General features: G+C 39.9%; 1 protein-coding gene across 1 annotated transcript; it reads left to right on the top strand.

Moving 5' to 3' along the window:
- Positions 1-29,468: 29,468 nt before the first annotated feature.
- On the top strand, positions 29,469-60,938 carry LOC127573671 (actin-related protein 2/3 complex subunit 1A-B). The gene is made up of 10 exons (XM_052022082.1): positions 29,469-29,599; positions 37,149-37,248; positions 41,431-41,535; positions 48,002-48,224; positions 51,053-51,160; positions 53,524-53,736; positions 56,445-56,520; positions 57,177-57,370; positions 57,929-58,019; positions 60,529-60,938. The coding sequence occupies exons 2-10, from the start codon at positions 37,185-37,187 to the stop codon at positions 60,565-60,567; spliced, it is 1,113 nt and encodes a 370-aa protein (XP_051878042.1). The 5' UTR covers positions 29,469-29,599; positions 37,149-37,184; the 3' UTR covers positions 60,568-60,938.
- Positions 60,939-64,638: the final 3,700 nt, after the last annotated feature.

The raw sequence follows: 64,638 nt of genomic DNA, 5'->3' as shown, positions 1-64,638 counted from the left end.
CACTCGCCTTCCTGAAGTCAATGACTATCTCTTTTGTTTTGCTGACATTAAGGGAAAGGTTGTTGTCATGACACCATGTCACTAAGCTCTCTATCTCCTTCCTGTACGCCGACTCATTGTTATTTGAAACACGGCCCACTATGGTGGTATCATCTGCAAACTTGTAGATAATGTTAGAGCAGAATCTGACCATGCAGTCATGAGTGTATAAGGAGTAGAGTAGGGGGCTGAGGACACAGCCTTGAGGGGCACCAGTGTTGAGAATAATCATGCTGTGGTGTCGCTGCCTATCCTTACTGATTGCGGTCTGTTGGTCAGGAAGTCAATGATCCAGTTGCAGAGGGAGGTGTTGAGTCCCAGGTCTCGGAGTTTGGTGATGAGTTTGATTGGAATTACAGTATTAAAGATGGAGCTGTAGTCAATAAACAATAGTCTAACATAGGTGTCTTTACTGTCCAGATGCTCCAGAGATGAGCGTAGAGCCAGGGAGATGGCGTCCGCCATAGACCTGTTTCGGCGGTAGGTGAATTGCAGTGGACCGAGGTTTTCTGGGAGGCTGGAGTTAATGCATGCCATGACCAGCCTCTCAAAGCACTTCATGATGGTGGATGTCAGAGCCACCGGGCAGTAGTCATTAAGGCAAGTTACCTTGTTTTTCCTAGGTACTGAGATGATAGTGGTCTTCTTAAAGCAGGTGGGAACCTCAGATTGAAGCAAGGAGAGGTTAAAAATGTCTGCAAATACCCCATCCAGCTGATCTGCACAGGATCTGAGAACACAGCCAGGGACACCATCTGGGCCAAATGCTTGCCGTGGGTTCACTCTCTGGAAGACTGATCTTATGTCGTCAATGGTGACCATGGGTTTGTTCATTGGAGGATGTTGGGGTGGGTGGTGACATACCAATCCCCTTCTGTTCAAAATGTGCTTAGAATTCATTAAACTCATTGGGAAGGGATGTGCTGTTGTCGATGATGCTGCCCGACTTAGTTTTGTAGCCCGTTATAGCATGTAAACCCTGCAACAACTGACAGCTAGCCTGGGACTAGATTTTGGACTGATATTGTCTCTTGGCATCTCTGATAGCTTTATGGAGGTCGTATCTTGATTTCTTGTAAAGGTCAGGGTCACCTGATTTGAATGCTGCAGTTCTGGGCTTCAGTAGGGAGGGGATCTCCTGGTTCAACCATGGTTTCTGGTTTGAGAACGCCCTGATTGTCCTCTTTGGTACACAGTCCTCAACACCCTTGCTGATAAAGTGTGTGATGGTGGTGACATACTCATCTAGGCTGGCAGCAGAGTCTTTGAACATGGACCAGTCCACTGACTCAAAGCAGTCATGTAGAAGCTCATCTATTTCCTCAGACCAGCACTATACGACTTTCTGTACTGGATCAAGGTATAAGCCACATTTTGGTGAAATATAGCACACAGCAGTCCCTCTTTGGTAGGTCAGCCTTGCCTTTAGTTCATCAACTTTGTTCTCAATGGCCTGGACGTTAGGTAATTTTATGTTGGGGAGGGGCGTCTTGAACCCATGTTGTTTCAGCCTCACCTGCAGCTCAGCCCTCTTACCACATTTCCAAGGTAAGTAGCTGCATCGGATCGGTCCTGGAAGTCCTGGAGTGGAGCCACCTGGACCTGGAAGGTAAGTGATTGCTTAAGGACAGACCTGGTCGGGCCTTGCATTGGGTTGGGCCTCGGCCTCCAATGGTCTCTATCATATTTTCCTCCACCACCATCCCTGGCAGTGCATTCCAAGCATCCACCACTCTCTATGTAAAGGAAAATCTCAAGGCATTTTATCCATACATTAAAAACAAGAGGGTAGCTAGGGAGAAGCTAGGACCACTCATGGACAAAGAAGGGAATTTATGACTGGAGCCAGGTACTCAATGAGTACTTCACATTGGTATTCACCAAGGAGAAGGACATAGAGGACAGTGAGATCAAAAAAGGTGTTGGGTCTCTTGAAGAACATTAAGACCCCAGGGCCTGATGGGAGCTATCCCAAGTTATTGAGAGAGGCAAGAGAGGAGATTACTGGGGCCTTGACAGAGATCTTTGTATCCTCTTAAGCCACAGGCAAGGTCCCTGATGACTAGAGAACTGACAATGTCGTTCCTCTGTTTAAGAAGGGCAATAGGGATAATCCAGCAAATTATAGGCCAGTGAGCCTTACACCAGCGGTAGGGATGTTATTGGAGAGGATTCTTAGGGATAGAATTTACTCACGTTTGGAAAAGTATGGGCTTATTAGTGATAGCCAACATGGCTTTGTGCTGGAGAGGTCATGTTACAAATGATTGAATTTTGAGGAGGTGATGAAGATGATTGATGAGGGTAGGTTAGTGGATGTTGGCTACATGGACTTCAGTAAAGCATTTTACAAGATTCCTCATGATAGGCTAATCCAGAAAAATAAGACTCATGGGATCCATGGTGACTTGATAGATTGGACACAAAACTATCTTGGCTATAGAAGACAGAGGGTAATGGTGGAGGGCTGTTTCTCTGACTAGAGGTCTGTGACCGTGAAAATCCACAGGGATCAGTGCAGGGACCTCTTTTGTTTGTGATATATATAATAAGTGATTTGGACAAAAATGTTGATGGGCTGATTAGTAAGTTTACAAATGACACAAAAATTGGTGGCGTTATAGATAGTGAAGAAGATTGTCAAAAGATCCAGCAGGATATAGATCAGTTGGAAATATGGGTGGAGAAATGGCAGATGGAGTTTAATCCAGACAAGTGTGAGGTGCTGTACTTTGGGAGATCAAGTATAATTATGCAGTAAATGGCAGGACCCTTAGGAGAACTGATGTTCAGAGGGATTTGGAGTGCAAGTCCATAGCTCCCTGAAAGTGGCAACACAAGTAGACAGAGCGGTAAAGAAGGTGTACATCCTGCTTGCCTTCATTGCTTGGGTCATTGAGTATAACAGTGGGGAAGTTATATTGCAGCCGTATAAAACTTTGGTTAGGTCACATTTGGAGTACTGTGTGCAGTTCTGGTCGCCACATTACAGGAAGGATGTGGAGGCTTTGGAGAGGGTGCAGAAGAGGTTCACCAAGATGTTGCTTGGATTAGAGAGTACTAGCTACAGAGGGAAGTTGGACAAACTTGGATGTTTTCTCTGGAGCATCAAAGGCTGAGGGAAGACCTGATAAAAGTATATAAAATTATGAGAGACGTGGATAGGGTAGATAGTCAGTCTCTTTCCCAGTGTGGAAATGTAAAATACTCAAGGGCACAGCTTTATGGTGAAAGTTTAAAGGACATGTGCAATGCAAGTTTTTTTTTACACACAGAGAGTGGTAGGTGCCTAGAACGTGCTGCCAGGTTGCGGGTGGGAGGGGGTGGTGGAAGCAGACACAATAGTGGTGCTTAATAGGAATTTATACATGCAGATGAATATGCAGCAAATGGATGGATATGATCATGTGCAGGCAGATGGGATTAATTTAATTTGGCATCATGGTCAGCACAGACATTGTGGGCCAAAGGTCCTGTTCCTGTGCTCAACTGTTCTGTGTTGATCTGTTATTGTATGATCCTAATTGCAATTCAATGATAAGTAAAATAACCTATTGTATTGTTAATCTGCTTTGATAAATCTTAAATTAATTTGCTACCTTGAAATACAAAGGACTAGAAAGCTGATTTAACCTTTGGTATCAGACCTTCTATCTAAAGTCTGAACAAAAGGTGTTTTGTAAACATCCAATCAGCATGTTATAAATAATAAAAACCCAAAGCGATGCTGGCTGTCACAGTTGAATTCTTCATCCAACTATTATGTTAGTAGCAGAGACAAAACTGTGTCAACCATTGATTTACTCTACCTGTAATTTACTCAAATTCGAAAGATGATGCTAATTATCCATGTATATAATGGTAACAAGAAAATCATTGATCATAGTTTCTAATCTCATGGAGCAGCTCACTCTTCTGTTATTGTTCCTATTTCATTCAATCCGTTTAAATAAAAGTGAAGTGTCCCCTTGATCTGCTGTAGTGTTGTAAACAACACAGTGAAACACATTTTCTGATGGAGCTGATCAAAGGGACCCATGGCTTTTCTTTAGATGGAGTAAGTAAAATAGCTGAAGACAGGAAAGGGTCCCAGGTATTCTGCTTTATCTGCATTGATGTTCCTTTGGCAGATGTTAAAGCTGGTAAGAACTATCAAAGTGCATTACTGAAGCTAATGACACATTTTGAATAATTCAGCATTCCCTTTGGCCAATTCATGACATACATAAAAAATGAAGATCGAACAGGTGATCTGCAACTCAGTAAGAAACTAGCACTCAACAATGTTATGGCTTGATGATCAAAATCAATTGCACCTCCTACTGGCATCAGCAGGTGTTGACAACTGGCCTGGCCATTATCCTTTAGGTCACAAAATGTCCCTGCAATCTCAGTTCTAGTTAGCTCACAATGTTACCATACCCAGCAACTAAATCATCTTCCACCAACCCCACCCTACATTTTCCTGTTTTGTTACCAGCCACCACTTAGGATTTACAACATTTAAGTTAGAACGTGTAAATAAGGCCATCACTTCTTCAATTTATTTTGTTTGCAACTAGATTTCTGACAATGACTACAGAGGAGTTACACATTGATTCCATTGAAACTGCTGAAGGGCACCCAGAACAAAAGCATATATTGCAATTGTCTTTTTTTGTTTTTGTGCCTCCTGGTGGTGAACCTGCTTCACAGTATTAATAGACTAACTTTAACAACAAGAAACTCCAAATACCACTGTGAGCATAAATATGACAAACAGTAAAACTTTGATACCATCTTCTTAGTGTCAGAGTGTGCATACAGGTACTGCTTTTATATTCTTATTATAGGCATCCTGAAACCATTTCTCAAACATAACTTTTGTGCATTGATTTCCCTTGCTGATTTTAGCTGATATAACCACTTTTTGATGGAAGTCCAATTGAGATCAAAAATTCCCAGAGCTAACAGTAAGCAATCTGACTCCAAAGGTTCCACATTAGATGGCGTGTCGACAGTAGCTTGCAAGGCACAAAAAAGAATTTGATTCTTCATTAGTGACACAAGAAATTATGCAGATGCTGGAATCTGGACTGGTGATAGAACCATAGAACCATAGAACCATACAGCACAAAACAGGCCCTTCGGCCCACCATGTTGTGCCGTCCATCAAACCACCCTCACACTATCTAACCCTTTCCTCCCGCATATCCCTCTATCTCACATTCCTCCATGTGCCTATCCAACAAACTCTTGAACCTGTCCAATGTATCTGCCTCCAACACCACCCCAGGCAGTGTATTCCATGCACCAACCACTCTCTGGGTGAAAAACGTCCCCCTGACATCTCCCCTGAACCTCCCACCCATAACCTTAAAGCCATACCCTCTCGTCTTGAGCACTGGTGCCCTGGGAAGGAGGCACTGGCTGTCTACTCTATCTATTCCTCTCAATATTTTATATACCTCTATCATGTCTCCTCTCATCCTCCTCCTTTCCAGTGAATAAAGCCCTAGCACCTTAAGCCTCTCCTCATATTCCATACATTCTAATCCAGGCAGCATCCTGGTAAATCTCCTCTGCACCCTCTCCAACGCCTCCACATCCTTCCTATAATGCGGCAACCAAAACTGAACACAGTACTCTAAGTGTGGTCTAACTAGAGTTTTGTAAAGCTACATCATCACTTCGTGGCTCTTAAACCCAATCCCATGACTTATGAAAGCTAACATCCCATAGGCCTTCTTAACTGCTCTATCCACCTGTGAGGCAACTTTCAGTGAATTGTGAATACGAACCCCCAGATCCCTCTGCTCCTCTACACTGCCAAGTACCTTGCCATTTACCTTGTACTCTGCCCTGGAGTTTGTCCTTCCAAGGTGTACCACCTCACACTTCTCCGGATTGAACTCCATCTGCCACTTGTCAGCCCAGCTCTGCATCCTATCAATTTCCCTCTGTAAGTTCCGACAGCCCTCCACACTATCCACAACACCGCCGATCTTAGTGTCGTCTGCAAACTTACTAACCCAGCCTTCCACCCCCCTCATCTAAGTCATCTATAAATATCACAAAAAGTAGAGGTCCCAGAACCGATCCCTGCAGGACACCACTAGTCACAGCCCTCCAATCTGAATGCACTCCTTCCACCACAACCCTCTGCTTTCTACAGGCAAGCCAATTCCTAATCCACACAGCCAAGCTTCCCTGGATCCCTTGGCCTCTGACCTTCTTAAGAAGCCTACCATGAGGAACCTTATCAAACGCTTTACTAAAATCCATATAGACCACATCCACCAAACTACCCTCATCAATCTTCCTTGTCACCTCCTCAAAGAACTCTATCAGGCTTGTGAGGCAAGATCTTCCCTTCACAAAGCCATGCTGGCTGTCCCTAATCAGTCCATGATTCTCCAGGTGTTCATAGATCCTATCCCTTAGAATCCTTTCTAACAGCTTACCCACCACAGACGTAAGGCTCACCAGTCAGTAATTCCCTGGACTATCCCTACTACCTTTTTTGAACAAGGGGACAACATTCACCACCCTCCAATCCTCCGGCACCATCCCCGTGGACAACGAGGACTCAAAGATCCCTACCAGCGGTTCAACAATCTCCTCCCTTGCCTCTTGAAGCAGCCTGGGGAAAATCCCGTCAGGCCCCGGAGATTTATCTGTCTTGATATTATTTAACAACTTCAACACATCCTCTCTCTTGATATCTACAACCTCGAGAACATTACCCTTACCAGCACTCCCTTCCGCGTCATCAAGATCCCTCTCCTCGGTGAATACCGAAGAGAAGTATTCATTGAGAACTTCTCCCACTTCCTCCGCCTCCAGGCACATTCTCCCACCTTTGTCTTTAATCGGACCTACCTTTACCCTAGCCATCCTCCTACCCTTCACGTACGTGAAAAAGGCCTTGGGATTTTCCTTAACCCTACTAGCCAACGCCTTTTCATGTCCCCTTCTACCTCTCCTCAGCCCTTTCTTAAGTTCCTTCCTTGCTACTCTATATTCCTCACGGGCCCTGTCTGAACCTTGCTGCTTATACCTTATGTATGCTACCTTCTTCTCCCTAACTAGTCGTTCCACCTCTCTCGTCACCCACGGTTCCTTCACCCTGCCATTCCTTCTCTGCCTCACCGGGACATATTTGTCCTTAACATCCTGCGTAAGATCCCTGAACATTGACCACATCTCCATGGTACATTTCCCTTCAAAAAGGACATCCCACTTTACACTCCCAAGTTCTCTCCTTCTAGCCTCATAGTTCACCCTTCCCCAATTAAATATCTTCTTGTCCTCTCTGCACCTGTCCCTATCCATGACAATTTTAAAGGTTATGGAGCAATGGTCACTGTCCCCCAAATGCTCACCCCCTCATCAGTTTAGCTTCTCAAATCACACAGTGGTCAATGACAATCCTTTAATGATCGTATATTGCAAAGCCAAAATGTTGATTCTTTCCACAGTTGCTGCCTAACCTGCTGAGTTTTTTTCCAACATTCTGTTTTTTTCAGATTTCCAGCATCTATAATTTTTAAAAAAATTTTCATTCCTTCAATGAAGACAGAATGAAGGACAATAATAACTAGAATACTGGGAGCCTGAATGGTATGGGGCATTCAGAACTCCTAAATTGCAAACAAGACAACCTTTTTACTCTGCAGGTAGCAAATCCCACAAGAGGCAGGAGAGCAATTTTGCATTTGGTATTAAGGAATGAAGCTATGAAGGTAAGAGAGCATTTCTGTGGTAGTGATCATTCAGTTAGATTTAGAGTAGTTATAGAAAAAGATGAAGATAAAATTGGAGTAAAGATTGGGATCAAAGCAATTTTACTGGACTGAGAAGCGATTTAGCAAAAGTGGACTGAAAACATTATCTAAAAGTAAATCATTCTCAGAACAATGGGAATTACTGAGAATCAAGAGGTTCAAGGTTAACATGTTTGCACAAAGACAAAGGATGATACTGCCAAAGCTACAGCCTCTGGAGAACTAAGTGCGTAGATGGTTAAAAAAAGGAAAAAAGTGAAACTCATGTGAGACACCAAGAACCTAACACAGCAGAAGGCTTACAGGGATATAGAAAATATTAAAGTGAAATTGAAAGAGAAAATTGAAAAATAAGAGAACGTGGAAAAATACTGGCACCTAAAACCAAAAGATTTCTGAGATAATTTAATAAAGATAACAAACAATATCTGAGATTATTTAATGAACAACCCAAAATGTCGACAATTCCTTTCCCCCTACAGATGCTGCTCAACCTGCTGAGTTACTCCAGCAGATAGTTTGTTGCTGTATTATTTTCCAGATGTAGTCTCATAAGGGTGATATATAATTGCAGCAAAACATCTCTACTCTTGTCCTCAAACCTCTTGCCATGAAGAACAACATACCATTTGTTGATTGTTTGGTGAACCCCCATGCTAACTTCCAATGATTCTTGTTCAAGGATACCAATGTCACTTTGAACATCTACATCTTTAAATAATCCACCATTCTATTTTTTCTACCAAAGTAGATGACCTCACATTTTTCCATATTATGTTCCATCTGCAACTTCCTTGCACAGTCAATTAGTCCATCTATATCCCTATGAGGAGGATATAGATGCACATTATCGTCCTCATAGTGCACAATGCCAGCTTTGCATCATCAACAACTTTTCAGCTGTTTGAAAATCCTGTTAGTTTGACATCTGGCTCATCAGGTAATGTTTGCTATGCTGCCTTTCCACTCACCTGGGCCCCAATTCCCATGTTCCCTCAATGACACCAGGACTCTGGTTGCTATGCTCCCTTTTCACTCACCCAGGCGCTGGTTCTCGTACTTCCACCCCCCCCCCCCCCCACCACACACCTTTAGTACTGAAGAATTTTAGTTATGAGGAAAGGTGGGATAGACTGGGGTATTATCTTAGAACAGATGAGGCTGAGGAGAGATGTGGTTAAGATGCATCAAATTACAGGGGGTCTTGATGGAGTAAATAGGAAGGACCCATTTCCCTTAACAGAAAGGTCAAAAACCAGGACCATTGGTTTTAAGTAATTGGTTGAAGGATCAGAGAGGAGATGAGGTGCAAAGAGTGGTGAGGATTTGGAATTTCTTAACACACTTAAAACGTATTTGGACGTACTTGGAAACAGGACCTGCAGGACAATGAATCTGGTGTTGGAAGATGGGGTTAGTCTGAGTCATACCTTTCCAATTGGCAGGGTCACGATGGGCTAAATGGTTTCCTCTTGTGTCATAAATATTCTATGATTCTTAGTTAAACTGAAACACCCCTAACCCATATTGATTAGAAATTTGGTTCAGAACAAAAGCTTTGAAGGGAGCACTTCCCTTTGGAATAGTTTTCTGTCAAGTTGAACATTTTAAAATCATGGCCAACAATATTAGTGGATTTCCACATTTAAAAACTGGTAACTCGAATTCTTTCACATCAATTATAGACTGCCTCATACCCTACAATCCCATACCACCAATGAGGCCAACAAAACAGTTTTATAAAATAGTTTTTGGGTTTCTGTCAAGAGAAATGAGAAACTAAAATAACTTACAAATCAGGACCAATTCATCTACATAGATGGATACTTGAAGTATGATTGCTCCAACACCTATGGTGTAATGGTTAAAAAGTTATGCATTGAGTTTATTTGTAAAGTAATAAGGGAATCAGTACTGAAGCAAAATGCCATTTTAATGTAACTGTAAAGACTGTAAACTATAAATGCTATTGACACTGCAAAATATTTAAATAACAATTCTTCCCTCTGAGTACTGACTTCAGGCTCTTTCCACTGCTAACTCCAGACTGTTTGTGTGAGCTGTGTGGACACAGAACTGGGGGAACCTGATAATGAATTCATTAAACATTGCTAAACCATTGGAAAGGAATTTGATGAGAGCAGGAATTTGCTGGTATACATGAAAAGGACAGCTGCTAAATGCGTAGAGCTGGGAGAACCTGATAATGAATCTGATAAAGGGAGAAGCCAGAAGAATTTTGAGAGAATGCGAATCTGGTGCAGGGAGAAGGTGGTGAGAAGCAATTTAAACTAAGGGCAACAGTAAATAAGTAAATAATCACTCAAGAGAAAATAGAATTGATCAACATACAAAGAAGTGACAGAAACTGAGGAAATTATAGAAATATTTAGGTACATACCAAAGGTATCTGGTTAGATATCTAGTTATCAGTACAAGAAAAAATTCTAATCATGCTAATTACTGATAAATAACTTGGTTAGCAATCACAGCAAAAATTCACTCATTTAGTTAGGCATGCTAAATCTACCTAATTTAAAAGTTTCTACAAGTATGCCAAAATGAAGACAGATGCTTAAAAAAAAATAAGATTCCTCAGAAGTTGAGGTGGAAATTAATGATGGGGAATGAAGAAATTGCAGAAATGTGATGTAATTTTTTACAATCTCTTTGTGTGGGAGACACTGAATCCACACTTGAAGGAAGAACATGGCTAAGCTGGAGAAGATGCAGAAAAGAGTCACAAGGATGTCATGTGGATTGGAGGCCTTGAGTTATCAGGAGATTGGATTAGTTAGGTCAGTATTCCCTGGAGTGAAGGAGGCTAAGAGATGACTTAATAGGGTACAAGCAACCCCTCCCCCCCCCAAATATTATTGCAGGGGGGTGGTGGTGGTGGTTTAAATGTGGTTAAACGATGGCACAAAGGGTATAACACAGGAAATTGTGAGGTTATCCATTTGGTAGGAATAGTACAAAAGAGAAATGCTACTTAAATAGTGTTCAGAGGGTTTTGAATGTCTTTGTTCAAGAAACACAGAAAGCTAGTATGTGGAGCCAGCAAATAATTAGGTAGGTAAATTATATGTTGGCATCTATTAAAAACAGATCAAGTATGGAAGTAGGGAAGTCTACTAAAGCTGCAGTGAGACCACACCTTGAGGACTACATGCAGTTTTCGTGTCCTTATTTAAGGAAGAATGTATTTGGTACTTAGAGGAATATGGGCCCAATGCATGCAAATGGGATTAGTGTAGATGGGCACCAAGGTCAGCATGGCAAAGGTGGGCTGAAAGAGCCTACTTCTGTGCTGTACGATTCTGTGAGTCAATTAATATTGTTTCTATTAGGTAAATTGGTTTGTTATTGTCACAAGTACAGTGAAAATCTTTGTTTTGCATGCCATCCATACAGATCATTTCATTACAACAGTACATTGAGGTAGTACAAGGGAAAACAATAACAGAATACAGAATAAAGTTTTATATTTAGAGATAGTGCAGTGCAGGTAGACAATAAGGTGCAAGGCCATGACAAGGTAGATTGTGAGGTCATGAGTCCATCTTATTGTACCAGGGGACTGTTCAATAGTCTTATAACAGCGGGATAGAAGCTATCCTTCAGCCCAGTGGTACATGCTTTCAGGCTTTTGTATCTTATGCCCAATGGGAGGGAGGAGAAGAGAGAACATCTGGGGTGGGTGGGATCTTTGATTATGTTGGCTGCTTTACCAAGGCAGCGAGAAGTGTAGACTTCCATGGAGTCCATGGAGGGGAGGCTGGTTTCCACGATGTACTGAGCTGTGTCCACAACTCTCTGTAGTTTCTTGCGGTCTCAGGCATAGCAGTTACCATAGCAAGCTGTGATGTATCCAGATCGGATGCTTTCTATGGTGCATCAATAAAAATTGGAGAATGTCAAAAGGGACATGCCAAATCTTTTCAGCCCCCTGAGGAAGTAGAGGCACTGGTGTGCTTTCTTGGCATCTATGTGGTTGGACCAGGACAGACTATTGGTGATGTTCACTCCTAGGAACTTGAAGCTTTCAACCCTCTTGACCTCAGCACCATTGATGTAAAGAGGAGCATTGATGTAAAGAGGGAGATAGAAAAATATCTGGGAAGCTGTTTGTCTTAATGCCACATTTTGGAATCATATTGGTATTCATACAAAACAGAGTGAAAGAAGTCTTATCTGAGATCTTTAAAGTTATGAAAGGGTTGAATAGGTAGAACACGAAGAAACTTCCAAAATTAGAGAGTCATAAATATAAAATAGGTACCAATAAATCAATAGGGAATTTTTCTTTATTTGGAGAGTAGGTAGAATGTACATTGATAGTAAAGAAAGTAGTTGAGAAAAATTGTTTAGGAACTTTGAAAAGAAAAATTACATGAGTTCATAAGAGAAAAGTAAATAAATGTATATGCTGAAAGGCTGAGATGAAACAGATAAAATGGGAGGAAATACATGTTCAGTGACATTATCAGAACAAACTACATCGACTAAGTGACTTGTATCTGTGCCGAATGTTCCGTTTCATTTGACTAATAATTCTTTCTCCCTATTTAAAACTTAAAACTTGCTCACACTACAGTCCACTGTAAGGCTATTAATATTTGGTGAATTACACACTGAGTGATAAGTCACTAGTCCAGACAACCTGTGAGTCTGATTTAATTCATCCCAACAGGTTTAAAATTGTGTAGAGCCCAGACATAGAAAGATAGAAAAGTACAGCACAGGAACAGGCCCTTTGGCCTCCATGTCTGCACTGACCATGATGACAAATTATTTCCTTCTTTTCCCTGCATGATTATCTGTGTGTCTAAATGTCTCTTAAACATTGCTATCATATTAGCTTCTACCACTTCCTCTGGCAACAGGTTCCAGGCACCTACCACTTGCTGTGTAAAAAAAAGTTACCTTGCAAATCTCTGAACCTTCCTCCTCTTGCCTTAAACCTATGGCCTCCAGTATTTGACATTTCCACCCTAGGAAAAAGACTCTGACTATCTACCCTATCTGTGCTCCTCATAATTTAATATACTTCTATCAGGTTGACCCTCAGCCTCCGACATTCTAGAAAAAATGATCCAAATGTGTCCAACCTCTCCTTATAGCTAATACGCACCAATCCAGGCAACATCCTGGTGAAGCTCTTCTGCACCCTCTCCAAATCTCCACATCCTTCCTATCATAGACATTTTAAATAGAAATCGAAATTGAATTAAGCCAAGGGAATGTGCATGTCGAAAAGCACTGCCTGGTTACTGCAATTAAGCAGTTTCCATCCTTACTTTATTTTGTGAAAAATATTATTTGTCAGCCCCAAGTGAACATAAAAAGAAACAAGTTGTACCAGTGACACTAATGAGGAGTAGCAGCATGTGGAATTTAATGATTGTGTAAATTAAAATCTTTTAATTCTAATAAGTTGTTCTGGAACTGATCCTGTAATTATGTGGTATAATTGTGACCATCAAGACAGCTGGGTGCATTAAGTAGCTGTGGATAATGGTAGCATTTCATATGTTACCAAATATATGCTCTGAATGCAAGCAGAGTACTATGCAGACAAAGGATAAGTTTGGAGGTATGATTCGAGAAACATTGATAAGCTTAATAACATTTCAATGTAAGAATACTGAAATGATTTCAAGGATATAGTGCTGACTCAATACATATTGAAAAGCAATATATCAGTAAGTTAACATGAGCTAAGAATCTATAAACAGACTAATGAAAAATAATATAAATATTACCTCTTACATGCCCTACAGACAGGAAGGATATAGAAGGTCATGAAGGCCCTTGAGAAGGTCCATTAAATTTTACTTGAAGTGACATACCCAGTATGTTACAATTGGGGAATTTCAGTAATGGTAATGCTGTTGAATCTCAAGGACTGGTGGTTAGACTCTCTCCTGCTGGATGACTTATTGCCTGGTACCTGATTATTGTGAATAATACTTGCTTGTGGCCTTAATTAACTTAGAATGTCTCAACAAGACAAAGAAAGCAGACAGACTGATGAAACTGACCTCCTCAATGTCAACTCTTCACAACAATAGAGCCAGCAAATATTCCCATAAATCTATTTTCTCAACATGTTGCTTACAGGCTCAGAACTGATGGTCTAGGAATGTACAAATCCTGGAGAGAGATAAACATGGGAAAGGCAAGGGGCCTCAACTTTTTACTATTTATATAAATTACTCAGCTGAAGGCACTGAAGATATGGTTACTAAATGTGCTGATGACATAAAGGTGGGTAGGAAAGCAAGTTGTGAAGAGGATATGAGGAACCAATAAAGTTATCTGGATTGGTTTAGGATGTGGACAAAAATCTGGCACATGAAGTATAGTAAATTTTTACAGCAGAGTTAGATAGCAGTGGCATGCAGGAATGTGGAGTTGAGTTAGAATCAGAGCAGCCATGATTGTACTAAAAGCTGGAGCAGGCTTGAGGTGCTGACTGACCTACTCCCACCCCTGATTGTAGGTTGAATGAGCAAATATTTGATTTTTTAAAAAATGTCAATGAAAAGCAGCTGATAAGTGTTTGATTCAATGTACCAGAAGAGTCAAATAGTTTGGATGTAAGTCTACAGTCAGCAGATACTTGAGCCAAAATATGCCACTGTATAAACAGAAAGAAAGGCTAACTGATTGATCCCATAAAATATTTAAAATGTAATATGGACAAGAAAAAGACAACATTAAAAGACATTAACTATTACAAGCACAAGCTGTATTCATGTCTTTTTAACAAGGCAAAATGCCCCAAGGTATTTTGCAAGAGCTTTATTAACCAAATTGACTTGGCTAAAACACCAATAAGCTATTTGGACGGGTGACCAAAATCTTGGTCAATGAGGCAGATTTTCTGGAGTGCCTTAAAGAAGAAGCAGTAGAGAGATGGAGTGGCTTATGGAAAGAACTCCAAAATCTAGGGCTCAGTACTTGAATGCACGGCCAAAAGCAATGCATTGGAAGAGTCAAGTCCAGAGGTAACAAAATAAGAAAATTTTCAGTAATGGGTGAGCTGAGAAATACTTGCAGTCAGTCAGTGAAATGGAGATGGAAAAGAGTAATATTGACAGTATTGTAGCTGAATGGAATTTAAACTCATGTTGGATCCAATTTCAGACAGATTCCAAAGCAATGGATAGAATTCGTGACAGTAACTTAGGTAGTGGCTTCTGTCTTTCTGGTTGGAGGAAATTTCAATTCATCCAGAACTGAATGTTGGACAAACAATTTGATGGCAGTGGACTGGTCAAGAGGGGAGGTGGTCAGGTAAACCTGAAGGTCAGCAATGTACACAACATCTTTGTCTGACATTGCCAAGGACAGTGTGCAGATCTGGTCAGTGACTTCAGGAAAGGGGGCGGTGTACATGCACCTGTCTACATGCACCTGTCTACATCAATGGTGCTGAAGTCGAGAGGGTTGACAGCTTAAAGTTCCTGGGAGTGAACATCACCAACAGCCTGTCCTGGTCAAATCACGTAGATGCCACGGCCAAGAAAGCTCACCAGTGCCTCTACTTCCTCGGGAGGCTAAAGAAATTTGGTTTGTCCCCTTTGACTCTCACCAACTTTTACTGATGGACCATAGAAAGCATCCTATCTGGATGTATCACGGCTTGGTACGGCAACTGCTCTGCCCAAGACCGTAAGAAGCTGCAGAGAGTTGTGGACACAGCCCAGAGCATCACGGACACCAGCCTCCCCTCCTTGGACTCTGTCTTTACCTCTCATTGTCTTGGTGTAACAGCCAGCATAATCAAAGACCCCACCCATCCAGGACATTCTCTCTTCTCTCCTCTTCCATCGGGTAGAAGATACAGGAGCCTAAGGGCATGTACTACCAGACTTCAGGACAGCTTCTACCCCACTGTGATAAGACTATTGAATGGTTCCCTTATACAATGAGATGGACTATGAGCTCATAATCTACCTTGTTGTGACCTTGCACCTTATTGCACTGCACTTTCTCTGTAGCTGTGACACTTTACTCTGTACTGTTACTGATTTTACCTGTACTACATCAATGCACTCTGTACTAACTCAATGTAACTGCACTGTGTAATGAATTGACCTGTACGAACGGTTTGTAAGACAAGCTTTTCACTGTACCTCGGTACAAGTGACAATAATAAACCAATACCAATACCAAGATGAGAAATGAGTTATGGCCAAAATTGGATGCTTGGGTGACAGAGGTATTGAAGCAAAGTTGTTACATGCCCTAAAATACCAATAATATATGAAATATATGTCAAGGTTGGTTAACAAAATGTATTTAGACAAAGCTTGGCAAAAGTCATTGAATTTTCTGCCAGAATAGTTGAAGTAATGTTTTTGTTTTAAAGAAATTGGATAGATGCAGTTAAATGTGAATTCCAAAAGTTGCTGCTTGAGTTGCATCGTTTCACCTGACATAAAGGGTACACTGTTGCTTTTCTCACCATTGACATGAATATAGTGAGGTTGCTGTATTTGTACAGTATATACAGTATAATCTAACCTAACTGCAAATATGGAAGGTTTGTAATTACAAAACTTAAATGCCATTTTGGTACGCAGGATGGGTGTGGCTAAATATAAGAAGGTCTGAAAATTTTGTAAGTAACAAGTAGGAGAATGGCTGCCCAGCCCAGACAGGAGACTTGACTTTGGTATAATACAGGGAGGACCAAATGTACAATCCAAACCAAGAAATAATCGAAGAAGAAATACATTTCTTCTACTAACTAGTAGCTAACTAACTAGCTACTAACAAGAAATACATTTTAATTTGTTTGAGCCATTCAGAAAAATACATGAAAGCTAAATGTTTTTTATATTAAAACTAGCTGTTCAAACCTTCCTCTCAGAGGGAAAACATTCCTCATGCCTCCAAGTCAGGAAGCTGGACACATTTCCTCCCTGTCCACCTTCAATCACCACTGAACTTCAAGTTCATATCCGTGAAGAATGAAAACCAGGAGGGAGGCTGGTGGGGGGGATGATAATTCAAAGGATCTTACAGCCCATTATGCCACAGTGCCAGCAAAAAATCCGTGCCCACTGGTACTGAACCTATAAGCAGACCTATACCCACCAGCATTGTACACTTTTATTAGATCTGAAGAAGGATCTGGACTTGAGCCCAGAGAATCAGACTGTGCAAATAGTGTCTCTAGTATCTCATTCCTGGGACCCAGGGCCAAGGTACCCGAGTCTGGCATCTGCTGAGGCCTGGGAACCTGAGTGCACACCTGGGAGGGGGGGGTGGTGGGAGTGGCAGTGGTTCAAGTCCTCCAGTCCATTCTCCAAGGATAGCCTCCACAGTATTCCTATAAGCCTGAATGGCACTATGGACTGGTTATACTAAGGAGGTGAGGCTTTTCTGCCAATTCTCAGGAATTGTCCATGGTTGAGACATCCAGTGTGATGAGTGGTCAAATGGAGCAGGAAATGGTCTCACAAGGTTGCAGGGAAGGCACGTGCCCACGAGTATGTTATGTATCACAACTATAGTGGCAGAATGGGAAGTTAGAAAACTATTTGCATGATCTGAATTTAATAACTGGAAGTTTTGCATTCCATTAAATGTTGGAAACTTCTCATTCCTGGTGAGGAATTATGATGTGCAAATTAGCTGTTTTGTTTCCTATATTACTATAGACTTTCCAGAATACACTACTCGCTACAAACAAAGCATTATCCTCATCAGGCATCCCAGAATGGAGCTTTTCAGTTGTGAAGAAAGACTGGAAGATAGGTCTGATTTCCCTGGAAAAGAGAAGGTTAAGAGAGGATGTGATTGAGGTATATAAAATTATGTGGGGTATAGATAGGGTAGACTGCAAGAAATTTTTTCCCCTATCAGAGGTGAATAAAACTAGAGGACATAGATTTAGAGCAAGAAGTTTAAAGGGCATGTGAGAGGGATCTTTTTCACCCAGAGGATGGTATCTGGAATACACTGCCGGAGAGAGTGATGGAAGCATTTAAACAGTGTCTAGATGAGCACTCAAATCGACTAGATGGCATAGTAGGCTGCGGGCCAACTGCTGGGAGATGGGATTAATAAGGATGGGTGCCCTCTGGTTGGCAAGGATATGGTGGCCAAATGGCCTGTTTCCATGCTGTTTGACTCTATAACTCCATGGCCATCCAACAACTGAAAAGTAACCTTTAACACCAGAGGACTAAACACACTTGATCACTGATATACCACCATCACGAACACCTACCACTCCATTCCTCACCCACATTTTGGTAAATCCAACCACCAATCTGCACTTTTTCTTCCTGAATACAGGCAGAGACTGAAGGGCAATGCACCAAAGGAGAGGACTATGAAGAGCTGGCCAAGAGAGGCAGAGGAGCGAATACAGGACTGTTTCAAATCGGTGGAGTGAGCCATGTTCAAGGATTCTTCAGTGGACCTGACCTTCAGTGGCCACAGTCGTCACCAACTTCATAAAGTATTGCATGGACAAGTGTGTACCCACAAAAACATTCTGAGTCTTCCCCAATCAGAAGCCCTGGATGAACCAGGAGATTTGTAATCTGCTGAAGGCTAGCTGTGTGGCATTTAGAACAGGTGATCCAGAGTCATACAAGAAGTCTAGTTACGACCTCCAAAAAGCCATCGTGAGCATGAAGAGACACTTCTGGATTAAATGGAGTCAGAGATGGATGCTTGTCAACTGTATCAGGACTTGCATGCTATCATCCACTGTAATGAAGTGGTTTAAAAGGTTGGTTATAGCGCTAATCAAGTCCTGCCTCAGAAATGACCTGGATCCCCTTCAATTGGCCTATCGCCACAACAGATGCTATTTCCACTCTGTTCTGGACCATCCGGACAATAGTAACTCATACATCCGTGTGTCATACCAACTACAGCTCAGCATTAAACACAATCATCTCCTCCAAACTTATCACTAAGCTCCAAGACCTAGGCCTCTGTACCACCCTTTGCAACTGGATCCTTGACTTCCTCATTGGCAGACTGAATCAGTAACAATATCTCCTCCTCACTGACCATTAACACAGGTACATCTCAAGGCTGTGTGCTTAGCACCCTGCTCTACTCTCTTTACACTCACAACTTTGTGGCTAAGCACAGCTCCAATACCACCTACAAATTCACTGATGACTGTTGTTGGATGAGTGGTGATGAGTCCGTGTACAGGAGTGAAGTAGAACACCTGGTTGAGTGGTGCTGCAAATAACAACCTCACGCTCAATATCAACAAAACCAAGGAGCTAATCGTTGACTTCAGAAAGGGGAAGTCAGGAGACCACGTGGCAGTTCTCACTGGTGGGTCAGAGGTGAGGAGAGATAACAGCTTCAAATTCCTGGGCGTTAACATCTTGGATGACCTGTCATAGGCCCTGCACATAGATGCAATCACAAAGAAGACATTCCAGCACCTCTGCTTTCTTAGAAGCTCAAGGAGATTTGGCATATCACCAAATAGTCAAACAAACTTCTACGGATGCACTGTTGAAAGTATCCTGACTGGTTGCATCATAGCCTGGTACGGCAATTCCAATGCACAGGAACACAAGAGGCTGCAGAGAGTAGTGGTCACAACCTGTCCATCATGGGCACAGCCCTCCCCATCACTGAAAGCATCTACAGGAGGTGCTGCCTTAAGAAGGCAGCATCTATCATCAAGGATCCTTACCATCCAGATCATGCCCTCTTCTCGCTGCTACCATCAGGCAGGAGGTACAGAAGCCTGAAGTCCCACACCATTGGGTTCAGGAACAGCTACTTTCCTACTACCATCAGGTTCCTGAACCGATCTGTACAACCCTAAACCTACCTCAGCAATGGAATATTATGGACCACCTCTGGCACTACCATGGACTTGTCCTTGATTGTTTTTGTTTTGCACCCATATCTTGTTTTGGGAAGTTTTTTTTCTTCTTCACTGTCTGGTATAATTTATGTATAATTTATGTTCTGTGTGGTGTCTAAACCTATTTGCCTGTGATGCTGCTCGAAGGTCTAAATCGGTGGCACTCAGTTTTGTGACTCTGGAGCCATATTCACAATCACCAGTAACCAAAAGAATCATATGATGACTCCATGCCATCTGCACCACCTCACCGAATACAGACATACGATCATACTAAATATTTTGCCTTAAATAGAACATTGAACAGTACAGCACAGCAAGAGGCCAACTATGCCAATCTAACTAATCCCACCTGCCTGCACAAGGTCTGTATCCCTCTATTCCCTGCCTTTTCACGTCCCTGTCCAAATGCTTCTTAATCATTACTACTGTATCTGCCTCCATCACCTCCCCTGGCGGTGCATTCTGGACACCTATCACTCTGTGTAAAAAAAATTACTTCCTAAATCTCCTTTAAATTTTCCCCCTCTCACCTTAAACCTATACCTCCTAGTATTTGAGATTTATAACCTGGGAAAAAGACAATGACTATCTATCCTATCTAGTCCTCATAATTTAATATACAGTACATCTATCAGGATACCGCTCAGCCTCGGATGCTCCAGAGAAAACAACCTAAATTTGTCAAATCTCTCTTTATAGCAAATACTTTCTAATCCAGGCAACATCCTGGTGAACCTCTTCTGCACCCTCTCTAAAACCTCCACATCCTTCCTGCAAAGTGGTGAGCAGAACTGCACACAATACTTCAAATGTGGCCCAACCAAAGTTTTATATAGCTGCAACATGACTTCCCTACTTTTATACTCAACACCCTGACCAATGATGGCAAGTATGCCATATGCCTCATTTACCATCCTATCTACTTGTGTTGCCACTTTTAGGGAACTATGGACTTGTACCCCAAGATCCCTCTGTACATCAATGCTTGTAAGGGTCCTACCATCTACTGTATACTTTCCTCTTACATTTGACCTCCCAAAATGCAACACCTCACACCTGTCCGGATTAAACTCCATTTGCCATTTCTCTGCCCACATTTCCAACTGGGCTATACCCTGCTGAATCCTTTGAAAATCTTCCTCACTCTCTACAACCCCTCCAGTTTTTGTATTGTCTGCAAACTTAATAATCTACATTTTCATTCAAATCATGTATATAAATCACAGACAAAAGAGGTCCCAGCACTGATCCTTGTGGAATACCACTGGTTACAGATGTCCAGTCAGAATAACACCCCTCCACCATCCTCCCTCTGTCTTCTATGACCAAGACAATTTAAAATCCAACCTACCATGTCCCCATGGATCCCATGATCCTTCTGGATCAGCCTACCATGTAGGACCTTGTTGAAAGCTCTACTAAAGTCCATGTATACAACATCCACAGTCCTCATCAACCATCTTTGTCACATCCTCAAAAAACTCAATCAAGTTTGTAAGACATGACCTCCCCCCACTCAAAGCCATGCTGACTATCCACAATAATTCTATCCTTTTCCAGATGCAAGTAGATCCTATCCCTAAGAATCTTCAATAAGTTCCCTACCACTGATGTAAGGCTCATTGGCCTATAGTTTCCAGGTTTGTCTCTATTGCCCTTCTTAAATAGAGGAACAACATTGGCTGTTCTCCAATCCTTTGGGACCTTGGCTGTGGCTAGAGGATACAAAGATCTTTGTCAAGACCTCAGTAATCTCCTCTCTTGCCTCTATCAATTACCTGGGATAAATCCCATCAGGCCCTGGGGACTTATCCACCTAAATGTTCTTCAAGAGCCCCAACATCTCCTCCTTCTTAATATCCACATGCCCTGGAATATTAGAAACCCCTCCCTGATCTTGCTATCCTCCATGTCCTACTCCTTGGTGAATACTGATGCAAAGTACTCATTCAGTATCTTGCCCACTTCTTCTGATTCCAGGCATAAATTCCCTCCCTTATCCTTGAGTGGTCCTATCCTCTCCCAAGCTACTCTCCTATGTCCAATGTATGTATAAAATGCCTTGGTATTCCCTTTAATCCTATTTGCCAAGAACATCTCATGGCCCTTTTTAGCCCTTCCAATTCCCTGTTTAAGTTCTCTCCTACTTCCTTTATATTCCTCAAAGGCTCTGTCCGATCTCAACTTCCTATAACTTACATATGCATCCTTTTTCTTTTTGAATAAATTTGCAACATCTCATTATCCAAGGTTCCCAAACCTTGCATCCTTGTCTTTCTTCCTTACAGGAGCATGTTGGTCCTGAATTCTGACTAGCTGGCCTTTAAACAATTTCTACATGTTGGATGTGGACCTATCCAATTACAGCTGCTCTCAATCTATATTCCCCAGCTCCTGCCTAACACTGTTGTAATTAGCCTTTCCCCAATTTACCACTTTCCCCCAAGGTCCAATCTTATCCATATCCATAACTATCTGAATTTAGGAATTGTGATCACTGTTCCCAAAATGTTCTCCCACTGAAACTCTGAATACCTGGCTAGGCTCATTTCCCATTACAAGGTCTAGTATGGCCCATTCCCTTCTTGGACTATCTACATACGGTGTCAAGAAACCTTCTTAGATGCACCTAACAAATTCTGCCCCATCTAAGTGTCTGGCACTAAGGGAGTCCCAGTCGATATTGGAGAAATTAAAGTTACCTACTACAACCACCCTATTGCTTTTACATCTTTCCATCATCCGCTAACCTGTCTGTTTCTCTATCTCCTGCTGGCTATTGGTAGGTCTATAGTATAACACCATCATAGTGACTGCACCTTTCTTATTTTTGAGCTCTACCCATATTGCCTCACTGGTTGAGACTTCTAGGATGCCCTCTCTAAATACCACTGCGACATTCTCCCTAATCAGTAATACAGCTCCTCCATCTCTTTTACATCCCTCTCTATCATGTCTGAAACATCTGAATTCTAAAACATTGAGCCGCCAGTCCTGCTCTTCTCTTAACCAAGAGACTAGGAATATTAGCATACCCCTCCCTGATCTTGCTATCATCTGTGTCCTACTCCTTGGTGAATACTGATGCAAAGTACTCATTCAGTATTTCACCCACTTCCTCTGGCTCCAGGCATAAATTCTCTCCCTTATCCTTGAGTGGTCCTATCCTCTCCCAAGCTACTCTCCTATTTTTAATGTATGTATGTAATGGCGACAATATACTAATGTACTAATTAGTTCCATGTACTAATCCAGGCTCTAGGTTCATCTGCCTTAGCTGTAATACTCCATGCAATGAAATAAATACACTTCAGTCCATCATCTCCACCGTGTTCATTAATATAGCCCTGCCTGACCTTCCTTTCAGCCTTACTTGACCTTGCTTCTACATTCCCCTCAATTCCTCCACTTGCTGACCTGCTGCTCTGGTTCCCATTCCCCTACCATGCTTGTTCAAACCCTCCCACATAGCATTGGCAAACCTTGCTGCAAAGATATTGGTGACCCTCCAGTTTAGGTTCAACCCATTCTTCTTGTCAGGTCCCACTTGCACTGGAAGAATGCCTGAATCCCTCCCTCCTGCACCAGCTCCTTAGCCATGGATTTAACTGTACTATCTTCCTATTTCTTGCCTTGTTAGCAAGTGGCACTGGGAAATATCCCGAGATTAAGCCCTAGAGGACCTGCTTTTATAAATTTCTATCTAACTCCCCAAATATTCTTTGCAGAACCTTATCTGTCTTCCTGCCTATGTTGTTAGTACCAATATGGTCCATGTCCTCTGGCAGCCCAAGCTCCCCTTTCAGAATGTCTAGTACCTGCTCCGAGACATCCTTGATCGTGGACCCAAGAAGGCAACACACCATCCTGGAGTCTCACTTGCAGCCACAGAAATGCCCGTCTGTGCCCCTGACTAAAGAGTCCCCTATCACTATTGCTCACCTAGATTTTGTCTTACCCTGCTGTACCTCAGAGCCAGTTGTGGTGCCACTGAGCTGGCTGCTGCTGTCATCTTCCCCTGAAAGGCTATCACACCAACCCCCACCCCCCCCCCCCCCGCCACCTTTCCCCATATTTAGTTGAAAGGGGGACTGCCACATGAGAATCCTGCACTACTTGCCTGCTCCTCTTGGCAGTCACCCATCTATCTAGCTGAACCACAGCTGTGATCACCTCCCGGAATCTCCTACCTATCACACTCCCTGCCTCCTGTATGCACCATGCGGTCTGAGAACTGCAGCCGGTCACACTTCCTGCAGACATAGTCGCCAGGGACACTTGACCATTCCCTGATCTCCCACATTTCACAGGAGGAGCACAACACTCCACTGACTGCCATTACTGCCCCTTTAGTAAAACCAGAGGACTTAAGAAAAAGAAAAAAAACAACCTTATCTTGCAGCTGCCCACCCTCCTCACAGAAGCCTGGTGTTTACCAAAGCCAGCACTTTAACCTACCAGCAGCACTCAACCTCAAAGCAGCCCCTCTCAAAATGTCTGCTTCTCTAGAGATCACCTCCCTATTTTTGCTGCTGAACCTGCTGTAAGCAAAACTACCAGCTGGTCTCCTGCAATGGACTTTTAAAACTCCCAATGCCAAATATAACCAGATCCTCCAAAAATTTCACTGAATAAATTTTCAGTGAAATAAAAACCAAATTTTACCAACTTTTATAGGTATTTAATTACCTGACTGTCAGTTTAATGTATGACTATCACTCTGAGACATAAGCTCCATGAAGTTTGGTTCTATGCTTGAGGCAGCAATTCGAAGGGACTCTTTTATGTGTGGAGAGTACATCAATTTCACCTGTTCCTTGAACCTTTGATTTTTTTTAACTGACCAATCAAGTTGTTGTAATTTAACAGAAGCATTTACCTCCACTACTGAGCATAAAGGAAAAATTGTGTTTCTATTCCTCTCTAAAAGATCTGTATTTATCTTCATAATGTTGTTTCTTTGTTGCTTTTGCCATGTTTTGTTTTGTACCTACAACATGTTATTAATGTCCTCAAGAGAAATACAGATTTTAATTGTTTTTAGCTGACATCTTCGTTAGCAGTGTATAATAGGAAATGTAGGATAATTACTATACTCAAGTATAATGACATTTCATAATCTAATATAGAAATTAGAGGTCTTCAAGAGCCATAGCTGCACATCGAAGAGCTGTAAGCAGCACATCAAAGGTTTTATCATATATAATTATTAATAATTCTGGGAAGATAGCATTGTTGCTAAAGTTTCAGAAAGTAAATTTTATCCATTTTTCTTGCCATTTAATTTTATCAGGTATATACATTTATCAGGTAAATTTTATCAGGTACATACTGTACATTTTACTTTTATAGGTAGGGTAACTGTGAAAACCATGATGGCAGTTTGACCTTTACTAAAATAAACAGTCTAATTTGAACTAAAGCCCACATCTTTATCTCCTACCATTAATAGGGCTGTTGTAACCAAAGATGTTATATGTAATCTCGTAACTTTGATTGTAGCAAATCATTTTGCAGTTATAGAGTATGATCATTTAAGTCCATGGGCTAGAATTTCCAAAAATAACTATAGAACTGTACTTGTCATATTCTGAGACCATGGGGGTTTTCATTAATGTACTTCAGGGGAGTTTGGACCAATGATGTTCAATTGGTTTTATCCAAGGTAAGGCAGAGGCCTATCCGATCACTTTGACACTGTAGACAGAGTTGGCCCTTCTTGACTGGTAGCTCAATGAGCCAATTCTTGATAAAAAAAAGAGCTCAGGCAGAGCTTTTGGCTTTTATCTTATTTACCTCTCTGTGAAAAATTGTGGGGTTTTCCATCTGGAACAGTGAATCAACTTTTTGTTCCAGTCACTTCCCCAAATCTAACAGAGAAAGTGAAGAAGAACCAGATCTAGTTTGGATACTTTATTACTTATGATGTTACATGGAGCAAGGAAAATAGATAAATCTCTGTGTGCAAATCTTTTTCTATTCAGTCATGTATTTGATGTTTACCATTAAACCTATCTTTACTAAATTTTTATCAGTTTAATTTCTCAAAAACAGGAAAACAAAGCATATGGCAAAATATGCTTGATAACTAGGTTCTTGGCAGCAAAGGAAAACATCAAGTCATAAGGATTCAGGGCCATCACTCCAACATGCCTTCTGTTTCTTAGACCCTAAGCTCTGGAACTTCCTTTCTAAATCTTTCCACTTTTCACCTCTGTCCTAAAATGTTCCTTAAACCAAAATAGTTGACTAAATTTCTGACAGCTGGAGACCTGCAGTGGGAAGCTGAAAGAGAATTGTTACTTTTCTATTCAAGTAACCTGCAAGCAATTGTTTTTCTCATAAGCCATATATGAGAACATATTTTAATTTTAAGCACCACAACGAATTAGCACAATTTACAGAATAATGAGCCTGCGATTCAGGACTAAAGTGAAGAGAATTTTCTTTACATATTCTTTGTATTTCTTTGAAATTTTCCACTGCAGAGGGCTGTCTTAAGTATATTAAAAACTGAAATTGCAACACCCACTCCCATTTCTATTTATCTTCTCACATTTTTTTTTAGCTGTTTCTTGTCCCTAAAAGGGGTTCTTAGATTTTTTTTGTTGATTTGATGATGAGGCCAATCCAGTCTCTTAATTCAATTGAACTGGTTGCTTAGAAGTTGGAGCTGCTGCTGCACAGCTCCAGTGACCCACATTCAATCCTGACCTGGGTGCTGTCTGTAGGGAGTTTACATGTTCTGCCTGTGACTGTGTGGATTTCTCCTGGATGCTCTGGTTTCCCACATGGCAAAGATATGCTGATAGGTTAATTGATTATGGAGTCACACGGCATAGAAAAATGCCCGCCACATCCACGCCGACAAGTGCGCACCCATCTGCATTCCAGCCTTGGCCTAAGAGCAATTCAAATGCTTGCCTAGGCAACTTTTAAACACTGTTAGCTACTCTACTTCCACCACTCTCTCCAGCAGTGCATTCCAGATATTTACCACCCTCTGGGTCAAAAAGGTCCCCCTCAGATCCCCTTTAAATCTCTTATCCCTTACCCTAAATAAATGTCTTCTAATTTTATTCACCTTTGATAAGGGGAAAAGATTCCTACAGTTTACACCATCTATACCCCTCATAATTTTATATACCTAATCATGTTCCCTCTTAGTATCCCCCACTCCAGAGAAAGCAGACCTAGCCTCTCCAATATCTCCTCCTGGACATACCTCAAGCATTCCACCTCCTCTGAGTCTTTCACACTAAGGCAATCCCAGTTAATATTTGGGAAATTGAAATCTCCTAGTACAATAATCCTATTTTTTACTGCATTCTCTCTGCTATTTGCTCCATGTCTGATCCTCTATATCCTGTTGACTGTTAGGTGGTCTGCAATACATGCCCAGCAAAGTGACAATACCCTTTTTGTTCTTAGTCTCTACCTAAATGCCTCATTTCAGGAGCCTTCTCAGATATTCTCCATCAATACTGAAGTAATGCATTCATTGACGAACAGTGCAATTCTGCCTCCTCTTTACATTCTCCTCTGTCTCATGTGAAAATTCTGTACCACAGGATACTCAGTTGTCAGTCCTGCCATCTTTCAACCATATTTCAGTGATGGCAACAGTATCGGTATTGGTATTGGTTTTGGTATTGTCAAATGTACTGACATACACTGAAAAGCTTTTATTTGTCTGCCATCCAGTCAGATCATGCCTCACATGAGGACATCGTATTTCCATGTGTTAATTGAAGCTCTGAGTTCATCTACCTTACATGTTAGACTCCTTGCATTAAAGTAGATGCAATTTAGCTTTGTATTCCTCTCATGTGCATTTACCCTCCTGATCTACCTACTGGACGTACCAACTTCTCCTCCAGGTGAAAGAGGTACAGTTTTACAGTGGACACAATCTCGTTGGCTCTCTACTCTGCTTTGGAGCACCTAGGCAACAGCAAAACATACGTCAGGCTGCTGTTTATCGATTACAGCTCGGCGTTCAGTACCATCATCTCTCAGTATTAATCACCAAGCTTCTAAACCTGGGCATCTGTACCTCCCTCTGCAAATGGATCCTCGACTTTCTCATTGGGAGATTGCAGTCAGTATGGATCAGTGATAACATCTCCTCCTTGCTGACAATCAATACAGGCGCATTTCAAGAATGTGTGCTTAGCCCACTGCTCTACTCTCTCTACACTCTTGACTATGTGGCTAAGCACAGCTCAAATGCCATTTACAAATTTGCTGATGACACCATTGTTGTTGCTAAAATCTCAGATGGCAATGAGGAGGTGGACAGGAGTGAGATAGATCAGCTGGTTTAGTGGTGACGCAACAACAACCTCACACTCAATGTCAGCAAGACCAAGGAATTGATTGTGGACTTCAGGAAGGGGAAGTCGGGAGAACACGCACCAGTCCTCATTGAGGGATCAGCGGTGGAAAGGGTGAGCAGCTTTAAGTTCCTGGGTGTCAGCATCTCCGAGGATCTGTCCTGGGCCCAACACATTGATGCAATCATGAAGAAGGCGCGCCAGCAGCTCTACTTCTTTAGGAATTTGAGGAGTTTGGTATGTCACCAAAGACTCTTGCAAATTTCTATAGATATACAGCGGAGAGCATTCCGACTGGTTGCATACAGCCTGTTATGGAGGCTCCAATGTACAGGATTGCAAGAGGCTGCAGAGGGTTGTAGACTCAACCAGCTCCATCACGAGCACAACCCTCTCCACCAGCGAGGATATTTTCATGAGGTAGTGCTTCAAGAAGGCGGCATCCATCATTAAGGACCCTCACCATCTGGGAGATGCTCTCTTCTTGTTACTACCATCAGGGAGGAGGTACAGGAGCCTGAAGACCCACACTCAATGATTCAGCAGCAGCTTCTTCCCCTCCATCATCAGATTTCTGAATGGTTCATGAACCCATGAACACTACTTGTTTGTTCCTTTTATTGCACTATTTATTTATTTTGTAATTTATAGTAATTTTATGTCTTTGCACTGTACTGCTGCCACAAAACAACAAATTTCAAGTCATATAAGATGCTGATAATAAACCTGATTCTGTTGTACAAGTCTCACCCTTGTCAGGAATGGTCCCAATGATCTAGGAACCTAAAGCCCACCCCCCTGCACCATCCCTTCAGCCACACATGCATCTGATCTATCCCATTCCTTTAGTGACTAGCTTGTGACACCAGAAGCAATCCAGAGATTACCATCTTTGAGGTTCTGCTCTTTAAACGGTTCTTATTCTTGCTTCCTAAACTCACCCCTTCTCCTACCAATGTGTTGGTACCAATATGTAAATGGTCAGTTAATGTCGGTGAGTGGCAGCAGAATCGGGGCAGTTGATGGGCATGTGTGAGGGAGTAGGCTGTAGGGAAATACATGGAGGAATGGAACAGATGAGAATGCTCTGACAGCCGGCATAGACTTAATAGGCTACAATCTTTGCATGAGTCTGATATTTTGCGCTTGTCTTTGTATTTATTGTTGTATTTATTATTACCATGTATACTGTTTACTCTGTGAGCTTCATGTGAGCAGGGAATTTCATTGCACCCTGGTGTATAAACTAATCCGAATATGATAGAACATCGATTACATATCTCCCTCCACAGATGCTGTCTCACCTGTTGAGAAATTCCATTATTTTCTGCTGAATTTCTGATTTCCACCAGTTTGTATTAGTCGTGGCCCACTGAACAAACCAGCCACACTTGAGGCAGGCGCACCATAGCAACCGTTTGCGGGCGCGGCGCCGGACTCTGCGTCCGACGTGTGCGTCCACGTCCCTGGAAGCCGCGCACGGGCGTGTTCGCGGTGCCGCTCCCGGATCCCGACAGCCCGTCTGCGCCTGGTGACCGAATTCGTGTCGACTGACCAGAGTCCGCGAATTCCACCCCCGACGGGTAAGAGCTGGGCGGGTGGACGCGGGCGAGGGCAGGAAGGCGGAGGGGGAGGACGGTGAGGCAAGGATGCCGGGCCCCCAAATGGGAAAAGAAACTGTTGAGGCCTAGGCTGGAAACAAGCCGGCAACCGGCGGAAGGGAAAAGAGGGGAGAAGGGGAAGAAGAAGGGGGGGAGGAAGAAGAGGAGAAGGAGGGTGATAATGCGCCGAGCCGAGTGTGCGGCAGGGCCCGGTCCACCAGTCACACATCGTGGGAACTGGCGAGGAAATGACCGCGGAGACCCAGGAAGGAGAAAGACTGGGCTCTAATGACCTGCCCCCGCCCTGCTCCCGGGGTGCGGGGGTGGCCCCAGGCTGTAGCAGTGCCTTGGGCGACTGAGGCTAGTAGCAGTGCCGTGCAGAGGGAACAAGTGTATAAAACACAGTAAGCAGGACGGTTCAGGTCATGTAGTTGCTGCTTCGCCGGGGTAACGAGGCTGTCCGAAACACTCACATATTCCACTGGAGTTTTTCTGAATTCTAGCCCAAACTGTAGTTTCGCAATGGTTATTTAGTATATGGTATAATCATTCGAACAAATTGAAAGTAAGGTAATGCTATATTCCTTGTGGCTTTTGATTATTTTGTCCCTTTAACACAATTATGGGGGAAAGCTGTTTTTTCTTACTTTAGGAGGGAAAGGAAGCTCTAGATATAGATTTTTCAGGCATTGAAAATCAAAATAACTAATAGATGCTCAATCTGAAATAATGAAAAAATACTGGAAACTTTCTGCAGGTCAGGCAATATCTGTGGAAGGAGGAATAATTTAGTGTTTCTGGTTGCAGACCCTTTCAGGCCTGTTATCTAGGAAAGGGTATGATCAAATTTGTGACATTCCACAGAAGGCCATCCTTTGTCTTTTATTTATTTATTCATAGGATGTTGGCATTGTTGATAAGACTAGCATTTATTGTCTATCCCCAATTCATGCCTTGGCCCTGAGTGTCCTGCTAAGAAATTCTGGTTAAGAATTAACCACATTGGTGTGTCTAGCATTAGTCCTGACAGGTAAGGGGACAGATATCCATGAACCAGATTCTATGATTATATTTTCAGATTTATTTAGTGAATTTTAATGTATTGGTGAGGATTTGAACTGATCTTGCAACAGTGGTTCATCCCTCTGGGAACTAGTCAAGGAAATAATTCAGTAATTTTGTTTTGTTAAGTAAATAGTATATAAAGTTATGGAAATTATTTGAATATTTTTGATCTTGGATACATGTTCTTTTTTTAATTTGTTCACATTTGATGTGAGGCTTTGCCACAGGGGATTCAATGTAGAACAATAGGCACGTGAAATGTTCTCATGTGTATGTTTTTCCAGATTTGGGTCAGGTCTTGATAGAGAATAATGAGCTTTATAGCAGGAGACTGAATCAATTAGTCATTGGGATAACTGATAATTTTTGTCTCAGTAGCACTGGTGTTAATATTGGTAAAACTTCTATTTTGATCAATATGCAATAAACATAAGGCAGTAAGTGACAATTTAAAATGGGTGATTTGCAGAAAAATAACTGCTTAAAAAGAAATGACTAGCATTTATATAATACATACCCTAGAATGCTCCGAAGTGCTTTGCAACCAATTAAGTTCTGAAGTACAATTACTGTTCTTTAGGTAAGTCAAACAGCTAATTTAACAATGAGAAATGCACGTTGGCTGGGAACAGGATTTTCTGGTCCTCCCCTAAACAGTCCATCACATTCAGCTGAAGAAATACAGGGTCTCAGTTTTACTGAAACTGAAAGGTGGCCATGCAAAGAATGTAGCATATCTACAATAAGGTGTGTTCAGATCCCTGGGGTGGCACTTGAACATATGGCCTCTGGGTCAGAGGACTGTCAATGAGCAAAGCTCGAAAGGTAATTTTTTTAGGTCGTTGTTGCATTTTTTTTGTGGCATTGGAAACTATGAAATTATATATAAAGGTGAACATTGCTGATTTTAAGGAGTGCCTGATTTATTTCCACATGCGTTTGGGGTTAGATACCATATTGCTTCAGAAGGTTGTATGGTTGTTTGTTCTGTGTTTAAAGTTAGATTGTTACAATCTCTCATCTTCAGTGTGCTGAGACATGACTCATTAGGTTGAAGTACAAATAGGGTGGGGGAACAATGAGATATGAGAGAAGGAATGTAAAGCGTTCTTGTCAAAAAATCATCATAGAAATATACCGATAGTTGCTGCAGACCAAAAGTTTATTAGAAAGTTATTGAAAATCACATGATGTACTGTTAGTGTACGTAGCTTTTATGAATTCTACTTGTGGTATTCACCTGGAGCATTACAAGGGCAATATAGTTAAACCAATTGTTCAATACAGTACTGAGTGAGTGTCCTTTTAACAGAGGTTGCCATCTTTCATGTGTGGTTAAACCAAGGCCAAACCTCTTGTTTTTATTGGAGGGGGAGCATAAAAATCCCTGTGGAAAAGTGGAAACTTCATCAATATCCCTCAAATAATGCCACAAATGATTAACAACTCAACTCTTTTTGTGTTTATATGACCTTGGGGCTTGCAAACAGGTTTCTGTATTTGCCAATTAAACCAAAAAGGTTGTCCTTTTTCAAATTCACGAGGTATTTAAAGAGCAGAAAATGATGTGATTGATTCCAATTATCACATCATATCCCACTAACTTTTCTCTACATTCTTTCACAATTATGGAACAACCGTATTGTGAAATGGAAACTCAAAAACTGTAGAACGTAGAAATCTGGAATTAAAACAGAAAATGCTGAAAATAATCAACATTTCAGGCAGCATCTGTGGGGAGGAAAGCATGTATGTTTCATGTCAATGACCTTTCATCAGAGCTAGGAAAACTTAGAGATAAAATGTTTTGAGAGCTGGAGAGAAAGAAGGGAAGAAATGCAATAGAGTGGAGACCAAGAGAGGCTGAATCTCTGAGAAAGGATAATGAAATAGGAGATGAGTGAGGACATGACTATGTTGCATTGGAGCATTTTATTTTCTCTCTCTCCTGCCTTTATTCATCTCCTTTGATTTGCACCTCCTCCATGCAGATCAGCTGCAATCAACAAACCTTTACCATGCCCTCTCAGCCAGCACTAGCATCTTGTGTGTTATACAGTCTGTCATGGTCTTCAACTTCGCCTTTACAGCTGTGAACATTTTTGATTTCTGACTTTTCCTAGTTATGATAAGGTCATTGACCTGTAATGTTCTGTTACTCCCTTAATAGATGAGCAATAAAAGAATGGAATCTAATATTTAATGAAGATTATTTCAATACAGTCTGCACCTTGGGTGAAAGAGGAGCATTGCAGATTGATTCTATCACTTTTCTAGGAATGTCGTCCTATATCAAGATACTGGTTTGTCCTTTTCGGACTCTTTCATCAAGATGTAATTGGTGTGGGAAATTTTACTACTTTCTCTCCTTAGACTTTGAATGAAAGGAACTGAGGAGTGCAATTACAGATTTTCCCCTATCGTACATATAGAGCTTGTTGAGAGCGCTTTGAGCTATGGAATACCTAGTTAATAGTACCGGAGTGAAATTAAGTGCATAGTATTATTGCTTGAAATTAAAACATCCAAGTTATTTTTCTCCCTGCCTATTTATATTACTGTACTAAACGTGTTAATGATATTGTAGACTTAATAAAAGCTAATAACATCAGAAGTGTATTTGACCCATGAAAGTTACAAACATTGAGTACCAGGAAACATTAGTGGACTTAATTTTGCAGTTTCTTGAAACTTTCCACTGACAACTATCACTGATTAAAAGGAGTAGAATGCACACAAAGTAACTTGTATTACAGCAATATTTAAATCCTGCCAACTGCCCATTCTAGACAGCATCAGCTTTATAATAATTGCTGACTATAATTCAACCACAGATGGTACCATAGTGCCGTTCTCTAAGTGGCAAAACTAACTTCCATTGATGCTGTTTAGCCTTTTACTGCAATTCCTTTTACCTGTGTCTACTGTAGCCAAAGTCTCCTTGAAAGTGAGATATTGATTCAAAGAATGCATTAGACAGTTAAAATCAGAGGATCAAAAAAAATTACAAGGTACATTAGTATTTCTCATTCAATGTTTTTTTAATGTACTGTTTAGCAATGCCCCTTATAAAATGCCACACAGAAAATTTTAGAGTTATTATTAGAACTAAGCTTTCCTGTCGGAGAACAGAGAAAATGTATATTTTTTTAAAGATTTTATTTACAGCGTGGTAACAGGCCCTTCCGGCCCAACGAGTCCGCGCCGCCCATTTTAAACCCAAATTAACCTACCCGTACGTCTTTGCAATGTGGGAGGAAACCAGAGCACCCGGAGGAAACCCACGCAGACACAGGAGAACGTACAAACTCCTTACAGACAGTGACGGGAATCGAACCCCGATCGCTGGCGCTGTAATAGCGTCGCGCTAACCGCTACGCTACCGTGCAAGTAAGCAATGTATTCTTAGTTCAAGATTATTTGGCACACTGGATTTTTAGGATGGAAGTCTGCAATGTCTTGTAACAAATTAAAAATTATTGAATTATTCAATGTAGTTCAAGTAATACAAATCATAACTTTGATCTGAGCACGTTCAATCGTTTCATGTGAATCTTAGCAATCTCACAGGTTCTTTTTCAGGAATAAAGCAAATTGGTTAAGTTTTATTCATGTTGGTGATAGCTTATTTACTGGAGAAGGAAGAAGAAATTGGGTTTTATTTGTATGGCAGTATTGTTAGGTCTGCAGAGTCAACATCTGGAAATAAATTTTAAAGTTGTTTCTCCATGAATATATTATGAATCCTTCAATTATCCTTTTCACTATCACTAAAATCAGCAGATTATCCCTTAGCAAAGAGTAAATTCTTAAGGGTAAGTGTTAATTTTACTAGTTGGCAAAATTAAGATTTTTTTGCTTGTTTTAGTAATTTGCATTTTGGTCACTTTTCCAGATGTGAGCTGCAAATTTCTCTATGTACTAGTGCTGAGATTCCATTTTTCATAACCAATCAGGGATATTTACAAGTTTACTCTAACTTGCCACATCAAAGCAACTGCATGAACCTAGCCTTTTCATTACTACATTTTCATAAATCTTATGAATTTTGTCTTTATTTCCATATTATTAACATTCTGTTCCTGATTTGAGCTTTTTTCCTATCAACTTGGTGTCTTGATTGAATTTCATAAATGTGTTTAATGACATCTCAAATTTATTTCACTTTGAAACTTTTGAAAAATATGCTTATGAGCAACAGTAAGCTGCTGTGCATTCTACTGTACTTAACACTTGGACATTGTTTTACAAATATCTGGCTGAATCATGCCTTTAACCATTATTCTCTGAATATGTTTTTAACCTTGCTGCCACAGTGCAAACGTGGCAAGACATGTAGTTCATATCAGTAACTTCAGTTACACTGTAGCTGTAATTGGTGTTCTCCAAAATATAGACTTGCTCCCTGTCATGGGAGCTGGTGATGAGCTTTACATACGATGCCTGCCTTTGCTGGAAGGTCACTCCTGAGATATGGACAGTGGTTCTTTGTTTTTTTTAGGGTCTCCTCATTGATCTTTGTTGGGAGTAGTGTTGCACAGTGGAGGCAGGTTAGCAGAGGACCTTTAGTGGATGTTTAGTTAAGGCCCATTCTCACTTGCACTTCAGTGAATGAATTAACAATGACATGGAGCTTAGCCTCCATAAGTATACGTACTGCAGCTCAGTGACTGAAGTTGGAATGACCTTGGTGCTGGAGTGGAAGTGGTGGAGGTTGAATAATTCATCTTGTTGATGGAGCCTACCCAGTGGGAATATTGTTGGAGGTGATGCACAATATTGCAACAAGAAAGTTTGCGAATGATAACACAGCTGGAGCCTAGTCTGCACTGAGATTGGGTCTTTGCTTAATCCTGGTTTGCATGCCTTTGTGTAACAGGTGTAGAATGAACATGAATGTCTGAGGCAGCCTCAAACCTGGCACAAAGTTTGTGGTGTACTGGACAATGGTGACCACTGCTCTCCTGTATATTTCAGTAGGTAACAAAAAGCACCAGAGAAGTCCAACCAACAATCTCCCTGCAAAATCCTCTTAAATCCACTGACAGGCTCAGTGAACCAATGTTAGCTTCCTCTCCCAGGCCAATGTCCCCAGCACTGAGGCTATAATACACATAGCCAGCTCCAATGGGTGGTCAATTTGTTTGCATGCAGAATATAGGACTTGCAAAGAAAATACACTGCTCCAAATTATCATGCCAAGAGATTACCAGAAGGATAGGAGAAAATGCTTCAAGTACTTTCTCAAAGCCACTTTGCTGACTTTTGGGAGTTCTTGATCTGGGATTGATCAAAATGGGGAAGGGAAATACATGACCCAAATTCTTGAGTCTCTTATGAAGTGAATGGAAGCCCCTCATAAATAAAGGAAGGAGTGCACCATCTTCCATATCACCAACTCCATCAAGCATCTCCTAACCATCTATGGCACTATACAGATCTCAGAATGGGCTATCAGACACCATGAAATGAAAGCAAAACATCCTCAAGTCTGTAGAGCAGCCTACTCTTTTCTGACAGGAAATATCAGTTCCAGTAGTTGGTTGGTACACTGTTTACTGCGGAGTTGGTGGAGACAGAGTGGATCAGTTTAAGAGAGAACAGGGACATGTTTTGATGAAGAAATTAGATGAGAAATGCAGTTAAAGTTTTTTAATCTTGGGCCAATCCCAATGGATGACAGTGGTCTTTTCCAACTTGTTAGTAAATTGTTGGGACTGATTGATTAAGGACATGTGAGTGTTCCAAAAAATGTAATTCAGTTATTTAATTCTTTTAGATCTTTAAACTGTGAAGATGTTTGTGGATGGTTGCTCTGGAATAATTAGATCACTGATTTTTGAACACTTGAACAAAGCAATGATCAAAACTCAAATTGTGTCTGCCTTTTCTCCAGTGATGTGATCCTAAACTTGCACCATGTATCTAAGCTAGCATTTCTAAACCATACCTCTTGCTTACTTCTGTTTATTGAAAAACACAATCAGAGGGAACAGAGTAGATCAGCTGCATGATATTTCAGGCTGGGAATAGAAAGACTTAATATATATTGTCTCTGACAATACTGGAGTGTCACATCATACCTTGATACCAATGAGGAACTTTTGAAGTGTGACCACATTATCTGTCAGTATTCCTGGAGTATTTCAAGAAAAAAAATCTCTAGGTCAATGATTGCCTCTACCAAATAAAAAATCATGACATTGCTTATCTGTAGAAAAGGATAACATTGAAGTAATCATTTAGAATGGAATGTTTAATAACATTTATTCACTTACTTTGTTTTTTTAAAGTCCTTGTTTAGTCAACGTGGCTTAGCTGCTGTTGCTGTGAAGAACCTGGGTGGTTCCTTTCTATCAGTAATTTGGAATGGGGTGCTGAAAATAATTGTGTTTAAGTTTTTTAATTTTAGAATAAATGTGTTCAAAATACTGAAATGTTATTTCACTCTTTATAATGCCTTAAGGTTCAGTGAAGGTCATAAAGAAGTTTTGAAAGTAGAATGTCTCGCCATCAATTCTTGTTTGAACCAATCACATGTCATGCCTGGAATCAAGATCGGACACGTAAGTCATACTTTAAGATGCCCATGTAATTGGGCAAGAATGTTCGTTACTTTGAAAAAATGAAGACCTATTTGTTTTTGCAAATAGTTTATTTTTACAGGGTATGGTGTCTGTGCTGATTCCTAGTTTTCATTGCTAAATCTCAGATTCTGTGATAGAACAGTAAATTCAAAAATGTTGCCATTGTGATAGAATATAATGTAGCTATGTAGAGATCCACAACTAGCACATCTGTAAAAGTATCAACTCGCATCCTGAATTGTGAACCAAATTTCATCAAAATTACTGTATTCAAAATAATCCGCACAGTTGACAAATTATTTGAGATTATTCAAAAGGCCCATTGGTACTCTCTTTAAATCTCAATTTAATATGAGTTCTTCACTCGCCTTTATTTGCTTTGGGAGTGGCTAGTGACTGATGACTGGTTAATCACATGTTAAGTATATTGCTATTGCTCAGGAATGTGATTAGTTGCCCCTGAGAGAACTTTGTGGTTGCATTTGTATGAGATGGTACATTTCAAAGTATATCCTTGTAATGAAGGTTGTTTACAGGAGAGATCATTTAATTTACAAGGTTAAAAAAATGCTGCAACACTCCTGAAGAATATAACAGTACAGCGCTCTTGTGCCTTTTGGCCCACAATGTCTGTGCCAACCACGATCCCTATCCAAACTAAACCCACCTGCCTGCACGTGGTCTATATCCCTTCAACTCCTGTTACAGCTTTTTTTCCAAAGGTATCTTAGATACTTTTTGTCAAAAGGGATGACTACAAGTGTGTCAGTTAACTTGAACTGTTAAAGGCAAGGTGGTACATCTGAGACGACAGAATTATCAATTCAAAGACCAAAATCAAAAAAAAATAATCATGTGGTGTCAAAACAGAGGTGAATCATGTGTGGCTGAGGCCAAAATGAGTGACATTATTATGAATAAGTTCTTTATTTTATGAAGGATCATTTGTGAGACTGAAGGAAGACGAGGCTAGGCCCTGACAGGATCCATCTTTGTATTTCAGGAGTAATATCGTTAGTCTTAAATCATATTTCCTGGTTTCACTGTGCATGTTGCCAGAGTATAGAAAGTAACTGATGAAGATGTCTATTTTAATGGGCTAGTTAGCATTATATCTGTAATATAGATAATTAGGCAATAGATTTTCTGGAACTAACATATTTAGGCAAAGGGAAAATAAGGTGAATTAGCCAGCAGGGCTTTCAGAAGAGACAATTATGGATACATAGAATGAGACCATTTACAATACTTTAATGAATTTAGAACAAAGTGTGTGTGAGATGTAGTATTAAATGCAGGAGACTTAAAGGATGTTTTTATGCAGATTTAAGAGACTCTCTAATCTATGTTCCTGTGTTAGTATTTTAAGTTGAATAATTAATTCAACATAAGTTAAATAATTTAATAAAGGATAAGAGGATTAATGGGATAAAGGGTAATTAAGACTTTTTTTTCTTCTGTGGGGATGGGTAATAAAGATTGAGTCAAATGAGCCATTTTTTCCTGTACCTTCTGTAGATTCAAGACTGAAACAGTTCTTTGGTAATGAGTAGCTTCTGAAACGTTTGAGAGCTTATGATGTGCAGCATCATAACAACAGGTGAAGGTGTTGAGTTGCTCAGCCCTTGGTATCTGGAGTCACTCGGACATGGATGACTTTTGTCTTTCCTGTTTTCTCATTGGTTCTTGCTTAGCTCTGTTTTTTTAGTCCTCAAAGGTCACTCAATAAGTATCTTTAACAGAGTCATCTTGATTTAATTGGCTCTTGTGATCAATAATGGGATTGCCATTTAAGACCCTGCGTGACCTTTCAGCCTTGTAACTTGTGATAAAAGTAGTGGCCATTTTCCACCCTGATCCGTCATCCCTCTCCTTGGCAACTGTGATGCTGAACCACACCCCATATGCAACATTGTTCTCATATTGGACCACGAGATTAGTTTCTGACCATGTACTCGTGACATTTTTGAAATGCCCAAATGCATTTCTACCAGCTTTTTTGTTTTACAAAATTGCACTTTAAAGTACTTTTCAGGAAAATGTTTCTGTTGTAAGTCAAGGAATTATATCAGAAGTTCAGTTGCATCACAGCATATGAAGGAGGGATAGAGAAGCAGAAATGTTTAGATCATCCTTTGTCAGTATGTTCAGGATTGCATGGTTGAATAGAATTTGCAGCAGAATAACAGATCATGTGGCACAAGAGACCCTTGCATGTATTTTCTTTTATTTTGTTTTTCTTATTAAGCTTCTCTTTAAATGCATATATCCTGTTTACCTAAGTAATTAATATTAATGCTTGGAGAAACAAATTAGAGGCTGCAAAAGCAAGCTTAGGGTAACTACAGAAATAACTTCAGAAAATTCCTCCCAACTTGTAACTGTATCCCATCTTCAAGTCCATACAACATTCTGTATTTGTATATCACATTTTAAAGTAGTGAAATGTCACATGAAAAAATTAACAGCCAGTCACTTCATGAGATGCTGGGACAGAAAGTCAAAGGATGGGTTTTAAGTAGGAAACAAAAACAGAGGCTTGTAGAGAAGGAGTTACATATTTTGGAACTTTCATAGTGGAGACCAGATGCCAATGACGGACCAATTAAAGTTGAGCAAGAGATCAGATTTGCAATACAGTGAATTATAGGCCTGGGAGAGATTAGAGGTAAAGAGGGTTGAAAACAAAGTTGAGAATTTTTTTTATATCAATATTCAGAGGCTCCCCAGGTTACAATGACTTTACTAGGAAATCTGACTTTACATAAATTCTCCCATTTATTTTTAAAGCATTTTTCAAGACAGTAATAATAAAAAGTTCCATGGTATTCATAAATGACTGGATACATTATATATTCCATTAGTTTAATTATGGGTAGTGTTAGGGTTAGTATTGAATGAAATGGAAGAATTATAGTAAGTGTATGTAGGGAAATACAATACGGGTAGCTATAGAAAATGGGTGATTCTGATTTACAGAGAAATCTGGTTATGGACAGTTCTCAGGAACAAAACCTTGCATAACCTGAGAATTGCCTGTATTGTTTAACCAAAGGTCAGTGTGCAACAGCAATAGTGGAATTGAACTTGGTATGATAGGTGGGGGGGGTTGCAGAAGGAGAATGAGAAACATAACCATGTAACCTCATTGGATAAACTTCAGATGTGTTTCATTTTGAAGATATCTTTTAATTAATGTATCCTCTTCAGTGGAGAGCGCAGAGAATTTTCCTTATATCATAGTAGCAAAAACACATTTACCTGGCCATTTACTTCATTTCTATTTCAACCCAATTCATTAGTTAAGGAGGACTTTTGAAATCCTTGAAACTCTTTACATAAATTTATTGTTCCATCATTATTTCTATTTTGCCGCTAAATCTTGTACAAAAAGTATGTCTAAGGTCTTGTCTGTTCATATGAAACTTCAGATCAATTAAGGTTGCAATCCTCAGTGCTCTAAATGTTATGGCTGTACCACTTTCCCAATTCTGCCACCAACCATTCTGTATTTTGAGCATCGCTGTTTCCCATTTACACATTTTCAGTGTGAGATAATCCAGTGAACCATATTGCACAAAATTGAAAGAGTAGAATTATGTTTGTTATTTGTGTATGTTGCACATTTAAGGTTTATAAGTATCAGAAATGTTGCAGAATTAGTTTTTAGATCATGGATTTTACTTTAGTTTAAGGATTTTATTTTAGTCAAAAATTCTGAATCAAATTAGAGCAGGAAGTTAAAGGCCATGGAATCAATTTGTAAATAATATAATCTACACTTATGTTTGTTCCAAATCCATTTTTCACACTTGAAAATGTAAGTAAAAGCAGGGGTGGTGATCTTGCATCTTCCTACTATGTAGCAGAGGATTTCAGACATTGATATAGACAGGTGCATTCACAATTCTGGTAAGTCACCAGGTGTCTATAAACTGTGCTTTCAACTCTTCTGATAAATCAGCTGCTGATGATTATCATGGTGTAGTGTGAATCAACAGTCAGGTTCAGTACAAGAACCTGTTTGGCCTGAACTTTGCTAGACTGGTGTATTTATCTTTTTAGAATACGAGTTTTAGACCTCGCCCTTTTTATATCAGACGCAAATGTCACTGATTTGAATATTGTGAATTTTCACAATTTTTTTTCTGGCTTCTACAGAGATAGCACTTAGTCCCAATAACCACGAGGTTCATATTTATAAGAAAAGTGGAAATCAGTGGATCAAGAATCATGAACTGAAAGAGCATAATGGTCGAATAACAGGTACAAAAACAACTTTAGTACTATTAGATCTAGATATTTATACTTGAAATTCATTTGGAATTGGTATTGCCATTCATTGTTGTAAAAATGTTGATAATATTTGTTAATTTTGTGTTAGCCAAATGTTTTAATTCAAAGGGCCAGTAAATCTCAGGGAGATATTGGAGTAAAACCCAACTTTTCATTGTTAGCTAAAGGAGTTGAAGTTGATCTTCAGCTGCATTTCAAAACAGATTATGATGAATTGCCACATCATTTTGCTTTCTTTCTCTTTTTCTGTTTCTACCAACTTCAAAAGAATTAGAAATGGTGGAATATAATTTGAAGATGTATTTTGTTAAAATAAAGTATGATCAGAGGTTGAGAAGTGCAGCATATTTTTATGCAGAGATAAGTTGTGCTGATTGGTCAAAACCTTTTTGTATATTCACTTGCAATGAAATAATTTTGTGGGTCATACCATGCCTAATCATTTGTTAATAAGATTTACCTTCATGCAGATAAACAAGGAGCACCTGCAAAGGGCATATTTGTTCTAGATTGCAGAATCAGAGTCAGGTTCATTATCACTGACATATGTCGTGAAATCTGTTGTTTTGTGGCAGCAGTACAGTGTAAGATATAAAAATTACCATGTTACAAAAATAGTGCAAAAGAGGAATAACAAGGTGGTGTCAGAATTATACTGCATGGAAACAGTATAATTCTATGACACCACCTTGTTATTCCTCTTTTGCACTGTTCATGGACCATTCAGAAATCTGATGCCGGTGGGGAAGAAGCTGTTCCTGAAACATTGAGTGTGGATCTTCAGGCTCCTGTACTTCCTCCCCAATGGTAGTAACGTGAAAAGGGCATGTCCCAGGTGGTGAGGGTCCTTAATGATGGATGCCGCCGCCATGAGGCATTGAATCTCAAAGATGTCCTCTGGCAGGGAGGGTTGTTGCTGTGATGGAGCTGGCTGAGTCTACAACCCTCTGCAGTCTCTTTTGATACTGTGCATTGGAGCCTCCATTTCAGGCAGTGATGCAACCAGTCAGAATGTTCTCTATTGTACATCTGCAGAAATTTGCAAGAGTCTTTGGTGACATACCAAATCTGCTCAAACTCCTAATGAAGTAGAGCCGCTGGCATGCCTTCTTTGTGATTGTGTCAATGTGTTGGGCCCAAGATAGATCTTCTGAGATGTTGACCCCCAGGAATTTGAAGTTGCTTCACCCTTTCCACTTTCCTCAATGAAGACTGGTGTGTGTTCTCCTGTTTTCCCCTGCCTGAAGTCCACAATCAATTTCTTGGTCTTGCTGACATTGAGTGTGAGGTTGTTTTTGCGACACCACTCAACTAGCTGATCTATCTCATTCCAATACGCCTCTTCATCGCCATCTGAGATTCTGCCAACAACAGTGGTGTCATTGGCAAATTTACAGATGGCGTTTGAGCTGTGGCTAGCCACACAGTCATGAGTGTAGAGAGAGTAGAGCAGTGGGCTAAGTACGCATCTTTGAGGTGCACCTGTGTTGATTGTCAGCGAGGAGGAGATGTTACTACTGGTCCGCACTGACTGCGGTGTCCCAATAAGGAAGTCGAGGATCCAGTTACAGAGGGAGGTACAGATGCCCAGGTTTTGAAGCTTGTTGACTAGTACTGAGGGGGTGATGGTGTTGAACGCCAAGCTGTAATCGATAAACAGCAGCCTGACGCATGTTTTGCTGTTGTCTAGGTGCTCCAAAGCAGAGTGGAGAGTCAGTGAGGTTGTGTCCTCTGTAGAGCTGTGTGGCAGTGGGCAAATTGCAGCGGGTCCAGGTCCTTGCTCAGGCAGGAGTTAATTCTAGCCATGACCAACCTCTTAAAGCACTTCATCACAAAGGATGCTGTTGCCCATATTCTAGACTAAAGCCACTGTACAATGTTTTCCTTTTGAGGTGTGATTTCAGGATTGAAGGTGGCTTGCTTCCATTCCATTTCTGAGGAGTAGAAGATGCTTATGTGAATGCTTTTAATGAGGAGTAGCTATTGAACACTAACTATCATGTTGTCTGGACAGATCAAGGCCTTGGTCTAAAGGCATGGAGGTTCAAGATGATTGGGTATTATTGGTTCTGCATAGTCATAAAATACACATTAAACAGACACAGACATATATGTCTTTGTTTCCCTTCCCTAACTATTTCCCAAATATGTCTCTGATCAACTTCCACCCTTCCCATTTAGCTCTTTCCTCTTAGTTTCACTCTTGATTTACCATACAGCCCTCATCTTCAGATACCAGTTGTTAACCTCTCCTAGAGTGAGGTCACTCACCGGCTGCAGGGCCTCTCCCGACTACTGATTGCTCTCCTTACTCCTGGGAAGCTGAGAAGATGCAGAATGCCCCGATTTCTCCCAAAGAGGCAGGAGAATCTCTTGCAATCCCCAGTGATGCATAATGGTGGCATTCCGTGGTTTCATAGTGCCCTCGGAGTAGGTTGGAGAGTTCCAGTGCATGGTTTCCCATAGGTGAATGCAGATTAATTTTGAGGGGGTGGTATTAATGCATTTAGCCACCACCTGATTTAGCCCTCTGATAAAGGTTGACACCAGGTAATCACTTAATACCTTCACCCATGTTCTTTGCTCAGACACCTATCCACGGAGAACATACAGGATCTTGTCTGCACCAACCTACCCCTACATGCACTTTAATGCTGGTGCTTGTGCCAGTGTCTTGCCCTGCTGAAGTCACTTCCACACCCTCCCATGCTCGTGTCTCTTTCAAACATAAGCAAAATTCTAGAAACACTCATAAAAATAAAACAGTTTACATTTCAGGTCAAAGACCTTTTATCAGAATTTGGAAAGTGGGATGGGGAAAGAGTCAGTTTTAACTTGCAGAGAAGTTGGAAAAAGAGAATATCTTTGATAGATTTAGATCAGTGTTGCCATGGAAATGAGCAGTTTAGGTGATTGAGGATGACAGAAGTGTGATGCGTTGCAAATGACAGATCAGGGTGAGCTCACAGACAGAGGGAAAGAAAAACTGTGCCAATTTCACAGACTCGTAGCAAAAAGGCCCAATTTTGATATAGACAAAGCAAGTTGTCAGAGAATTTGATATAGCGCCCGAAAGGAAGATGAGGTGCTTTTCTTTAACCTTGCATTGGACCTCATTATAACAGGGCAGGAGGCCACAAACTGGTAACAGTGGAATGGACAACTAAAGTGGTAGGCATTTGGGTGGCCAGGAGTGCCCCTACAGACTGAGTGCAGGTGCTCTGCAAAAGTAGTCACCCAGTTTGTTTGGTTTCTCTAATGTGGATGAAATCACAATGTGAACGCTGAATGCAGAACAAGAGATGGGCAGAAATGCAAGTGAATCGCTTATTCACCTAGAAAGACTGTTTGGTTCTCTGAATGGTGAGCAGAGGTGTTTCGTTTGCCTCAGTTAAGACGGGGAGTGGTTGACGAGGATGGAAGAAGTCACAAAGAGAATGGTCCTTTTGAAGTGCTGGAAAGGAAGGGGTAGATGTATCTGGTGGTGGAATGTTGTTGGCACTGCCAGAAATTTTAAACGATGATCCATTGAATGTGGAGTCTGTTGAGGTGGAAGGTGAGGTGCAGAAGAACTGTTCTTGCTCTGTCCAGGAGGGAAAGGAGTGAGAGCGGAGATGTAGGAAATAGATGAAATGCTCTCAGCTGCTGTGTCCACTATTGCATTACTTAATTATACGATATTTATGTTCCCCACTTTGGCATTAGGCGAAGCCATGAACTAGGAAGGCATTTTGGACTCTCTTGGTTTCCCCCTCCTCCCCTCCCCATCGTGTGTGTGCATTTGTGTTGACAATGCCCTCTGGCTGCCTTGATCTCAAAAGTTCCCTTAGTTTGGGCCAATTAAATTGCAGATTACACAGTGTAGTCAAAAAGCCGTGTGTCGACTCTCATATTCCTACTGTTCATGGAAGCAATCACTGCTTCTAGACCAGAGAAGATGTGTGTAAATAAATCATGTAGTCATTGTAATAAATTGACTGCAAGGGTAAAGCATATCATATTTGTGCCGTTCAAGGGTCCTATAAGCAGCTTGCCAAATAAAAGGCTGCTTCCTATTCACTTAAAAATTGAGTTGAAGTATCAAAGTTAAGGATACCAGGTGTATGAATTTTTCAATGTTCCAGATTCTTTTAAATAAAGTCATCAAATTCAGTTTGTTTAATAATTTACACATGCAAGATTTGCTGTGTCCTCTATATATTTTTAAAAGTAAATTTGCAAAACATTGCAGGTTGGATCGAGTGTAAATGTTTTGGGCTGTCTTGCTTTTTCTATTAATAATATACTTGTGAAGTTTAGCTGTTTAATAGCTTGTGTATCTGATTTAATGGTATATTTTTAAATTACTAGTTTGGGGCAGTCTAATGTTTGGGAATTGACAGTACAATTTTTCACCATATATCTCCACAGGCTATCTTAAACTCAATGTGTAACATTGACCATAAGGTATAGGAGCAGGATTAGGACATTCAGCCCATCAAGTCTGCTCTGCCATTCAATCATGGCTGATTTTTTTTCAACACCATTCTCCCACCTTCTCCCTGTAACCCTTAACCCCCTTACCAATCAAGAACCTTATTAATCTCTGCTTTAAGTTACCTAATGACTTGCCCTCTGCAGCTCTCTGTGCAACAAATTCCACAGATTCACAACCTCGGGCTGAAGAAATTCCTCCTCCCATCTCAGTTTTAAAGGGACATCCCTTTATTCTGAGGCCGTGCCCTTGGATTGGGGACTCTCCTAATGGAAATGTCCTCTCTACATCCACTCTGTCCATGCCTTTTCAGTACTTGGTAGGTTTCAATGAGATTCCACCCTGATCCTCTGTACTACATCGAGTACAGGCCCAGAGGCATCAAACACTCCTCATAAAGGTTTTCATTCCTGAGATAATTCTTGTGAACCTCCTCTGGACTGTCTCCACAGCCAGCACATCTTTCCGAGATATGGAGCCCAATGTTGCTCATGATATTTCCAAACACAGTCTGACCAATGCCTTATAAAGCCTCAGCAGTACATCCTTACTTTTATGTTCTAGTCCTCTTGAAATGAATGCTAACATTGCATTTGCCTTCTTTACTACTGACTCACCCTGCAAGTTAACTTTAAGGGAATCCTGAACTAGGACTCCCAAGTTCCTTTGCACCTCCAATTTCTGAATTCTCTCCCCATTTAGAAAATAGTCTATACCTTTTTTCTTCCTACCAAAGTGCATAACCCCACATTTCCCTACACTGTATTCCATCTGCTACTTCATTGCCCACTCTCTCAACCTGTCTAAGTCCTTCTGCAGGCTCCCTGCCTCCATGACACTACCTGTCCCTCCACCTATCTTGGTATCATCTGCAAACTTAGCCACAATGCCGTCAGTTCCTTCATCAAGATCATTAATGTATAAAGTGAAAGGTTGTGGTCCCAATACTGATCCCTATGGAACTCCACTTGTCACCAGCAACCATCACAAAAATACTATCCTCATTCTCTTGACTTCTGCCAATCGGCCAATATCCAATCCATGCTAGTACCTTGCCTCTAACACCATTGACTCTTACTTTGTTTAGCAGCCTTGTGTGCGGCATGTTGTCAAAATCCAACTAAATAACATTCACAGACTCTCCTTAGTCTAACCTGCTTGTTCCCCCCTCAAAGGTTCTAAAAGATTTGTCAGGCAAGATCTCCCCTTAACAAACCTGTGCTGACTTAGCTCTATTTTATCATGTACATTTTTGAAATCTAACGTAAATGTTTAATTCTGAATGTTGAGATTCAACTTTTGATTGTCATAGGCCAGAAAGGAAGAAGAGCTCTGAATTGCCAAATTTTGGCCTTCGGATTCCCTTATCATGTAATTTCAGTCATCTGTATCACATAAGCATTGGGTTGAACTATGTTTTATTCAATTTAGTTGGCAAAGTATCACAAACTCTCATTATGACTCCCATTTTCTTGGAAGCATTATTGGTATACCTTTGACTGTATTTTGAGTGTTATGTTAGTAACTTGAGCTAATAAGCATTGTATAATTTTTTAAAAGCACAAATTTAGTGATGTGCAGCAAATGTTAAATTAACTTTATATAATTGGTGGCAAGCTCTGATATCTGTCCTTTAAATTAGGCTTGGACAGATGTGACTACCATGGTAACTGTATAGATTTCACCATTACGTATAATAACTAGAAACAGATCATAAAAACTAGAAACAGATAATAACTAGAAAAAAGATCAAAACGTGGATTTGACTGTATTATCCAAAAATATCAGAAACCTAAAGTGAACTCTTTCTTAAAATCCTCATTATTTTCTTTGGGCCATTTGAAATCTAAGAAAACAAATTATTTCAGCATGTTTAATTTACTCCAGTTTACTGGGATATGTTCTTCTGGATGCTATGCTCCTTAATGAATATACACTAAATGTTTGCTACTATTTGTGCAGGCATTGATTGGGCTCCCCAGAGTGATCGCATTGTAACCTGTGGTGCTGACCGTAATGCTTACGTGTGGAGTCAGAAAGATGGTGTGTGGAAGCCAACATTGGTCATTCTAAGAATTAACCGTGCTGCCACATTTGTGAAGTGGTCTCCTCAGGAAAATAAGTTTGCTGTAGGTAGTGGTGCCCGGCTGATCTCAGTGTGCTACTTTGAAGGAGAAAATGATTGGTAAGTTGGGTGCTTGGTAGAATCAAGAGTGTAACTACCAATGAGTGCAATTTAAGATTTTAACTTTTCAGCCACTAGCATTATTTTGTTATTGACCCAGTTGGAATTTCTGTAGTTTTCTTCTTGTATTCATGTCCTTAATACCCATAGGAACATTGCTTTCATTGAAAACTTGTATGAGGTTTTCAATTAAGAAAATTATAAACACATCCTTTCGAGCAGAAGAATCATTCTTTTCCAATATGCATTTTTAAACTCCCCCTAAACATTTGGTACTCTTAGACTGAAACCATTACTGATTCGTAGTATTAGATCGAACCAGTGATTTTATTTTCAAACTTTGTTCTGTGTTTCTCAGAGGGATGATTAAACATTATAAACAGAAGGGAGGAAATTGTATCATGATCTTTTTCTTTGTGAGAGCAACAGGGAGCAAGTGATCATGTGCAGATCCAGCAAACTAATTGAGGTCTTCCTCTGCATAAGATGAGGATGTTTTAATATTCAATATATTTTTAGCTCCAAGGTTTTTTGATTTGTACAGGTTGGTTTTAACTCCAGTTAATTCAAACAATGATATTTTAAACTGTTTATATAATAAGGCTCCTTAACAATCTTTAAAATATGCACTTTTTATTCTCAATTTAGGAGAGAAGACTGTTTAAGTGATAAAGATCCAACTGAATTGGTTAAATAGGATTGATTTTTGAGTTTCTTCTGCAATCATTGTTTTGACCCTTTCATCTCTTCTTCTAGAAGTGTTGATTAGCCAGGTTTGCAGATGTTAGGTACCTTCTATTACTTGATCTCCATCACATATCTGCATCTTATCTTCATTCACATGCACGGGTATTGCAACAGCCCTGGCCAATTTTTGTCCTTGCCCCCCTAAACCAAGTCAAAGTCATAAGTGCTGTGGTATTCATATTTCAAGTGTGCTCAGAGTCTGCTAACTCATTACAGGCTAAAGGTCAAATGTGGCACCCTATTTCTACACCCTGGTTTCTACAGTTCATCTGCTCATTAACTTAAGCAGCTGAGTTACCTAAGGAATTACTAATTAAATTCTGCATTCTCATTTGTGTAAGAATTGCAAGGAAATATAAGAATAGAAAATGCACTGCAATCTATGTAAAGTTGATCGTCAATCATACATTTTCATTAGTATGTATTCAATCCACTTTAAGTATTAAGTGCAGTGTTTTGGATAAAAATGAGCATGGTCATAAAAGGAGAAAGCTTTACAAGGATGGTAGGATACTAGTTAAATTCTCAATAAGTTGATTAATTATCAACCCAGACTGAAATGTGTTTGATATTTTACCTGTGATGTGGCTGCAGATTGATCAGGGTTTGGAACTCCATATCCTAAGATGGTTGACTGCTCAAAAGGTAGGCTTTTTTTTAAAAAAAAAGGGAGGCTGCTAAGGAGGAGATGGTGTGGTAGCCAAAATGATGAAGAGAATAAAAACAGGAAACAGATGTAAAATCAGTTTGGGTGCAGGTAAGAAATAGCAAGAGGTAGCCTTTGTAATAGGAGTCACCTTTTGACAGTCGAACACCAGTGGTGAAATTCACTACCCCCTTCAATGTGTCAGCACAGCCTTTGGTTGATTGAGGAGAAGGGTATTTAAAGGTCAAGGCCTCAGACCTGGCACAAAACACAAGGTCTGTCGACAACAGTGATCTTTGCCACCTTTATATTCTTCTGAATCTGGACTACCTACAGTATGCATCTCAAGCTGCTGGAAAAATATCACCAACACTGTCTTCACAAAATCCTCCAGGCCAATATCCCCATTATTGAGGCCCTAATTACACTGAGTCAACTATATTAGGCAGACTACATTGCTCCATCCCCACCCCAGACCAATAGACACTCTATTCCAAGCTCAGTATGGAAGAGATTACCAGGCAGGTAGAGGAAAGGATTTCAGGATGTGCTCAAATCCTCCTCGAAGAAATGCAGCATTCCCACTGACTTCTGGCAATCCCTGGCCCAAGGACTGTCAATGTGGAGAATGAGCATTCTTATGATGTCAAAAGAGGCAATTTGGCCCATAGATTCTATACTTACTTACAGAGAATCCCATCAACCCTATTCTCTCACTCACTGCAATCTATTCTCTTCCTCATGCTCATCAACTCCACCATAATTCTCCTATCAACCACACACAGGAGTAGTTTACAGAATTAATCTGCCAACCAGTATGTCTTTGGGTTGTGTGAGGAAACTCAAGCACTTGGGGAAACCCACAGTCACAGAACATCATAAATATAAGTTTTGTGAGATTCGTCATATATTGTCATGGGTTGAAAATTATTTGCAGACAGAAAATACAATAGAAGTAAGCCAGTTAATTTTGTATTGGACTCAGTATTTTAGAATCAATGTCAGTGATTTGGATAAGGGGACAAAGTATAATGCACCCAATTTTGCTGACGGTACAGAGCTATAAAGAAGTTGCAATAAAGCTACAAAGGGACAAAGGTTAAGTTGTAACATGGAGAAATTAGAAAAGCAATAATAAGTAATAAAACATTCTTAAATGGAGAAACGTTGATGTTAAGAGGAAATTGGGTTCCTCATCTAAGGAAATTCTGAACTTGGATTGAAATGTTTTCCACCTTACACCTGGAAACTGAGCCCATCTGTCTTGAAGCAATACAGTTTAAAATAGTGAAGGAAGAGGTATGCAGAACTGAAGAGAGAATTTTGAACTAAGTGGACAGAAGTTTTAAGGTAGATAAATAACACAATTCAAATTATTTTTTAAATGAAAGAGTGCATCTGTTCGGCTTTAACATTAGCTGCATTTCTCACTTAGGTGGGTGAGTAAACACATTAAGAAGCCAATTCGTTCTACTATCCTTAGCCTTGACTGGCATCCCAACAATGTCTTACTGGCAGCAGGTTCATGTGACTTTAAATGCAGGTAAGATCCACAGCAGTTTTTATAGGAGGTTTCAAAGTAAATTACAGTGAAAGTAAATGAAGTCATACACATCAGTCATGCGTGGAAATTACCACGTCCAAATTATTTTAATGTAATCTATCTAAATTCAAGAAAAAGACGTTATTTTAGAAAATCTTTCAACGTGGCATAAGTAGCAGCCACTTGAAGGGTTCAACTGATGTCCTGACTGGAGTGAAGTTTGGATCGTTTGCATAGAAAACAAATTTTGATTGACGAGAAAGATCATTTAGGTATGAGAAATGTGGCCAATTTTAAATGGGCTTTAGAGAATGTTATAGTAATTCCAGCATCGCTCTGTTTATCTTCCAAGGGTCTACTACTTGTCAATTAAATGTCATGATTGGCACCTTTTCAATAGCCACTGCTAAAAGTGAAAATATATTAATCAAGTATATCCTTCTGATTTCCTGATTTTGTTCCCTTTGAATTTTCCCATTGAAATTGCTTGTAGAGATTCTTTATATTGGAAATCTCTTCATAATTCTAACACGAGATCCAGGCAACATGTACCAATTCATCTAGCTATTATGTACAGTGCAATCAAATATCACGTAGTTATACAGCACTGAAGCAAGCCCTTTCACCCAACGAGTCCATGATGACCAGCAGACACCCATTTATACTAATCCCATTTTATTCCCTCCACATTGCCATCAACTACCCCCCTACCCCTCAGATTCTACCACTCGCCTCCACACTAGGGGTAATTTACAGTGGGCAATGAAACTACCAACCCGCATGTCTTTGGGATGTGGAAGGAAACTGGAGCACCCAGAGGAAACCCATACGGTCACAGGGAGAATGTGCAAACTCTACACAGGCAGCAGCGGAGGTCAGATTGAACCCAGGTCTCTGGAGTTATGAGTTCTGCTAGTTGTGCCACTGTGTTGCGCTTAAATGTAGAACTATGTTTCCCCATTGCTCTATTTCTGGCTAGTTTTATAATGTATGGCATTGTGGAACTTAAGAGATACCAGGGAAAGAATTGTTAATTCAACAGGATTGAGCATAGTGCAGCAACAGGCTTGGCTAAGTCACTTAGTGAATGACCATACTTCTGTTATGTGTATGTGCAGTGGAACCTGTGGACAAATACAAAATTTGAAAACTTCTCTGGTGCTAGTGAAAGATTTTCATTAAGCGATTTACAATTCATTAACAAGATATTGTTGTTTAATGTGTTTCTTTGAAAAGCCCTTTCCAGCTTCCAGGCCAAAAAACTCAAATCAGGAAAGCCATTATTTAATACCATATCCATAATCTTGTACATAAATACATTGCCTGTGCTTCATGGCTTGGTCACTTCTACTGTTATGAACAACTGCCTGAATTGGAATGCAATAAATTTACTGAAGTAGATTTGATCATAGTGATATCCAATAAAAATATACATTAAATAATCTAAGATGGTAACCTGCTCTGTATGGATCGAGTTCTTGGTTGGTATGTATGGAAAAACTGTAAAGCTGCTTATTTAAACTGCAACAAATTGGCATTTCCATGCAATCATAAATATCATTTCCATGCAAGGTGGAAAACTATAGTATTTAAATCAAAATAATATCTTCACCATGTCTTAACTTTAGTTCGCAAAATGCTACAATTTTGACATTTAAATTGTGTCCAAACATATAGGCACCATGAATTGTCATAAATGAAAGCTATGTAAAATTAAAAATTATTTTGTATAGGTTTTGCTTTTATTGGCAATTTTTAGGAATAGGATAGACAAACTTCCAAAATATCCAGATGAAAACACAATTCCTTTAAACTTAAATTAGCAGAAGTGAATTTTTCATTGTGTCACCCATTGCAAATTGGGGGGAAGCAGATTTTCTTCAATAACTTATTGATATTAGTATAGAAATCTGGTGCTGAGCCAAGATCAGTTCAGCCATGATCTTATTGCTTAATGGAGGAGGCTTGAAGGGCCAGGTTGGCCTACACTTGCTCCCATTTCCTATGAGAGCAAGGATAGGCCATTGTGCCTCCGGCGAGGAGTCGGGCTGGTGTTGTAGGGCCGGCCTCTTCACCCTGAGCGCACCTCTCTCAAACTGCCTTCACCATCTAACTGGGTATACTAGATGTCTACCCCTTGGAAATGAAAATTAAATGCTTAAACACAAATATAGTGAAGACATCCACTTAACCTCAAATTTATTTTGACCTGAACAGCAAAGCTTTATGGTAAATAAACATTGAAATATTTGCATTGTCATTTCTCAGCTGTACTTTCGAGTTTTCTTTAATATCACAACGAAACGTGTAGTAGTCCTTGCTTTAGCATACACTTCTGATGATGCAATTTGTGTTTTCTTTAGAGTTTTTTCTGCTTACATTAAAGAAGTAGACACAAAGCCTTCAGCCACACCTTGGGGTTCCAAAATGCCTTTCGGACAAGTGATGGTAGAGTTTGGTGGTGCCGGTAGTGGAGGTTGGGTCCACAGTGTTTCTTTCTCTGCCACAGGAAACCGCCTGGCATGGGTTAGTCACGACAGTACTGTATCTGTTGTTGACGCTGGTAAAAATATGGCGTAAGTATTGTTCTTTATTTTTCAGGTGAATGGAGATTTAAATCTTAGTATATTTATGTTTTGTTTTCAAAGTGTTACTTTGTTACAATATATTGATGTGTGAGAATATTTCCTTTGTCACTTGTGAGTATTTCATTTTTACTGCTGAATACTCAGAACTATCGTATTTGTTTAAATTTGATGCTTTACATTGACCTCTCCCTTCTGTTAAGCAGTTGTGAATAGAGGTTTTGTGTGGAGTGAATAAATCAATTTTGCCTTTCACTTTTAATTCTAACAGATGTAAAATATTGCAGTTCATTTTAAATGATGCTTTCTCTTGTAATGCATGTTCAGACCACATGGTGTCAGTATAATCCCAGATTAGAAATTCATTTACAGTAGTACTTTTCAAAACAGGTTTTCCATAAGAATAGTATTATACTGTTGTTGTATTGGTTTTCAAAAGATGATTTTTTTTTAATTTACAAGAGAAATCCAGGTAATTCTATTCCCTATTTTTTCCCTAAAGCCCATAATTTTTATCATGCATTTAAATTATGCAGTTTTCTTGAAATCTGCATCCATTAGCATTTTAGACTATGCTTTCCAGATCAGAATTGCTCCTTTAAAACCAAAATCATCTTGCCTCCATTTGGTTCTTTTGCGAATCACAAATTTCTGTTCCCTCATTCTTGACCATTCTAATAATGGGAACTGCCATTGACCTGAAACTCTGTTTCTGACCCCACAGATGCTGCCTGACATACTGACTATTGCAGTATTTCTTGTTCCTATTTCAACTTTCTGGCATCTACCATATTTTTTGCATTTGGAATTTCTTGTGCATTGTCTAGATGTTTTATGTCATTGAATACCTCTATCTGATCTCTTAAATGCCTTGGCTCCAAGGAGAACAACCCTAACTTTTTATGCACGTAATGGAAGTAACCCATTTCTGAACGTTTCTAGTAAATCTTTTCTGTAAGACCTTGGTATCCTTCCTAAAATCCTCCTCGAAACACACATAATGGAGACGTTCTTCAATACACAGAAAGGATGCATTTCCAAAAGATGTTCTGTTAAATGAAATTTTGTAAATCAAAAGGACTGGGTGAAATGCATTATGGATACGGTACATTCCTAAGGATGGAAAGTAGAATGTTACTTACTATGGTGAAAAACTATACAAACTCAGCGCATTGTAGACGAAATTCGTAAGTTGAATGTTCATAAATCAAAGAATTACTATATTGCTGTTGTGGTCAACTGAAGTTTAATAAAGGTTCAACATAATTTCTCTGCAAATTTCCTTTGTACTCTATTCCTATATATAAGATCCCCAGTATAGTTTATCAACTGCCTTCTTGACCTGTCATGCCACTTTCAAAGATTTGGACAACTGTGCCCCCAGATCTTCATTCCTCCTACAATTGTGATTTTTAGATTATATTTTCTGGCCTTGTTCTTCCTATCAACATTTTGCACACTGTGCCTTTAAATTTCACCTGCCATATGTTTGCCCATTCCACCAGCTTGATATACCCCTTTGAAGGTTATCATTCTCCACCAAAACACAACTATGTCCTTCTCTGATGGGAAACAAATGTTCACAACTGCTGTTGTTATTCAGCCTTATGTATCGATGGCTTTACCTCCAGATTCTAACTGGCCACTTGTTCAAATACAGGTTTTGTGTGCTGATCTTTGTTTCCAGTTTTCAAGCCTCTGAAATTCTACTTTCCCTTTTTTGTATTTTTACATTAGATTGCTTTTCCTTTTCTATAGTCAATATAGAACTTGCAGCATTTGGATCATTATACCCCTGACATTTATTCCGTTTAACCCATCTCATTTCTGAAAATGTGGTTCAGTGGCTCATCCTTTCTCATTACATCAGAAATATACAGATTTCAAAGGTTCTCCTGAATGTATTTCTGAAATTTCTACCCCTTTTCTCTTTGTTAATATAATCTCTTTATTTTGGGATAGTTGAAGTTGCACATTCACTAGTCTTACTCCATTGCAAACAGCAGCAGGTGGAGCTTTAGGCCACACTCGGATGCTTCAGAAAAGCCTACCACTGGTTAGAAAATTGCTTTTAATTGCAGGGGCTGCAAGGTTACTTTGAAGTTTCACTTTACCAAATGTTTGCCACTGATTCGTTTTGAAATCTTCCCTGTAATTGATATAACGTAGAAGAGTTATTCAGTGATTGAGATCCCATTCTAGGATCGAAAAAGTACAATGATGGTGGTAAAATTGTTTTCAAATCAAATATTTGACGATAAGCATAATTTTCTATGCAAGCAAGGGGTGTTTTGAATAAAATAAATGTTCCTAAAGCTGTATTTCCTCCTTAGCTATCTGCACAAAATGGAGTGAGATTGGAAGTCTGTCTTTAAGTACCAGGTAGTCTCATTCCATACAACCCAGAAGGAGTGCAAGAAATCAAAATTTGAGTGAAAAAATTTTTTTTTTATTCTATCTTCCCTTGAAAGTACGGTCGTTTAGACTGGAAGGTAACTAGTGACTATTAAGTTTGTGAGAGTGGTTTGGGTCTCTAGAATTGTGTTCAAAAGTTCATGACTAGAAATGGAGACTTCTGCTTCTGGCCACATTTCTACCTTTTGGAGTTCTACTTTTACAATCTAAAATAGTGATAAAGTAGTATTGGTTAAGGATGTTAAGATAAGTGGTTAGAATGTAAGTGTAATCTTTTTTTCTAGGCTTTCTCAAATGAAGACGGAATTCCTCCCCCTGTTGAGTGTGATTTTTGTCTCTGAAACTAGCATAGTGGCAGCAGTGAGTACAACTTGATTTCATGTTACAAAAGCCTATTAGAAGAACTCAAACCTGTTTTAGATGCTCCACTTTAATATTCCAAAACCAATCTGATATCAATAAATAAGGACAAATCAAAACCCAAGGTAAATAGTTCATTACTAAACTGTCTTGTCAGTTTGGAGGAATGGTAGAAGAGATAAAGTCTATCTTGTGTCATGTTCAGTGATTTCTACAGGGAAATGCTCGTATCAACTGGAGCAGACTTGGCTATGATGCACCAGTCTATCAATCTGAAGGCAGTTGGTATTTAAGCTTACACCCTGAGGGTGGAAAGCACCATCCCCCATATACCCCCTTAGGAGTAAAAGCCTTCAGGGCTGAAATTGGGGGAAGGGGAGAATGGCAAAACACTCTCATCCCACCAGAAGTATTATTCCCTAATGCTCAGTTCAAAGGAATTGTGTTTAAGTGTGATTACTGCATTAATATTTGTGTGTTACAGATTTATAATTGTCTTTTGTGTTTTCCAAAATAAATTCTTTTCTGATTATTGATTAGAAGTATAAATGGACAACCTGTTTTTAGATTCTGAAATTGTGCACGTGTTTCATTAGTTATCCCTGAATAAGTATGAAATTCTATCGTCCATTACACACTTTTCTTTGCATCTTCAGGGCCATGATTGCTGTCCAATGCTTTTCATATATGATGATCGTGGTTCTTTAACCTACATCTCCAAGCTAGACATTCCAAAGCAGAGCATTCAGCGCAACATCTCTGCCATGCAGCGTTTCCACAATCTGGATAGAAGGGCCACCACAGAGGATCGAAATACCACACTTGAGACCCTCCACCAGAATAGCATCACGTAAGTGGACGACCTTCAAGAGGCATGTCGCCTGTTTGTTTCAGTAAAGAATCTCTTAAATCAATAGATTGGAAGTTTTAGTTACACAAGGTTGCCATACAGTCTCCCAGAATCTGGAATGGGTTCTGATAACAATGTTTGGCTACAGACTTGGGTTTTAGACAGATTTATTTCTTGTGTATGCTAGGTCCAGGACCCTAAGGATATTCTGTCAGGCTCTGCCACTTAGAATTTCAATGGCAAATCACCAATCTAGAACAGACTATATATAATCTGTAAGGTAGCTTGTTAACTATATGGAGGCCTTCCTGATGGGGCCTGTGGAATTTTTGGCATCTAGCAGTAAATTTCTCATATAATGCAGACTAGCTACTTGATTATGTTAACAAGGTTGGGTGAAGAAATCTGGGGGTTGGGGGTTCATGTGGAGCATTAACACTGCTTGGACCAATTTCAATTCTGCAAATTCAAAAATTCCTTTCACTCCCTCCCCACCCCCTCCACCATTTGAAATTAAAAGCAAACTGGATTCTACAAAATAACTTTTTTTTTCTCCAGCCAAGTCTCCATATATGAAGGTGATAAGAGAGATTGTTGGAAGTTTTGCACTACTGGGATTGACGGCGCAATGACAATTTGGGATTTGAAGGTGAAGTAACATCTTGGGAAATTTTTGGTTGTTTTCAACAATGCAAATCACTGGTCTGTAATTAACATTTATATTATTGCGTGCACTGAATTAAGCTGCTGCTGAGTTGGTATTAAACCATTCGCCAGTCCAAGTGCACAGGCATTCTGTTTCTTCAGAATTTTAAGGAACTTTAAGTACTTTTTAGAAAAATCAGTATTTCTAAAATTTGTGTTTATATCTGTATGTTAAGTATGCAGACTTTGTTCGTCATATTTTTACTTAAGCATGCAAACAGCTGTTCAAATTTTGAGTTTGTGAATAGCTTTAAAAATTTACAGATTATGTATCAGAGGATAAGAAACAGCTAATCAATTCAAAAAGAATGTTAGTTGCTGTGGGGAAAACAGCTGTAAAAGTGCAAAGAATATTTCTCTAGTTGAAGTAAAACATGCACATAGTAGTCATTGCATTTCAAAATGTCACACTTAAACTCATTATTTTTGAATGGATCACGGTTGTGTTGCAGCAATATGAAAATCCGTTTGCACACCATATCAATAGCAGTAATGTCATGAACAACCAGTCAAACTATTTTAAGAACATAAGAAATAGGAACAGGAATAGGTTATTTGACCTTTTGAGATTGCTGTAGCATTAGTCAAGATCATGGCTAATCTTTTTTTTACCTCTGTACCATTTTCCTGCACTAACCCCATATCTCTTAATATCTAGAAATCTGTTGATCTCTGCCTTAAATGAATTCTATAACTGAGCCACCACAGCCCTCAGATGCAGACTTCCAATTCCCTCTAAGTGAAGACTATTCTCCTCGTGACAATCCTAAATGGCGTATCCCTCAATTTGAGATTGTGATCCATCATTGTAGACTCCTCAGCCCGGGGAAACTACTTACGTGCATACAGCCTATTGGGCCCTGTGAAAATTCGTGAGCTTCAATGAGATGCCCCCTTCCACCACCAACCCCCCCCCACCCCACCCCCCAATGCTCCATTTGGGTAGCGAGAGCAAAATTGTACACAATACTTGACAAGTATGGTTTCACCAAGGTCCTGTTTAATTGTAATACAACATCTTCACTCTGTTTACGTTCCTACTCGCATGCTGCACCTCCATGTTGGATTTAAGTGACATGTTCAAGGCCATCTAGGGTCCTTTGAACATGAACAATACCAAATATCTCATCATTTATAAAAACCATGCTTTACTGTTTTGTGCAGCAAATTGGATAACTTAATATTTTTCATACTGTATTGCATCTGCCCTGTTCTTGCCCACTCACTCAGCTTTAAGCCTTTTTTATATCTTCCTCTCTTCTTAAACACACAGTTTCTGCCATTGGCAAACTTAGAAATATGATGTTTGGCCCCCTCAACCAGGTTGTTGATATAATTGTGAAGCACTCTTCCCTGTGGTACCCCACAATCTGCCAAACTGATTCATTCTCATTTATCCATTTATTCTCATTCTTTGCTTTCTAGTTAATGATCAATTCTTAATCCATGTCAGTATATTACCACCCGCACCCCCACAGCTCCATGTTTGTTGACCAATCTCCTTTGTGGAAACCTACTGAAAGCCTCCTGAAAATCCAAATATACCACATCCATTGATTTCCCATGATCTGTTCTGCTAATTACATCCTCAAAAATAAAACTATAGATTCATACCGTCAAATCATGCTGGCTTTGTGCAAGAGCAATCTAGCTGGTTCTAGTTCCCTGCCTTCTCCCCATAGTCCTGCAAATTCTTTCCTTTTAGATACTTATCCAGCTCCTTTTCAAATACCACAATTGTAATTGCTCCGCTGCTACTCCGGAGTATGCTTCTTATACCCTAACTTTTTAGAAAAAAAAGTTCTCATGTCCCTTTTGGTGTTTTTTGTCTATCATCTTCATTCTGCATCCTCTATTTCTTGACCTTGCCACCAATGGGCACATCTTCTCCCTATCTGCTTACTGCATATCCTTCAAGATTTTAAATACCTTCTCTCAGATGCCCTCACTACCTCCTTTGTTCGATGGAGATCAACCACAGCTTTTCCAAGTCAATCCAGATAACTTTATCCCTGGTATCATTTGGTAAATCTCTTCTCCACCCTCCCAAAGCATTCGTATCTTTCCTAAGATGGTGTGCCCAGAACTGAATGCAATATTTCAGTTGTATCCAAACCAGTGTTTCATAAGGGTGAGTTGAGACTTTCTTGCTTTTTAAACACTCTTAACCAGCCCTTTTACATTCAATCAAACTATGCATGTAAACCCCTGATCATTGTGAAACTTTTATTTTGAGCTTTATTCCAACATTTTCATACATTTTTCCAGAACTTTATGAAGGTAAAACATATGTTGATGGAATGGTGTAAATTTATCAACCCAAAGCATTAACTCTTTCTTTCTTCAAAGATGCTGTCTGACCTGCTGAATACATCCAACAATTTAAACATTTTTAAGAACTTTAATTTTCATTATGGCCACCAAGCACTTAAAAGTTCTTAACTTCCTTTCAGACTCTGGAATCCTCAATCCAAGGCATGCGTATCATGTGAACAAGAATCCCTGCGATCCAGGCTGACGAAACTCCATGAGAAAAGAAGAGCCCTATTTCCCTATCCCACTCCCTCCACCTTCAACTGCAGCTGGCTAGAAGCTGGTGAGCAAATCTTCAAAACCAACACAAGAAAAGGCACTGAAAAATTCTGAAATCAACGCTCCACCACTTCATTCTGGGAATTTTGTTTTGATTTTAAAGGAATTGCTTTGAAGTGGGTTTTTTTCTTTTTTTCTTAGCTAAAGCTCCCTTCAAAACAGTTTCTGCAGCACTCTGAGGGGAATGCCCTAAAGAGGGTAGTAATGTACACTAATTTAAAGGGACTTTTATGTAGTGTGTCTGCTAGAAAATAAACACTACAAAACTTCACTCTTATCATGCCTCTTTATTGTTTGCTTATAACTTTTGATTATAGGAAAAGATTCTAAGTGTATGCTCATTCTGTTCAGAATAGCATGTGTAGATGTACTGCAGAAATAATCCATTGTGTTTCAATACAATGGTTTTCTTATCCCATCTTTTGTTCTTCATTCCTTATGAACAACTAACAGCCATTTTTCTTGGATTTCAGCCGCTCAGAGAAGGCATGCTGAGTAATAAGCGAGAACAAAATTAATCATCTGTGACAGATTCACTAATCCCAATATCTACAATACACAGATCTTCACTAGTCCATGGCAGAATGTGTGATTTAATCTGTCAGTTTGGTTGATTAATGTGTTCTGGAGGAGTAGCCTGTGGCTGGGAATTGGTCATCTTCCACAATGCTTCAGATTTCCACAAGCGAATGCCCTAATTAGTGGTACAATCCTGATTCAGAACACAATAGAGAGGTTTCCTTTTTTCTATGTTAAACTACTTGATATAAGTTGCTTAATTTTCAGCAATACTTTTTAAAAGCTTTCTAAGTCCTCAGCTTTTTGATCTGTGATCTCTGAAATTCTTTCAAAATTGAAGAAAATTTACACATTTTGTATCAATCAAATGGAAATATGAACTTTTCGGTGGTTGGTTTGGAAGAATTAATGATGGATTTCTACCCATAGACACGGAACAGACCAAGGCAAACTTTAAACTGATTTGAAGAATTCTGTATCAGTGCTGAATTGGTGCATTCCCAAAGCGATTCAGTGTATTAGATCATTTTAAACTCACTTGGAATTACCTAATCTTATTTTATTTTCTCGACCTTTTTCTTCCCACTGCATTGAAGTGGGCTTAAGGGCAGCACAGTGACACAGCCAGTAAGAGCTGCTGCCTCATAGCACCTGAGACCCACTTTCAATCCTGACCTTGTGCTGTCTGCGTGGAGCTTGCACATTCTCCCTGTGACTGCATAAGGTTTCTCTCGGTGCACTGGTTTCCTCCCGCATCCCAAAGATGTGTGGATTGGTAGGTTAATTGGTGACTGCAAATTGCCCCTGGTGTGTAGGGGGGTAGTAGAATCTGGGGGAGTTGATGAGAAGGTGGGAATAAAATGGGATTAGTCAGAATGGATGGTTGATGGTTGGTGCATGTTTGGTGGGCCAAAGAGCCTGTTCCAATGCTTGCATCTGTCTGTGACTCTAATTTTTAGAATGTTGGACTAAATGACTGAATGGGTGCTTTGGTATATTTGAAAGCATAATGTGACTTTGCTATAGGATAAATTTTTTTGTGATGTTTAATCTCTATAAAGCTGTGATTCCATAATTTTAATATTAGTTCTTGTGCTAGACTCTCACATAGTGTTAACATTTGAATGATAAATGGTGCTCTCTTTCCTGGCTCTTGGTGTGACTCTTAAAGTGTTTCATTCCTTTTGCCCCCATGTTCTTGTGTAATAAGAAAGAATCAGGAAATGACTGGGTGGGTACCTGGGATTGATTTTTGAAACTGAGTCAACACCATCCCTTGATGGTAATCTCTCTGAACAAATTTTGAAAGGTGCACAAGTATTCTGTCTTGCTGGGGAGCTTTGCATCCTGTAAAGGCTTCTTAATTTTCTTCAGTGCTGGTCATGTGAGATTAGTGGCTGTGCTGTCCACATGATAGGACATTAACCTAAAAACATCTTAACTTTTAAAATACTGTTAACAGAACTTGCATTCTGTGACACATGGTTAAATATGATTCCAAACACAGTAACTTTTTAAATGTATTCCCTTTCAGAAAAATTCACTTAGGGTACTTAGCTAATGCTTTTGGAGATTCCTTAAAGAATCACAGTGTAGGGTTTGGTCAGAAACCTCCAATAACAAATGATGATCTAGAACAAGTTATGTACGACTTTGAGGTTCATAATTCAGCATCAAATAATCAGGATTTGTAACCTTTTAGGTGTTCCATATCCAAATTAATTACCTTTCCATTATTCATGCCTGTGATTTTTAAAACTCAGTTTAACCTTGGACAACAATAAAAGGAACAAGAGATAACCTTAAGACAGCAGCAGGATATTAATGGGTAGATTGATCAATACTTATTGTACTTTGAAACCCTGAATTGTATACAAAACAATTAATGACAGTAAATTAGTGATGAGCTGGTACAGATGGATGCTTTGAGTTGGATGTGCCAAGTCCACTTCCTTTTACTGGCATTGACAGCCAGAGTATGTAACCAACTATTACCTGTATATTTGATTTTTAAAAAGATGAAATATAAAATATGTTTTCATTATGAAGAAATCTTGGTCTGATGACAAATACTGATGGAAAATATAGTTTTTAACTAATTCCATTAAATTGTTGAGCACTAGGAAAAATCATTTTTTTTACCATCCAGTATAATTTCCCTTGGTATTTTTCTGCCTCCACATTTGAAGCAGAAGATCTAATATGCTTTACTACCTATTCTCTCAACATGCCCCTTCACTTTCAATGATTTATGCACATACACTGTTCCTGCATACCTTTTGGAACAAAGCTGGTTACTTACACATTTTATTATTTTTCCTTGTTGGAGCATGTGTATCAGTTCACAATTCTCTCTCTTAAATTTCATCAGTTATTCATCTGTCTTGCCAACCTATCTATGTCCTCTTAGAGTCTTCTATTGTCCTTACCGTTGACTGCATTCCACGTTTTGTGTCGTCTACAGGGTTTGAAGTTTTACCCTGTGCACTCCTATCCAAGTTATTAATATCTATCAAAACAGTGGTCCCAGCAGTGAGCCTTATGGAATACTATTGTCCACATCCACTCTGGAAGTGCCATTTCTTTCAACTCTGATTTCTGTCTAAGATAATTTTTTATTCATGCCAGGAGTGACTTTTTTTTTACATGGATCTCATTTGGCTAACCAGCTTTTTGTATGAAGCTTTAACAAACAGTCAAACATCCATGTGGACAGCTGCTGAGGCATTACCTTCACCAACCTGTTGTTACTTTAATTCAACAAAATGATGCTGGCTCTTTATTAATATAAATGTCTCTAACTGCCTTTCGATTATTCTTCCTGATTATTTTTATACAAGTTTCCCCATCATTAAGGTTACACTTGCTTGTGGTTACTGGGTGTGCTCTTGCACCTCCCCTGCACCTACAGAGGAATGCAATCTTCGATGTTTTCGTACAAGTAGATTTCCCGTGGTGTTACATTTTGTTAATGTACATTTTGTGCAAATCCAAGAAAGGAAGACTTGAAGTTGTATAATGGTGTTTATGTTGTCAGAATGTCACCAATGGATAAGAGACTCATTTTATGTGGTAGCATGTTTGTTGGACCAGTGTTGACTACTCTTAATATATTCGTTTTGAGCTTCCTAAACAATTAGAGGGTAGAATAAGAGTATGCCCACAACCATTGCTGCATGGTATTTAAAGACACAATGCAAGCATTACTTTTAATGGACTGAAAGCAAGTGAGGAAAATGGATTCAATGTACTGAGGCTGCTCCCAGACAATCTGTTGCTGCTCTGGTTGTCATTCTGGGACTGAAAGCATGTGGAGGTATCATCATTCCTGCTGATGGAAGAGAAAAGCTTGAAGCTGGATGTGTCTGTAGAAGGAGATTGGTCCCTTTCTCCTAGATTCAGTTCTGTAAGTGGAGTAGTGACCTTTTCAGACATAGGTGAGTGCAGTCTGA

Source organism: Pristis pectinata, chromosome 8 (genome assembly GCF_009764475.1).
Source record: "Pristis pectinata isolate sPriPec2 chromosome 8, sPriPec2.1.pri, whole genome shotgun sequence".
NCBI classification, from domain to species: domain Eukaryota; kingdom Metazoa; phylum Chordata; class Chondrichthyes; order Rhinopristiformes; family Pristidae; genus Pristis; species Pristis pectinata.
Note: the sequence above shows the minus strand (reverse complement) of the source record. Positions and strands in the feature narration are given on the sequence as shown.

What these genes read in the sequence shown, in the direction of transcription:
- LOC127573671 (XM_052022082.1), top strand. Translation starts at nt 37,185, where the DNA reads ATGTCTCGCCATCAATTCTTGTTTGAACCAATCACATGTCATGCCTGG. An exon ending in AAACTAGCATAGTGGCAGCA is followed by an intron (nt 56,521 to 57,176) that starts GTGAGTACAACT and finishes TTGCATCTTCAG; the next exon opens with GGCCATGATTGCTGTCCAAT. An exon ending in TGACAATTTGGGATTTGAAG is followed by an intron (nt 58,020 to 60,528) that starts GTGAAGTAACAT and finishes ACTTCCTTTCAG; the next exon opens with ACTCTGGAATCCTCAATCCA.